Genomic DNA, 72,089 nt, shown 5'->3' with positions numbered 1-72,089 from the left:
ATTATTAATAAAAAAAATACAAAAGATATATTTTTTCTCAATCGCATACGGTCACATTGCATGAGCTCACACAACAGAGTGTACAAATTATGGATTTCTCTCCAGACTCCCTATTACTAAACATGAAGGGATTATAATAACTAATATATAATATTTTCTTTTATAAATAATCCATTTATCTTGTCCGAGTGTGTGGTCATATGAAATAAAGTTCCTCGATACAAACGACGTGTAGAGCGTGACATATCATTAGGTTAAGTAAAATAAACTGGTCAAAATGAAGGAAGGTTTTTTTTACAGGATAAAGTTATATAATTGGCAACACTTAATATAATATTTCACATTAGTATATATTACAATGAGTTAATATATACAATAAGTTAATAAGACGCTATAAATGCGTACTTCCCGGGTCTTTTTGGATGTTACGGTATTAAAAATTATCTATAACTCCTTAGAGCGCAATGCAGAACCGTTGACGTTAAGCAGCCATTATATATAAAAAAAACATCATATCGTCACTGTTCTGGCAGAAGACATTAATTCGAAAAAATGACATATTGAGTTATTTATACCAAAATGTTCCTTATTTTAAACTTTACCGTCTGGAAACCTTCTTAATAAATTCTTCTTCTTATTGTGCCATCCCCTAGTGGAGGTCGGCCACCGTCAAGGCGATCTTATCTTTGTCGTCTGCTACCCGGAACAGTTCGGTGGAGCTCCACTCGTACCAATCACGGAAGTTCTTAAGCCACGAAATCTTAATAAATAAACAGTCTTTATTTTAAAGTCTTCCTTTTTACGATTTCTTAATAAACTCACATGATAGATCATTTCAAACATCTTAACAACTTCAAAGTCAAATTACTCAAAACTAGTATTCTCCAGTTAGTGTGTTCTGCCAGAACAGAGACGATATGTTATTTCTCTCTTTCAACTTCGGCGTTCTAATAAGAATTATATATGTTTTTCTCATAGAAATCCGTGTCTTAAAATTAGGCACGTATCTTAGGTGCCTAAGTACTGATAGGTATGGGTTGCGGAGGGTGTTGATTTACCCTTTTCCACTTATTAAAAACACCGATTCAGGGACATTAAGTAAGTATATTTCGCTTGACGATAAACAATTAATTGTTAATAACATTTGTAAAGGCGCGCTGTGGCGCGAAAAAGGTAGCGAATCGTATTTGGAGGCGACGTAAGGGCTGAAGGGTAGGTAGCCGACTGGCCGTACCTACCCTCGATTCTTCGTTTGCCTAGAAACAGATAACGGTAACGTACTTTTTGTTTGTTTCGCTGTGCATCATCGTTTAGCCTTGACTAATTTACAGTTACAATAATATTATCATTATATTCTCAACTCTGTCGATTGGAGGATTGTTGATGGGGGATTTAGGCATTATGATATTTGGTAACAGTTTCTACGGTCTGCATCGCGCTCTTAGTTAAAAGCAGACTTGGGAGTGGTGACATTACCTAGGTCCCGAATCAGTTGAAGTACAAACTTATGTTTGGTTATGTTATTATTTTTCAATTTTTTTTACTTTCGGTTGTATAGCTATTATCCGTGGCTCTATCCGACTGACTTTCTTTTAGGTATGCTTACATACTGTAGCTTAAAGTTTAGAATAGATCTTTATTTAGCTACATATTTTTTCCAACTTTCCAACCGTTGTTTGTTCTCCCAAGGTGCAGAACTAACCCACCATTAGTAATGCCAGTTGGATGGGCAATGACTATCTTAAATCAAATCGCTTCGGATAATGATATATTCCATTTACGTGAGGGTGAATTTACTTGAATGTGTTTTTATATTTTTTTAAGATAAGGTATATCAACCTAGTTCACTCTGTTTGCTTCCATGTACTTTTATTTTTATTATTTACTCATATTAACTTGTATTTTTATTTCAACATTGTTAATACTAAATAAATAAATTTGAATTTCGATATTCCAACGATATTGATGCATGTTAAGGTACTTTATGTATAGTGGATATCATTGATGAAGACTCTGTTGGACAGAGGTAAATATATTTTTTTTTTCGATCATATCCGATCCGAAGAAAATCATAATATGGTCCTTCACAAAGTGGAAGTTTGTACATATTTTTGTTTTTACTTTAGTTAAATAATTAGAGAAAACAAATAATTTAGAAAAGCCTCGAAAATCTATGTACAAAAAAAAATCGACCGAATGGGCTTTGAACTCACATCTTTTACTATACGGGTGAATGCTCTAATCCTTTAAGCCTTTGACCTGTGTACAACTACTGTGTCTAACAGTTACGCCCAAGAGTTTAAAATTTGCCAAATTAAAGGCAACCAACTTTCTAATAATTCAAAGTAATGATATTTCTAATATGATTATAGATAGCGTTCCGTGTAAATGACGTCCTTATACGAAAATTTATTTTTATTTTTATAAAAAAACACAAAACACTGCCTGAATGTATTATTTTTAATTTGTTATAATCATTTTTTTATTCAATTTGTAGTGTTCGATGTGTGGGTTATGGTGTTGAGGATGATGATGAAGAAATCGATGATGTATGCAGGAGCGAGTTTTATTTGCAGCGTAATGGTCAGTACGATAGTATAAATACAATGACAGTACATATTAGGTACTGAGATAGTTACGAGCCAGCAGTGGCGAAGGGTGGAGGTAGGCTGTTAAGATCCGCCATAAATAGTGCACATTAAACTTTTTCAGACATACATATTTGTTTTCATTGAAATAAGACTACAATTTTCAGAAAGTGTTGGTTAGTTATTAAAATTCAATTAAACCCTGAGAAACCAAGCCATAATAGATAATAGTCAAAAAATACATGTCTATCTATAAAATATCTAAAATTATGCAATTAAAATCATACATAACTTTGAATATTTTATAGGTATAATAATATTTTTTATTTATTGTAGTTGGGTTTAGGCAGGGCTTAATGAAATAAAAAAATGAACCAACAATATGTGTAATATGTATTTTTAATCCAACGAAAACAAATAACTATGAATGAAAAAGTGTGCACAATGTTGTCGTATCGCCCAAATTAGACCAAAACTATTATGTTTTCGTTTAGGCAGGGCTTAATTGATTTTTAAAAACTAACTAACACCATCTGTAAATTGTAGTCTTAGTTCAATAAAAAACAAATATATATGACCAACAAAGTTTTGTGTGCACTATTTATAGCGAATCTTAACAGCCTACCTCCACCCTTCGCCACTGCGAGCCAGGTACTTAGATTCGAGTGACATTTTGATAAATCAGTATTCGTAATTTATACAGTCAAAAGTAATACCTTAACATTATATTCCAGTACATAATTATATTTAACGAGTCAGCAGTTTAAATATGAGTAGCTGTGAATTTTATTTATTATTACAGTCGTAATAATATAATAATATGATAGTAAGGGAATGGATATTATACTAATTTTCCATTGCGATACCGTATTTAATATCGCCAATCAATTTGCTGAGACAGGTAAACAGTAAAGTTGTTTACCGGTATATGAGTCGCTGGGAATTTATTATTGCGGTCAAATAATTTGATACATTAAAAAATAGATATATGATTAATAATATACTGAAAGCTACAAATTCAAAAATACATACATATATGCAAGATTTAAGTAGGGTCTTCAAATATATTATGAGAATAATACTATTTCTCCTCCAAACATGGTTGTAGGATTCTCACTGTGAAGTGTATACTTACTAAAAAAAAATCCTTTTGATAACTTCACTAACTTCTTGTATTTAAAAAAAAATACTGGATATTTTGATAATATGACAAAAAATATTTAATAGGTACCTAATCAAAGTGTTATTATTAATACTTTGGACGATGAAGACGCACATGCGCGTAATGACCAGGCAGCCGATCGATGTAATTAACGTGCATTTTAAAGGTGCTAATTAAAAAAATCATTATATAGTCAGCAGCGAATGAGTTAAAAATGTTCAAATAGGTACTAGCTTCTTTATAAAAAAATATTAATAGATAAAACTGCGAGACAGAAAAATACTGCCCATTTTATTTGTTTAACAATATATTGTAGTAGATATGTACCACTGGTGAAGGGTGGAGGTAGACTGTTAAAATCTGACATAAATAGTACACACTAAACTTTATCAGTCATATGTATTTGTTTTCGTTGAACTAAGGCTAAAAAGTTTTTAAATTTCAATTAAGCCCTGCGAATCCATGCCATAATAGATAATAGGTAGATATTAGATAATAACAGGGATTAATGATTTAAAAAATACTAACCAACAACATTTTGTGTTATATTATGTATTCTTAGTTCAACAAAAGCAAATAATTATGAATAGAAAAGTGTGCACAATTTTATCTGATCGCCCAAAGTGTATCAAAACTATATTGGTTTGGGTAGGCTGTGTTTAATTGATTTCAAAAAACTAACCAACACCACATGTAAATAATTATTGCTTAGTTCAATATAAAAATAAATACTTATGACTGGAAAAGTTTAGTGTGCACTAGCGTTGTTTAATTTAATAAAACGCTTTTTTTTGTAGTACTTATTCCACTTTTAATAAATAAATTAGGACCGGTTTCGTCCGCCTCAGAGGGACATTTTCAACTAACTTTAGTTACAACTACAAAAAAATTGCGTCTTATTAAATTAAACAACAATACAATGCAGTTCCACCATGAATTAATTGACAGTCAACAAAATAAAAGAAATTAATGTGCACTATTTATGTCAGATCTTAAGCCATAGCTTACGGGCCGCACAAAATTGTGTTTTTGCTTATTACTTTTCAAACGCAAATTAACACGTTAATTACAAAGTTAATTAAAAGGGCCCGTAAGCATTGTGTTAACAGCCTACCGCTGCTGGTAGCTACTAACTGTACCTACCGTATCTTTTATGATGGCAATGATATTATTAAAAATATTTTTTTATATAGGTCTTGGATAGCTTTATTAAAAACATGTAGTATTAGATTTTCCGGAAAATTCTAAGATTCTCCTGCATAACGGTATCGTCGTTTTAAGTGTTTCATATATTATTTTGTGTTATTTAAGTTGACCCTAGTTTTTCACGCTTACTTTCGTCATTTACGGGCTGAATAGTATATTATAAATGTAGGTTTTATGGTTACAAAATTATCTTATTGAAGATATTTTTACAAGTCAAAGTCAACGTTTAATATGAGCTTAGTATCGAGGATTTGCCACTGACAACCATATTGATAGACGGATTTATACCCAGAAACAATAACTACCGGTATCAATTTCTTCAAAATGCGTAGAAACTTTGTTTTCAAAATATTACAGTAAAATAATCTAATTCAATATTCCAAGATGATTAATTAAATATTATCATAATTATAACTAGTAATTCAAAAGTGTTCTTAACAATGAAGAAGTTTTAAAAACATAACATAAGCCAGCGATTTCCAAACTGGGGAGGCGCGGACTGTTGCAAAGGTAGGCGCGAAAAGTTCAACACAATAATGTAGACACAGGTGTGCAGTGTGCAAGTTTGTAAAAAACAGTCCTATAAAAGTTAGGTTGTTACTTGTCACGTTGTCAGGTTGTCACTGACATACGCTAATAATGATTGTATTAAAAAATGTACACACGCTGTATTATAATCCCAAGAATGGTTTAAAATGAAACGTTTCCACCAAGATATAACGGTCAGAAATATAAAAAAACCTAGTTAAAAATAAAATTATTATTTCGTTTTATGTGCACGGTTTACTAACTGTGATATGACAAATAATACAAAAATAACGTTCTGTTAAATGGGTCTCTCGCAAAAAACTGACCCTTGTTGTATACAAAGGAACACAGGTGAATAAATAAGCTTAATTTATCAAAATAATACGATCGTTGCGTAATGTGTATTCTTTTATTCATTTTTTATTTATTATCTGCTTTCAAATAAAATTATATTTGGGATTTCAAATTAATTACAAGACACTTCATTATTTAATTTACGTGATATTTCTTTAAAAAATATTCTTTTAAAAAAATACATCATATAATAATTTATACTTGAGGTGTAAATTGATATTTATTTAAGTTATAATAATATGTAAAGAGGATGCTAAATAACTTTCTCTATGTATATAGATGGAGGTTAAATATATGAAATTGTACCTGAAATAAAGTTTACTTAGGCTAATGAGTGAAATGCTTGTACGTTGATCTTGACGTTGGCTAGGAATCACGATAAGTATCTATTATTGGTACCTACCCTGATTCAAACCACAAAATCCGATTGTCAATATTATGCAATTTGAAGAGAGCTTCAGTTCTATGATTACTAAATTATTTCATCGTACTTGATTCGAATGTTGCTCAATTGGTAAAGCACATCACCCGGAATCCGATAGATGCTCGGCGTCGTATTTATTTTTTAGTTTTAAGTAGGTATGTATCAGAGGTATTTTTAAATTAATATGTAAATTTTTTAACCTTCTTTTTCCTAGCCCTACAACCCTATATGGGTCTTGGGCTTCTCCAGAATCTGTCTCCATCGAAGTCTGTCCAAAGTCAATTTCCTCTAATTTAGGATGCCCGAGGTCTTTAAATCCAACTTAACACTATCCTTCAATATTGTGCGAAGTCGACCAGGTCTTCGTTTGTCATCCGGCTTTCCGAATGTCAGTATCTATGGCGGTCCAATTTCATTGACTATACGATAACCGGGTGATAATTGTATACTTGTCTCCACAACAACTATTTGTCATTTATGTGTCGGAAAAGATCACGCGGCACGCTCCGCTCAAATGAGCCCAACAGTATTTTGATACTTTTTGTCATACATCAGTTCTTCGAACAATTTATGACAACTGATCCTGTATATTATTATGTAGGTAAATTCCATAATTGTTTAAATGTATCATTGTAGTTTAAATAAGTAATTACATAACATTGCAAAAACTGTTCACTGCCAGATTGTTAACACTGAATATATTCGTAAGTGTCGCACTATTATAGTACACTATAACATAAAGTAGTTTCCTATACAATACATTATAAATATTTAGCATATTTAAATGAACAATCATGATGAATCACACACAATATTGTGTTATTATTATAGTCTAACAAAACACAAAACAGACCTCTCAATATTTTACGCGCCAATCTACAAAATATTACGATTTATATGGCTACCAAATTCATCAAGTATCATAATATCAATTTTTACACGGCGCCCTCTAGTTACAGATCAAATTCATTAGTTCTTTGAGAATTTTTGGTTGATATACCAACCGGAAAATCTAATAATATTTTTCTTTGAAAAAATACACCCTTAACCATTATCAATGGCACTTGTAATAATATTAATTGCTTTTATCAAGAGGATATTTGCTTAATGATCATTAACCGTTCTTTAAAACGACTCTTCAGACTGACTACGATGAATTCAAATCATTTAAAAATATTATAAGTTTTCCAATTAATTATAAAATCTAATATTATCAATTAAATGAATTTAATCATTTTTCGTTTTTCTTTGAGATTTTACTGAGGTCTAAAATGAAATGGTATAAAGAGTTTAGAGATTTCAAATATTTTTATTCATATTTTAAATTCAAAATCTGTTATATACACTTATTCTTACCCTATTACCTTAGCAGCTGCAGATACGATAAAAAGTATACTCATTGAAAATATTATTTAACTTTATTCAACTGTTGTATAAACCATGTTTAATATTTATATTGGTGAAAAACTAAAAATCGTACATAATTTTCCAAGATGGTGGCCGTAGCACAGCATTCACTAGTGTTAATTTTACGGATGTTATTACCGGGCAATATCACTATACATATTATGCAAAGTTGTCTCTTTAAGGTAATTATTTCCAAGTCTATATATTAACATCTAATTCGAAAAAAGATAAAATTATTTGTGGTAAGTGATGTCTTTATTAGTCTTTATTAGTTTATTATTCAAACGACTTTTATGTTCAAATTAAAATAATGTGTCTTCTTTTACCCGCCAATTCACTCTTCAGTTCAAATTGATGTAAGCAAAATGAAATTTGACACATCGGTTCTGATTTATATCTTTAAAATTTACCATTGTGTACAAGTAAAATTATAGACAATGGCATAATTATTGTGTTATATTGAATATTTTAGATTATGAACATTTTTATATGTATTGATTTTATAAATATATGACTCGTATAAAGTTTATTATATACCTGCATAGTAGCTACCTAGATACTCCAATGGAATTAAATCATTGGGTTGTTATTATTTTTTTGTTTTCAATAAAAGAATTGGTACAGTTTGGTTATGAGGAATACAGTAGCAAACACATTTTGAAAATAGCCGATACACTGGATTATTTATTAGTTTAACCTAACTAAAGCTAACCTAACATAACAATCCAACCTAACCTAACCTAAACTAACGCAAACTAACCCAAACTAACAAATAATCCAGTTTATCGGGTATTTTCAAAACGTGTTTTCCTCTGTATTCCTCATAACCGAACTGTACCAAAACCTTTTACAGAATTGCTGAATAATATAAAATCGTATGTAATTATGATATATTAAATTGATAAAACGTAAAATAGTCATAAACGTTAATTTTGATACAAAATATTCCGTTACATTAAATTTAACAACCATAACAAGTCGTCCATTTTATAAAAAACAGTATTAAATTAATTAAACGGACATGTCTTTTTTACAAACGACGTCCAAAAATACCGTACTAAATTTTTGAAGCACATAAAAACTATATTCGTGTGGCAATAATGTTTTTTTTGGAAAGAAAAATCACACGCGCGTAGCGGGGCGGACACGCAATAAAAATTCATAAAGTAATTATCTCATGGAGGGAGAGTCAAACAAAAATCAAAATAGACCTCCGAATGGGGTTTGATGCGGCCTCTTTAGTAGGTTTACTGCCCTCACCTCTGTTATTAAATGTGGCCTCCATATTTAAAGCTCGTCATCAAATTTATTCAAATTTTTATCCAATAAATAATTAATTCGTTTAACTAATTAAAAGCATTGAATGCAAGAGGAAGGCTGATACTTAACGTTTTTAAATGTGATGCTAGACGGGGATACTGAAAATTTCATGCATGGCCAAACGCACCATATACTCCAGTTAAGAGACAGATTTTTCTCGATTTTCCTTGAACGAACTCTTAAATTTAGTTGGGATATAGCCCGCAGAGAATATGATATCGGGCAAGGTTGAAGACCTTAGAGTACGAAAAACAGTTCCCTCCAGATGGATGTACTAAATCAAGAGTTCCACCGATTCCATACCGGTGGTGGCTCTACTTGGCGCAGGAAGGGATGGTGTTGAACCGTAGAGAAAGCTGTCTAATGGCCAAATCATTCGGGTCACGTATATGGACATAAAAAATCAATTTGATGATCCCATTATGATACAGAATAAATGCGATGTATTCTATTTGACAGGTCACGCATTATATGAAAGAATCGCCAATCGATGTCTTTGAAATATGTAGGTACCGATTGCATAGAATTCGTTTAAAATATTACAAAACGAATCAATCAAATAAATAATATACATAGATAAAAATAATTACAAGATAAAAAGAACCATATTTATATACCACGTTTTTAAATTTTCTGTTGAATCATATAAACTTGACAATTCTATGTAACCCTTAACACTCGAGTGCCGCCATATCGGCGGCATTAGAAGTTTCCCGTATTACTCGAGTGCCGCCGTAGCGGCGGCATCGCCTATAAAGTCATTTTTTGTAATATTTTCAGAAATTTTTATAATGCGATTTCAATCAAGTTAGAATGAATAATAATAGGTTATTACATTTATCTGAGAAAGAAGTCGGCAAAAGAATACTGCGTGCCTAATTTCAACATAGTATTTTTATCGGAATCTTCTCTTTTTTTATTCGTAGGTCGTCGCTTGCAAGCGATGTTTTTTGTCACATAAATTTTATTTATTGAACGTTCCCAGACTAGAGTGAAGTGTTTGTCACGCATGATTTTGAAGTGTGTTTATATTTTTTATTGGTTCTCGCTTGCGCAGGGGCGTCTCGTATAGTTTACAGTTTTATATTTGAATACTGTTTTTGATGACAATACTTACTAGTATATTATGCCGATTCGGAACCTATATAATGTGAAATAATCTAATGAGTCAAATGAAAATTATTACGTATCGATTTATTATTTTTTGAGAAATCTTTTGATAATGTGTACCGCACTGGGAATGAGTTGTTATGAGCCCGAAACTAATTTAGGAAATTTACGAGACAGCCGCTTATATTACAAGTGTATTTGAAGGCAATTCATTTGTATCATATTTACAGTCATAATGGACGATTTACACTTTATAGCCAGTTCTCTACATACCGCTATTTCATTACGATTCTGTGATAAGCCAGGATTACATATTGGAGATTGCTTTGTGAAATACCACACAATCAAGAATTATAAATAAACTAAAAATAAGTACAGTATATTCATTATAAATTTATTTTACAGAATAAAAAAAAAAAAATTTTTTTTTACATTTTTTTCACCAATTAAATGTTTTATATTGAAATTATGCTTTGTGCGGAAAAAGTCTCGAGTGGGTGGTATGTACCTATAAAAAAAATTTCGAGTGGAAAAGGATTTATACATATTTTTTTTTGTACTTGATAGAAATACTGAATAAATATAGAATGCTGAAATGTCGTTTTGACATTTCACATTGATTTCCATAGCAACGCACGTATCTAGGTCCCACTTAGCAACCAATAATAGTGAGCAGTAAATATTATTTTAACCGATTTTTTTCCGAAACATACAAAACAGAATTAATTGAAAATGAATTCAATTCTGCTTAAAGATAGCCAAAAGTAATTAAAAAATGCATAATCGTCGTGTTCTGATATATTCTAAAAGTTTAAAATGTCTAGCTAGTCGGGAAGTTAGTTAAAAATCTTCAATCGTCCAATACAAATCTTAGACAAACAAGAAAAAATTTGTACTGTACACACATGAAAAAATCTGTACCGGGCAAACAAGAATACGAGCTAATAAAAACGTGGTAAAATAAAAGAATGTCTGTTGACAAAACGATTATAATACAATATTTTTGGACATCCTACTAATTATTATTTACCGGAGGATTTGGTTAAATTTAAGATTTTAGTTGGATAGAATCCGAAGCACATGAGCGACCACGGAAGTAGAGGAAATTAATGGGGAATCCTTTATAGTTTGAAATAATAAGAGACTGCAGAGGTGGAAAATCGTAGTCGATCGATCGTCACGATCATGAGCCATGAGGAAACGACTGAGAAAAAGAAGAATTATAGTATATAATATTATTGAAGGCTCAATTTTTTTATAATTTATAATTTAAAAAAAATCGGTGTTTGTACTTATGTACGCGCGTTAGAAGTTATACTTCTTTGGCGTAACAAAACAAAAACAAAACTTGTGATAACCTAGATTCTTCGACTAGCTCTTAATTATCTTGTTAAATTACACACTCAAGAAAAGGAACCGCTTATAGGAACGCTGTTGGTTTATTTCTATACATTTTAACTTATATTACTAAATTATATAATTATTTATCGTTGTTTTTATTTTCTAAGTTACAACTGCCACTACGCAGTTTAATAGTTTGTTTACATAAGGAATTACAAATGGCCGACTATAATAAATTCGCTGCCTAGGCAACGGAACAATTCTAAACTATAATATTATACTGCATAATCGTCACATTGGAGTATCATACTGTGGTGTAATGGTAGTTTGCTCGGCTGATAACCGAACAATCGGTGGTTTGAATCCAATCGAGTACGTTTATTTTTGTGTGAAAAAATAAATTATGTGTTACATGTCATACGCCAAAATAATATGTGTCACTACATTTCAAAACCAGCCATGTCCATAATGGATGAAAAGGAGAAAAAAAGCTTTTTTGTTTCCTTGTGTACACGGTCATAAAGATGAAAGTTTATATTATTGCGATTATAGAATGTTTAAAACTAATAAGTTCCACATTATTAGTTTTCGTGTAATTTTCATAGATTCTTCAAAAAATTGATTTTTTATATGGACATGGCTTAGTTTGTCACAAAATCAACCATGTCCATGCGGACTTGGCTTATTTTGATATTTCCGTGGCAGCCATTTTATTAGATATAATGGTGTCATTCTTCTGGGCTGGACTTGGAAAATGGCGAAATAATAAATAAATGTTGATAACATAAATTTATTTTCAAAATTTTTTCTCAATATATTATTAATATAGACAAACGGAAAGGAAAATATGATTACGACGGAAAAAATATGGTTTCTAATTTTAAAACATAAAACATCGATATAAAAGTGACTTCATGCTCGGCAACACAAAAACCTAAAAAAATCCTTCAGGAATTGTTATAATTATAGATTTGTATTCAAAATTAAATTTTACAGATGGTCCAAATGTATTAATATAAATGGTTAAAGCCCTCAGCTGGATGCAATTCTAGGAAATGCGTTGGTTTTAATAATAATTAAATGCCAATTATATCTCAGGATATGGATATTCAATAATTCTGACAATTTTATTTTGTTCAGTTTAGTCAGTCACTATCACAATTTGAAATATTTTAAATAGTGGTACACATTTTTCTATTTGATACCTACAACTTGGCAATCATAAAATAATTATAAAATATATTCTTAATAGGATGTATATTACCTATTTAATTCAGTAAAGCATGTACGAATAATTATTATTAAAATTTGTAAATTAATTAAGGAGTAGGTATGGTATGTGTTTTTTTAAGAACTGCAAAGGGTTCTATAAGTCTCGTAAATTAGAATTGTGTAAAACCAAACTTATATTCTCAGTAGTCAGTACTATGACTAAAATGTCAAATGCGACCCTGCTTGACACCGGATGCTTTTTAGGATGCAGGTCAAGCAGAATAAAACTTACTGATTTTCCTTATCTTTGGCGCGTTTTGTCGATTCTGCCTTAATTATTCGTTTTCTCGCCTTATCGGGGGTCACTTCTGATATTTGAAACCTTATTTTTATTAATTATTTCTATTAAAAAATGTTGAAAAAGACACTATTGACACTCACTCACTCAACGGTTCGTAAACAACTGACAGCCATGTTGTTGTAATCGCCTTCAGTGATTGGCCTGAATGGACATGGCTGAGTGTGATATAATTACTTCAGTGGATATGGGTGAGTTTGAAAAAACTGTTCATCTTTGACTTCCATTTACTTATTATACAGGCGGATTTGGTTGGTTTTGATATTACAGAAATGTTAGAAAGCATTAGTTCTTCATCAATTCACAAAAAAGTCAAAAATACCTAAAGGTGGACTTGGCTGCTTTTGAAATGTAGCGACACATATACTCTGATCTGCTTTTCCAAACGCGCCTAAAGAAGTATAACTTGAAAAATTAAGCGATTTTGTAAGATAATTTTTTTTTTTATAATATGTTATTCGCCATAAAAATGAAATGACAAGTTTTAAAAATTGACAGCAGACATGCCTTTTGAAGAAAAAAAAATCATTCCGCCTTTATCCTTTGAAGTGGGACTCCTTTGCAGTGGAAAAACACGATAAATATGTAAATACTTATCCACTTTCCGGCCTTATCGGAAATTCCCATCATTCGGAACTTACATAAGCCCTTATAACAGATTCCCAGCGAGACTAGATGCGGATGTCACGTTGACCCACTTGTACAAGATGCTCGGTGGGTCTTTTTACAAATGAGATCACATCAAAGAGCATTTTATACTAAACCAGTCCCACTGAAAATGTTAAATACCTCAAACGCATTTCAACATTTTAAGCCTTATTGTGACCATCGCAGATCAACGGACGGTCAAAAAAATATCAATCGTATTACATAATACGTAATATAATATTACTGTCAATCTAAACCCAGGATACAGCAGAGGCGAAGCGTGGAAGTAGGCTGTTAAGATCCGACATAAATAGTGCACGTTAAACTTTGTTAGCCAAACCATAATAGTTTTCGTACGCTTTGGACGATCCGACAAATTTTTCATTCGTACTTATTTTTCTTTTCGTTGAATACACATGTATACGTGAATTAATTAAGGCGCTAAGTACCAAAATAATAAAAACTGACATTTTTATAGAAAAATGTTCTACATACCAACGCCAATAACTTCAACTATTATAGTCTAAGTACCTCAAGCAAGTCAAAAAAATACAGCAAAATAATTACACCTGTCGACGTTGTAAGTCCGTTGGCGTGTTTTATTTATAATGGTGTAAGTAGCACTGCAGTGATCAATGGCATTCAATATAAAATAGCTCACGATGGTGTGTTGACTATTGCGAGTTCTTAATACCTAAAATTATAGAAGCTGCCGTGATTGCTTCACACTGTAAAACTATATTTTTCAAACGGTCTGCTTCATGAAATTTTACTGCAATGACTTGGTATTTTGTAACTACAGGCAATACTACTTTTTGGTACTTAGAGCCTTATTTAATACACGTCCTGCCTAAGCCAAACAATAAAAGATACTAAATATTATTCTATCTATAAAAAATCCAAAATTATGTATGATTTAATAGCATATTTAAGATATTTTATAGCTGATAGACCAGTATTTTTTTCACTATTATTTATTTTGGCTTGGTTTTCGCAGGGTTTATTTGAAATTTAAAAACTAACCAGCACCATCTATAAATTGTTTGTTTTAGTTCAATGAAAACAAATATGTGTGACTGACAAAGCTTAGTGTGCACTATTTATTTCGGATCTTAACAGCATACCTCCACCCTTCGCCACTGGGATACAGTATACTTTGTGCTATCAACTTTTGGGAAAAGAATTTTTAAGAATTTCCTCACCCTTAATATTAGTGTCTATACTTGGTTTAAAAGAGTGAATTATTGGCCTGTGAGATATGATATTTGAGGAACAAAATAATATATACTTATGTGACTCATGTTTAAAAAAAAATTTACTTAGAAAATAAAGTCGATATGTGAAAAGTAGTAAAAGATAGTAACTACCTACATACATCTGGAAGCAACAAAATTATACAATAATTGTTTGTAAACTTACATGTGTTCCTATATAAATTCTCGTGGTGCAGTGCGTAAAGCGCTGGTGCCTTATGTTGTAACTTGCGAGTTGAAGTCGCCCGGTCGAAATGACGTCATATGACATCATTGTGACGTACTACCGGAGTGATAATAGCATTCGAGGAATTAACGCTACTCTAATACTGGCGTTATTCATTGTCCCCATACACAAATAGGTGTTTCAGTATAATAATATCTATGGTGAGCCGTGAACATTAGGCGGCTCACCTCGATGCGTGTATTGAGTTTACGTCACAATTACGTCATGTCGTCGGGTGACTTCATGTCACAAGTTATAACATAGGGCACCTGGACTTTCATCCGGTACTCCGAGTTCGACCCGATGAGGTCACAATATATTTATGTGATTTCTCTCACAGCCTGGGTGTTTATGATTGTTTCACTTATAGTTATTACTACTATTTTATTACACTACCAATAATTGGGCCTCTTGGCTTGTTTATGAAAATAAATTATATTATTAAACCATTTATTTTATTAAAAGAATAATTCACAAGATTTTGAGAATGTAACATTCTATATATTGAACATAAATAAATTGAAAACACCTACTAGAAAAAATCCTATTTGAAAAAATACGATGCTTGACGGGTTTGAACCCGTATGGTATCGGGGTACCTGGTATCGCGCCAACGTGCATTAACCAATTATGCTACGGGCCTCCTATCTAATTGCGACAATTAAAACTAGTGGGTCATACATGAAATGCTTTTCAAATTGCGTTATTATTGACTATCGCTTTTTGGGTATTACATCAAGGAATATTAATTAGGTACCTTAATTACTAACCGACGCCCGGCTCTCGCCAAATATTTTAGTTATGACGTCTACTTGAACTTGCTAACAATTTTTAATAAACCATTTTTTATATTCAACGAATAATTCACAAGATTTTGACAATGTGACATTGAACATATATACCTAACTCAAAAATACTTGAGATATACACCAACTAGAAAAAATCATATTTGAAAAAAAATACGATGCTCGACGGGATTTAAACCCCGTATAACTGGTATCGCGCCGACTGTGCAATATTACTATTAAATTAAATGTAGTTTCGACAGTCCACATCGTAAAAATGTGCGCATTTTAATTAAAATAATACCAGACGAAGGTTACTTATTCTAGAGAAAGCGCAAAAAATATCCCGCAAACATGTCCACATTTCCTTCGGTTGTTTGTGTATTTGTATATTATGTTTTCCATTAGTAACGGAAAGCGAAGAGCTAGGAATTGTGAATAATTGAAGGAGATGGTAGAGATCTTCATCTACCAGTGGACCGATTACGGTTAAAAATGATCATTATTGTAATATTATGGTTGACGGAAAATTTTTACGTAATATCATCATATTATAGTCATTCAATCTTCTATTGGAACGGGAATAACCACGATGTCATGTCTTCTTCATGATTGAAGAACACATGTAGTTACCTTGAAAATTAAATTAATTTAGAAGATGATCACAAACAAAACAATTTAACTGCATATTATAACATATAAGAATAAAGGTTTTTTCTATATTTTCTAACTAACGATAACCCTTGACTTCGTCAGCGTGAAATGCGGAAATTAGACAAATATACAGAATGAAGAAATAATATAATGATTCGATTTAATTAGACGATTGGAGTCAATCGTACGCCTTTATAGCCCGTATCCGGAAATTTGTACGTAAACAGTTCACCGCAGGACACTTATTCGTGCGCCGCAGTACGTGAAACATTTAATCAAATGACGAGTTCTTCGTTGAACATTTCACCGTGGAGTATATTTGTACGTATGCTACAACAAGTGGAGATGTCTTTACTAGGTTAGGTTAGGTTAGGGTTAATCTAATTGGAACAGTACTATTTGCAAAATATCGCCGCACTTTGTAAGATACATACAAATGTATTCCACGGTGAAATGTTCGACAAAGAACTCGTCATTTGATAAAATGTTATACGAACTCATGTTTCACGTACTGCGGCGCACGAATAAGTGTCCCACATTGAACTGCATACGTAGAACTTACATGTAACCCTTATAGCCGTTCCTCACTTCACCAAACCACATCACCGCTACTCATAATAAACTACTCATAATTAAAATGTTTTGTAATCTCCGACTAAGCCAGTGCAATCGTCAACGGTTGGATGATGGTTTACGCCTCCTTACAGCATATCACCATTCTATAGTTGATATATGACCGCCGTACTCACTCGTATACACCAACAATGTAGTCAATTTTTCCGACCATGTCCGATCCTAATAATATCATATGGGTCTCCACAGTGGAGATTTGTATTAACAGATTTTTGTTTTTACTAGAAATGGATGTCAGCCACTTGCTCAACCTATTATGTCCATATTCTGACTCATACACAAATTGAAAAACAATATGTTTATTTGCCAGACCCAGGATTCGAAACTGGGACGCACGACGCTATAAGCCGACGTTTAAGCCGCGCGGCCATCATGGGTGTTAATCAGTCAATAACATGTGCAAATTGAGTAGCTTAGTATCAAAATTGGCCATAAGCCAATTACAAATTGTACAGAAGACTCACAAACATGTGTGAAAAGTGTCCGTTTTTTCATATAATATACCAACTTTACACTCAAAAATCTCTATAAAAACTACCGTTTTACTACTACTTTTGGTGGATTTTTTGAAAGAGCGCCACTTGCACTACAATAATCAAGTAAAACATGAATTTAGTGGGAGATGGCGTTTGGCCCGATTTGACACTAAGCTACTCAAATTTCATAAATAGATTTTAAGACGTAACAAAACTAACAGATAAATCTAGCCTCTTATTTATTTTATTAGTATGGATTATGATAAACATCGTCTATGCTTAGTGAGTGTCAAGACTTGCCTCTATAAAATCATGGCAACCCTAGTGGTTGGGCTATTTATATTCGCATTCATCCTTTATGTCCACCAACCTCAAATCCAAAATTATTGTCACAAGACGACCAGTCACGGGTCATGATCGACCGTGGTGAATATTGAGTTTAGTTATCTCAAGACAACAGGTGTGCGTGTTGGCCTGTTACCGCTAAATCAATTATTATACGGACTGATTCAGAAGTTATTTGTGGTCCACGGCCAGCTCTGCTTGATAAAGTATGACCGTCGTACAAGCGATACTTCTAAATACCTGGCAAGCCGTGATACTGCCCCTCATCATCCATACAACCTCACTTATCATCCATCAACATTGTACCGTCAAGTGCCGCGCACCGGGTAACCCAACAAACCATACAATGCCAGTGATAGTGCAACCAGACCATCATTGACATCATAAAATGTCAGTTTCTGGCATCCTGTTAAGCCCCCCTCCCTCTTAGATCCGGAATCCAGTCCACTGCTAAAAGCGCCACTACCTAGTTATTGGACTTATGATGATGAATGATTGCAAAAAATTACTGTAAAATAAAATAACATTAATAATTCGAGCACGGTCTTTTTTTATTTATACAACGAAATAACATTCCGTGACACAGTAGGACAAGGAATTATTTATTAATTAGTTTTGTTTCTTATTCCTTGTCACAACTGTTGCCCCGTCATAAAAATTAATTAAAACAACATTGAATACAAGTTTTCTTTTCGGGCGCGATAATCCGTCACAATGCCAGATCGCAAGACGTCACTTTTTCCATTTCGAAAATGGAACAGGAGAAGAAGTAGCTCACGCCAGCGCCAGGCGGGCAACTTTTAAATTAAAAATTTAAAATGCAAAATGGCAGCGAAATAAATAAATACGCCGCCACATTTCGCGGCGCTCTCCTTAAGTTTCCCCATTTAAAAATAAATAGCCGGTAATAAGCGGAGGATTAGGAATAACATATAGCTTTGGCCGAGAAATAAAAATGCGAAATAACAAGAGCAGTTATGCATAATAAGCACAATAAACAAAAATAAAAATGGCGGCGCTATAATCTGAAGATATGGAAGATTGGTTCGGGTAATGAATCAGGGAAAATAACATCTGGGATATGAAAATTCTGAAATGCAGCTCGTAGGAAAAAATAAAACGAATTATAAAAAATATCCATGAGCTTGGGTGGGTAATAAAAAGAATTTTATATATTTAATATTTAAACTTAAATACAGCATTCCCCAACTTATCATTCAAGGAATGATCAATGGTAAGCGTAGCAGAGGACGGCGCCGCATTTCATGGCTTAAGAACCTCCGTGATTGGTACGAGTGCAGCTCCACTGAACTGTTCCGGGTAGCAGACAACAATTAATCTAAGATCGCCTTGATGGTGGCCGACCTCCGCTAAGGGATGGTACATTAAGAAGTAGTAGAAACTGTTATTGAAATTTAATACGACAATACCAATGCATATTGATACAAATAACGTAATGAATACCAGCGCATATATTCTATAATACATAAAGCTGCTATTGGCGACTATTGACAGTAGTTTATCGTATTTATGTATTGTGTCAGCTAATTATTGTAACAATAAGTTAACCTCTGAACTGTCAATGAGTGCAATATTTTAACAGCATCTCTCATGGTTGTGTTAATTCTTAGAGCGAGATAAACAGTTTTGATAGTTTCGCCGGTTAAATTATTGTAACAATTAGGTATAATACCTCAATACATAAATAAGATAAACTACCCTCGATAGTTGCCAAAAGCCAAATGTATAGAATAGATGCGCTGAATCCCCTATCAAAAATCATTGACAGAATTATTAGGGAGATACATTATTTTAATATTTATAACTGTGAAGCGAAACGATCGAAGAACTCTACATGTACAATACATGACGAAAAAATGAATAATTCCACGAAATTTTAGTACAATGGCAAATATAGTTACTTTTACCCTTGCGTGGCTTGAAGTAAAAAATACCACTTAGCCTGGTTATACGTACAACATCATCTCGAGTGGGACAGCATCTCAAAACTGCCGGCCATACTACAACTCTCTTCTGGGGATACAGGCGTGACTATGTGACATCAGGCGGCTAACCGAAATGACTGTAAAAACAATATCTTTGCATAGGGCAATACAGAATTTTACTATTCTACCTTGCAGCCCATGTTGAGTGAAATTTGTTACATGCGACAAAAAGATATTATTTCTATCAAAAACGTCGCACCGACTCTATGCACAGCACTACATTAAGTTACATATTGTGTTTAGTGAATGACGTCCACATTAACAAATTTGACGTGTTGCAGTCAAGACGAGTTTGTATCTACGACAGGTCTTAGTAGTCAACACCGCCCCGATACACTATCTGTGTGCCAAAGTGCGCGTACCTACCCTCCGATGTTTTAATAATAGTTTTTAACTGGAGATACTGATGGTTTTTGGTGGACTTTAGGAAAGTCGAAGTACAGGAAAAGTGTCGGCACGCTGGAGCGACCAAATAAAGGAGTTGATTGGGAGCAGCATTCACTCTGCTCTGAGAGAAGGGGAGGATCAAGAGGGATGGAAAGTCTTGGTCACTCAAAAGATGACAAAATTCAAATGACCACCAAGAAGAAGAGAGTATTTAAATAAACAGTGTAACTTCTCTTACGTCAAAGTGCCCGTAACAGCCAAATAATTATGATTATATACTTTCACATAATATTATGTTTAGTTACTTCCATAATAATATCTATCTTTTTTATAATCTAAACATAAAGTGTATGACGTAATATTCCATTCCTTAAATCTGTGGTTTAAATTGAACTCAAAAAAAAAATCCTTCGTCATTCACCCTTCCAGATTTACTATCTATAGTTTGAGTTAATTTATCTAGATAAATTTCAATAGTTATCATGCCATAATGATATAATAGCTACTTATTATAGAATGTGAACATTGTAATCACGTCATCCTGATTCTAAAATGCTGTAACAACCTCAATTTTTGACGCATTTCTTAATCAATATTTTAGAAGACAATTTACAGTTAGCCGAACGGTGAAAATTTATTATACTTTAAAGAACAAAAATATGGATTAATAAATATAATAATTAATTAGTAAAACTAAGTATATTTAGCCATCCTAGTTCTAGACCTCTGACTTACGTACCGGGGAAATACCTCAAGGCATTAAAAATCATGGTGAATTTTTAAAGTAATTAATGAATAATAAACATCAACATCTGGCGTGTAATAAATGTAAGCGATTGTATCACCGAACAGAGAGAAGTTACGAACCCAAGTGGATTAAAATGTCCAATAAATAAAATGAATTTTGAAAGATATAATAATATATAATATCTTAATAAATGCTAAATAAATTTAAAAAAAATAGTCCAGTTATTAAAGGTGATTTTTACAAACCGTGTAAAAGGATTTATAAAAAGCATGCATCGAAATATTGAAGAAATAAAAGATAATATTATATTCATATAATTTTACTTATTCACTAATTGATTGTGATAATATTATGTTACTATTTTTATATATATATATGACCACAATGGCCGAGCGGCTAAGCGTCGAGTTGTAATGTCGTGGGTCACAGGTTAGTTAGAATGGGTCTGGCAAATACACATATTATTGTTTTTCAATTTGTTTTTAGTATTAGAGTATGGACTTAATAGGTTGAGCAAGTGGCTAACATCCATTTATCGTAAAAACAAAATCTGTTAATATAACCTCTACTCTTTGGAGGCCCATATTATGATCATCTAAGGATCGGACATGATGAAGTAGTAGTAGTAGATTCATGATAATATACCTTCATTCATCAACTTATTCATTTAGAAATACTATCACTGAAACGATATCAATTATAATTGTAATAAGTACCCTTTTGGAAATGATAGTGTAATTAGCGAAATACTCAAAGTATTTCGTTCGTTTGATCAAAAACTTAATTTTAAAAACAATTAATACTAAAAGCTCTTTTTATGCACTCACAAATGAAATCATTAAAATTGATAGTTGTCACAGCACGAACATTATAATAAACGTCATTTAGCTTAGGCTTGAAACACCATAAAGATTTTCTGATATTTTACATTTATGTGTATGTGCTGGGTGTGTAGTTGGAATCATTGGACAGCTTTAAACGTTGGTTTGATTTAAATAAAACAAATGAAAATTGTGAATTCCATCTCAAGGTTAAGATTTTAGACTCTATGAAGTTAATATTATGAGTTATTTGCTTTATTTTAAAATGTACACAAACAATAAAACATACATTTCAAAGTTTTACAACCAGTATAGGTTGAATTAGGGGTTGAAATTTTATTCATTACCACTTACTCTGTTGGTGTAGTTACTTTATACAAACTGTGACTTAGTGTATTATAATTTTATTTAAACCGATCAGAACCGAGTTTTATTTCTTGAAAAAAAACTGTTAAACATTAAGAGCATACTTCAGTGAAACGGCAAATAATTTTTAACTATAGGTGCGACGAAATTTTGGACTCGCTGGCAATAGGAGAGCGAAATTAGGGCTGTGAATACGTCAATTTGTTTCGTGATGGCGACGGGGGTATTCATTCTTAAATCGTGTAAAGATGACAAAAAAACGTTACCCATTTACTTGAAAAAGAAAACATGTCAATGAATATATTATTATTGTTACTAATAGAACAAGAAACAGAACATTAAATGGACGCATGTTGAATTTTTATGACAAATTATGTTTTGTTCCGCACGCGTCGTTTGCACAATCTTCGGGTCGCGTAGTCACGATCGTTTTAGATCGTGACCCAGCTGAAGTATAGCCTTAAGTTTATATGTAATAAGACATGAAATAAATTCTTTTTAAACAATAGTTTGATAAAAGGAGAAGTTTTCTTTAGACATTTTTTGAATTTTCCCGCGTGCCTACAATAAAACACGGCCTCAAACGAAGTGATAAGTTATACAAAAAAGTTCCAGGTCTCCGATCAGAGATAATCCCGCGATAATGATTTCCTTTATAAATTGAAAGTTGTTGTAAAGAAAAACGCGATGCGTTAAACGAATTCAACTTTCCATTGAGAGTCTATTGGCAAAGAGTTTGAAAGCGATTGGGGGAGAGAGAATAAAAGGGGCCACTACTGATTTAACGCCCCGAAAGTGTGAGTGTGGTTTGCAGGGGTGTGTGGATTTTTTGGACACTATGGCAGTAGTTTTAATCCATTTTAAATAATAATATAATCATTTTCATCAGCCTAGGTTTTTTCGAATCTGTTTAAATCTGTTATTGGAAAGAAGGGACATATTTTTCTATGATATAAGATGTCACAAACTTTTGAAAGTTGAAAATATTTTCCAAGTTGTAATGGTCAACCGGTATGGCTGACTTAAGAAGATCTTCTTCCAATGCACTTCAATTTTTACACAATAACTTGCTCTACAATCCTTGGCAGGTATTGGTGTCCTCTAAACACTTTCTCCAGCAACAATTTCCTGTGCCGTAGTCTATCCATACCGTCCAGAAGTTATTATTTTATTGTCGGTGAATGCATGCATCTGCCTTCATAGAAGCTTCTCCTGGATTCTATATACGTGGCCGATCCAGCGCAGTATTTGTTTTTTATCCATAATATGAACATATTATAGTCTTTTATAAGAAAAATAATTCTTTTGCTGTATTTTATGATGATAACTTAACTTTTTATAGTGTCTCCTTGATCATAAACCGTTTGATGAGTTTAAAATAATATATATATATATATATGACGATTGGTATCAACATGAAAGCATATCAGGCGCCTGCTAGAAAAAGCTTCTTCATTGTGAAGTAGAGATTAGATGATTGGCTTTCCGACAGCTTTCGCCACGGCTTGGCTCCATTTCTCTCGGTAGTCAGCAGCTCGCCGAGCTTGTATCAATGAATAATTTTTGACATTTTTACTCATATCTTTGACCTGACCAAATACCGCGAGCTTTTTCAACTTATTATCTCCATACGGGCTACGTGATGAAAAAGGCGTAGATAAACTGAGCAGAATATGTTTCGAAAATAAAATGTAGTGCACTAATGACTTATTATTGAATACATAATTTTGAAAAACGTCAGAAATATAATATATACTGTAACCTGTTGACTGCCGAGCATTTAAATAACATGCTAATTATATCGAATGGCCAATTAATTAGTGTACAACAGGTGTTCCGTCGGCGTGAAAAGGATTAATCCTTCTTATTAATAGATAATAGTTATAATCGAAAGAATCATATACGGATCGGTAGCTTAAACACGTATTCACCCAGAAAGGTGATGCGTTTGTATCCCGTTTGGTTCAACTTGTATCCAGAATTGTATCTAATACATATATTTTTATAATGTAATAATTGTAGGTATCTACTTCGGCGGTACATAGGTGATGCAGATGAAAGACGGTCATAGAGTTGTTCGTGATGATGAATAAGCGAGAGTTTATTTACTTTTACAGGGGTACAATCGGTATAATATAATAAATACAATGACAATGATATTAAAGAATTTGTAATTGCAGTAATGTATTTAATATCGCCGATCAGTGTGCTGACATAGATTGAGTTGTTTATCCCCTTACAAGTTTTTTTTTTAAATTATGTATTTTAAAAGAGAATTATTGTTCTTTTTTACAATAACGAATTGACGAAGTTATACTCTACTGTTTGCTTTAAAAGTAATTATCATTGAATACTTTTTTGTTATTGACCTTAACAATATTTATTCTGGGATATTTAAATTGCCACAATAAAGCATCCTTATCGGTTGACATGACCCTGCAAAGAATTTATGTTAAAAAATCGTAAGAGAGTACCATCCCTTTGTCGTATTCCCAAGAGTGGACCGACTCTAAAACACAATCCGTCCGGTTCATACGTGACTACCACTGACCACTCATTTTGGTCAAACAACATTTTTATTGGATGTGTTGTTGACCTATGTCCAGGTAATACTGTGGGTAAAGGTATCAAGCCAGTTTACACGGTTGGTATATAATACATATAAGGTATGTAGCACATTTTGAAGTGCTGAATGCTTTTACGCTTGAATTTAATCATGAGCACGATTTTATTTTCTATGCTTTGTAAAAGGTATAGTTAGCAAAATAATACATTGATTGAAGGAATTAAATAAAAACCTACTTGATTTTATATATTAAGAATAATTATTGTAAACGGTATGTATAACCACTAGTATCGCGCCAGCTGTGCATTTGGTAATCAAACATGCTACAAGCCTCCTTAAATTGCGAAAATTTAAACAAGTAGGTCACACATGAAATGCTTATCAAATAGCGTTATTAATAGCATAATTGGTTAATGCACAGTTGGCGCGATACCAGTGCTTATACGGGTTCAAATCCCCTCGAGCATCGTAATTTTTTTTCAAATATGATTTTTTCTAGTGAGTATATTTTATCTGAGGTCTTTTTTAGTTATGTATGTTCAATATATGGAATGTGACATTCTCAAAAGCTTGTGAATTATTCGTTGAATAAAAGAAATGGTTATGTATAAGGTAAATCACTTTAATATGACATATAATAATATTACATACTTACGCTAACATATTAAAAAATATTGTCTTTTAAAATCGGCAATACCAATTTTTATGCATAATATTTTGGCGATATACATCAATCGCATCAAAACATCGCGGACCATTAGCATATAATATGTAGGTACTGAATTTAAAGTCTCTGGATATTCAAAAAATTTGCGAAAATACTGTTAATATTTTTAAAGTACAATTATTAATAAATATATTATATACACTAGCATATTATATGTGCATAATCAAGGAACTCAGAAATAATTGGAACTGAAATACCTAACGGGTGTGGAGAAGCAGGCAACCGATCTCGAGTGGGGAAGAATACGGAATAAACTTAAACACGTGGCAAGAATACGTCATACGTCGAATACTGACAACTACTCTGGATTTATGCACTGATTAATTAATTAATTAATTAATCACATTGGCGCAAATCCAGTGGTTTAAAAAAAAGATTGTTTCTAGAAAATTTTTAGTTCATTTTTAAATATTGTGAATTTATTATTCGTTGAATAAAAAATACCCAACGCCTTAATATAAATACATTTATTTTAAAAGCAATAAAGTTGGCCTTTGTGGCGACCAATTTAGACGGCCTGAACAGCTGGATGAATCGAGTTAAGCAAATCTTACCTTTACCCTACATATTTTCTGACATTCTCATATAAACAACTGTAGTTCTTCGCCACATGTACATATTGATCGGAAGGTCATAGAGCTTGGCAGCGAAAACACAGTGTGCAGTCAAAAATATACTGATGTAGTAGTCAAGAGTCAAAACATCTTCACAATACCCCAAAAAAGGTGAATACTGGCGCCTTTTGATGCATGTTGAAACAACTCGATGGCAAAAATTTTCCAGTCAACACGTATAATATCATAGTCTTCAGAATGGTGAGCACCACATGACTACTAAAATTCGCTTGGCTTGGAGCATTGTGAAGGTCAGCATTGCATTTTAAAATAAAAGATTGTTCTTTAGGTTGAGTTGCTTCTTCATAACTTTGCACTCCGGCTCTAGGATGAAAATGATGTAATATATTGTAAAAATATTGTTTTTACATATATTATATATGTAGTGTTCGATGTGTGTGGGTTATCGCTTTGGGAGTCGTCGATATGTCGTAGGTTATGGTGTTGAGGATGATGATGGAGAAGTCGAAGATGTATGCAGGAGCGAATTTTTTTAGGAGTAACGGTTGGTACAATAGTATGTTACAGCAGTTATATTACAATACTAAACTTATGATAGGTACGAATCCGAGGTCCGCATTTCGGTACAATCAGATGTTGGGCGAAGCGATATAAAGACTGCGATGGTAACAGACTGGAAACGTATATTCGAGTGACATTTTGATAAATCAGTATTCGTAATTTATACAGACGAAAGTAATACCTAAACATTATATTCTAGTACATAATAATATTGAACGAGTCAGCGGTTTAAATACGAGTAGCTTGAATTTTATTTATTATTACCGTCATAATATAATATGATACTATGGGAATGGATATTAAACTAATCTTCCATTGCGATACCGTATTTAATATCGCCAATCAATCTGCTGACACATGTAATGAGTTGTTTACCGGAATATGAGTTGCTGGGAATATATTATTGCTGTCGAATAATTTGATACATTAAAAATAGATATTTGATCAATAATATACTGACAGCTACATATATTTATTTTATTATTCCTATGTGTATTAATACGAGTGAATATCATTTGATTCAAATTTACGCGTAGTAATCAGGCACTGTATCAGTGTAGTAAAAAGTGCAAAAAAGTGCAATGTTATAAAACGTATACTCTATGTTGTTAATGTTGTTATATGTGTCGATAATATACGAATATAAAGTACGATTACACACGAATGTGACCGAATAAAAACGAGAGCCGATTCTTGAATTGTCAATAGTACACTGAAAATATAAACAAATCTTCGCCAAGCTTTTTGCGCGTAGTCATTGGGAAAATAAAGGTGGGAAATGACTTCGAAGGGTCTTGCCAATCGGAAAAGCGCTGGAAAATTTCTATGCAGCAAAATAATGCGAAGGAGAATTCCGTCGGATGAGATGAAAAGTAAACGAATGGATTTTTCGCAAATGTCGGATATAATAAATTGTTCCCAATCCAGTGAATCGATACCGCCCGTTATGGTTCATTTTCGCCACGTTTATTACGCAAATGGGGGCTAACTGAATTTGAAATGATGTACAACTGATAATAAAGAAATATGGCGTAATTAATTATCTTTTTTTTTTACTAAAGGTGTCTAATGATTATAATGATAATTCTAATTATAACGATTAATTTAATAACAGATATTTTGTAGATTTTTCCATTGAATGACTTTTCGACACACATATTTAAATATTTTTTTTTGTGATTTTACCGAGGCTTTGACTGCGACTCGCTGTCATATCGCCTCTTCTCTTCTAGAAGGGAATCCGTCGATCAGGTCTTCACTCCTATTCTGTTAAATAACTTTACAATTTTGCCTAGCTTTTCCGTCTTACCCACCGCCAGGACACCCTTTAATTCGTCGACATTCTCATAGATATCCGCAATTCTCAGCTGTACTCTGTAAAGTTCATATTTAGGGCATTGTAGTGCTATATGTACAATGTCCTCTAAAACATGACATTCATCGCAGAGTTGCGATTCGCTTCTTCCCACGAGGACATCAAATCTTTTGCCCATTGTGTGCCCTGTTCTTAGCCTCAGTATTAACTTAAGCTCATTCCTCGTCAAAGGAGACTCTACAAACCAGGGCACCTCTCGTGGTGATGGTAGAATAGACTTACTCCATTTCCCCTTTTCTAATGATGCCCTATGGTGAAAATCTATCCACATACTTTGGCCCATTTTCTTTATAACCTCATTCCAGTCCAGGTTTTCTGGTATCCACTGATATGGTACCCCTGAATTGCCAGCTTCCTTTGCCAGATCATCCGCCCTTTCATATTTAAATATTTTATTTGAATAATTATTAAATTTTCAATTCAATTCAATTTATTTAGTTTACATATTGTGGACATTACAAATTATAACTTTAAAACGTTCACAACATGACATGAAACATTATTATAAAAAAGAAAGAAAGAAAAAAGTAAAGTAAAAAAAAATAAAATATAAAAAGAGAACATAATATAAACATACAAACGCAGTGGCAATACAATTATACATATATAGTAGTTCAAAGAAGTACACCGAGTTTGCTAAGGAGACCCTATTTTCAAAATTTATAAAATAGCGTCCACCTAAACTCACCCTCACGCAAGTGGAGTATATCAACACCCGAAGCAATTTGGTTGAACATAGTTATCGCCTTCCCAATTGGCATTACCAATGGCAGGTTGGTTCTGCACCTTGGGAGAATAAACAACTGTATACGTGTAGAATAATTTATTAATTCTATATAATAAGTATCTATTTATAAACACAATCTAAATTTAATTATTTTTCATTCAATATTGACAAAACACAACTGTTAGGTACAACTTCATAAAAACCACGTAATTTCTTAAAACCTTACATACATAATATTTCTTTTCGGACAGAGCCAATCACTTTTGTTATACTCGCATACTTCCCGGAGTCTGCTGAACGAAGTACCTATTTACCAACCTTTTATATTACACATATTTTTATTTATTATTTACTACACAATTATTCGAGATATTTTTCAATGTTTTTAAAGTTTAATTAATTGATTTTGAATGAATGTCAGAGTATAGTTAACTCGTTAAAGCATGTATGTCGCATCAGGCCATGGACGAGTTAACTCGTGCGTTCTTGTAAATGTCATAACATCTGAATAAACTTTTTGTGTAACTTTCCCAAACAATATTTATCATTTTATTGTGAAAATATTCACGATAAACTCGAGAAACATGTTGATTTGGTAAGTTTTCAGAAATATTTATGATTCTGTTCCTGTTTCATATATTTTAAGGGATTTATTTTATTCCAAAAATAGCTGGCCTGCAAGGCTCCACCTAGTAAAAATTGGATGGCAGTAATAAGGTTAAAATATACTATCCAATGGAATATAAGAGATGCTAAGCATTTACAGAATCTTGTAATTTTGTAATTTCTTATTATTATTATGGATTAAGGCAACAATTTATTATCGTACTTTGTGTTTAGTTATAATGACCTACACTCCGGTAAAACTAAGTGATCTTGCAAAATCCTAAGGTAGCAACCGTTCAGACATTTAAATCATATTGGCAGCAAAGACATAGTAATATGCCGCTCAAACGGACCCCTCCTCGTGGGGAATCGCTACCGGACATTCCAGGCCCTGCAAAAACTGCTTCAGGAATCGGAACACGCGTACGCGAGCGGTCAAAAAAGGAACGCTCGCCGAAGAGCCCCAAATCACAACAAGATAAGGCCTCTACTGCTGAAGATGGAGAAAGAGAGCCAAAGCAAAAGAAAACCAAACAAAGAAGCCACCAGCCTGCACCCCCGAGTACGTCGGATGTCGAAAGCGACTGCAACGTCGTTATAGATTCAGCAGTATCGGACACCACAACCGAGCCTGAAAATAATGTCATCTATGATGACATACAAACGTGCTTACATGAAGTGCACTCCTCCCTTAGGGCTGACTCTAAAGATAAGCTACATAATGCCCTACTAAGCCTTTCCGAGGCTGTTGGAAGGCAGAATTTGTGTATGGCCAAGCTGGAGATAAAAGTCGTAGCGCAGGAATGCGAGATTAAGGGCCTGCAGATTCAACTTCGTGATAAGCAATTAAGCATTGAAAATCAAAACCTGGCCATTGCTGATTTAAGAGAGCAGACGAAAACTCTCAAAACTGCCACATTACAAATCAACAAGGAGCCTACCATCACTGCCCCCCCTATTGATACCACCTGGGCTACTGCGTTAGGAAGGCGGCAGCGTCCGGCAGCGGCGCCATTCACGGCACCTGCTGTCACCGGGTCAGCATTTCCTTCGCTGTTGCCGCTAGCACCAAGGCCTGGAGTCCTCTTTTTCCCTACGGGAGAAGGAGAAAAACGATCGGAAACGACAAGAGAGCTCATCAAGAAGTCCCTTAACCCCAGGGATATTGGGGTACAAATAACGGAAATTAGAAACGTCAGAAACGGAGGTGTTATCGTACACCCCCGCTCTGAGGACGAGGCCAAGCGTCTCGTCAGCGCTCTGGAGACCTCAGAGACTGCTCTGAGTGTTAAACTTGCAGGAAAAAAGCAGCCTCGCATTATTATTTTTAATATGCCGGCTTCCACTACAGAACCCCAGCTTCGGGAGGCAATTTACAACTCTACAAGAGAGCAAACGGGTCTATCTGAGGAGGCCTACCAGGCCGTACGCCTCAGCCACAAGGCGGGTCCCAGGACTGGCAGATGCCATTATATCACGTATGTACCTGCCGCGGTGTGGTCTGCTCTCATTGCAGATGACAGACTGTACATGGGGTGGGACTCTTTCCCACTCCAGAACTATCTAGGGGTAACCAAGTGCAATAAATGCCACTTATATGGGCACATGGCCAAATCATGCTCGGCAAAAGACGTCACCTGTTCTTACTGTGCCGAACCAGGCCACGACCGTGCGGACTGCCCCGTGAAGGAAGCTTCACCAAAATGCGTTGCCTGCCGCCGTCACAAGCGGCCATATGACCACCCGACCCATAGTGCAACATGTCCGGCTCGCCTGTATGCGGAGCAGAGGGAGCGATCAATGACGGACTACTCAATTGAAATCCCTCACCCATCCTCAGCATGACTCGCTTATAATAAGCATCATTCAACAACTTCCGCACCTCGGTCATGCGAGATTTATTATCAAAATGTAAGAGGCCTAAAAACTAAAGTAAATACATTTAAAGAGGGTATATTGTGTGCCCGACCATCGATAATTGCTCTAAGCGAAACATGGCTCGACGACACCATATCGGCCAATGAGCTGTTCGGAAGTGAATATTCTGTGCATAGAACAGACCGTCGAAATGGTAGACGAGGTGGGGGCGTTTTGCTGGCAATTAGAAATGGGGTAGCATTATCCACACAAACTTTATATCCAACCAGATCAAATTTAACTGAATATGATTTTGATTTTAATTTGTGTAAAGTTAATTTTAACTTTTGTTCACTGTACTTGGCCGCTGTATACTTCCCTCCCGGCAGCTCAGCGACTACATACAGTGATTTTTTTCACATAATAGAAAATTTGGTACTGCCCAACAAAAAACTAATTATTTTGGGAGATTTTAATTTGTATTCCGCTGGTATAATTGAATCTGATTATACCAGCTTTAATAATTTATTTAATTTAAAACAATTTTCTTCTGTGAAAAATAGTCTCGGTCGGACGCTTGATTTGGTGCTATCTAACGTTGGTTGCACGGTGGTCAGCGCGTGTGATGAGCCTCTCGTTCCTGAAGATGTCTATCATCCCTCTACTTGCACAATTTTATCTTTTAAGCATGTATCGCACAGAAATGATTCGTCGATTCCTCCACTGAATAGGCATAATCCGCAATGGAATTTTTCAAATGGAAATTTTTTAGCGCTGTATAATTCTTTGAGTACTACAGATTGGACCTCTTTATATGAACAAATTGATGTAAACACGGCATTAGCTATTTTTTATAATACATTTTATAATAGTCTGGACTCCTGTTTCCCTCGCCGGCTCGTTCATCTACCGAAGTACTCATATCCTAAGTGGTTTACGCCAGAAATTATTTATAATCTAAGGTCAAAGGCATATTATCATGCACTGTGGAAAAAACATAGACGGACTGCAGATTATAGTAAATTTTCCTGTCTTAGAAACTCATTGAAGTGTGACATCTCTTCGGCTCACAAATCATATCTAACGTCGATTGGTCGAAATATTGTCTCAGATCCTAATTGTTTTTGGAAATATATTCATTCGCTTAGTTCCAGTAGTACTACAAAAGACAATGCCATGATGACGTTGAATAATGATCCTATAGAGAACCATGTTATATCTGATGCATTTGCTAAGCATTTTGAATCACTTTATAGCTCAATAGAACCGCTACTTGACCCCGATTCTGCTGGTCCTTCGTCTGCAACGCAAGATATTCAAATCTCAGCTTTTGACGAGAAAGATATGGAATATGGGTTTTCAAATTTGTCTCCCAAAAGTTCATTTGGTCCAGATGGCTTGCCACCTTATGTGGTTAAGGGCTGTTACGAACATATATCCTTTCCGCTTAAACATATATTTAATTTAATCATAGCATCCAGCACTTTTCCTGATGCATGGAAAATAACCCGCCTAAGGCCGCTTCATAAAAAGGGATCTAGATCAGAGATCTCTAACTATAGGCCAATAGCAGTTCTTTCGGCTCCATGTAAATTATTTGAATCGATATTACATATAAACATCAACCGTCAAATAGACTCTCGCCTCTCCGATTCGCAGCATGGTTTTCGACTTAGGCGGTCCACAGTAACAAATCTTATAGTGTATAATAATTTTATTTCAAATTCTATGGATAAGTCAATTCAAGTTGATTCTGTGTACACAGATATTTCCAAGGCATTTGATCGTGTTGATCACGATATTTTATTACAAAAGCTTTGTACATTTGGCGCGTCATATAGTATAATATGTTTTTTTGCTTCTTATTTGAAAAATCGCCGTCAATTTGTTGATTACCATGGGAATGAATCGCGGATTTTTAGAACAAACTCTGGTGTTCCTCAAGGTTCAAATCTTGGCCCAATTTTGTTTTTAATATTTTTTGATGATATTGTCAAAGTTATAACCAATTCTTCTTGTTTGCTATTCGCAGATGATCTTAAACTTTTTCGAACTATCGAAACCCCATTATGCTGTGCGATGTTGCAGTCTGACCTAGATGCTATCTCGCAATGGTCTATCTTAAATAAACTTGAATTCGCTACCTCCAAATGTAATATTATTTCATTCAATCGTTCAAGGCACACCTTATTGTTCCCATACACATTGTCTGGTATAATATTGAGTAGGGTAACGGAGATAAAAGATTTGGGAGTATTGTATGATACAAAGTTCACTTTCAATCAGCATATTCTTAACATCAGTACTAGATCTAGCAAAATGCTTGGTTTTGTTATGAGGGTTTCAAAATCATTCGAAAACGTCCGAGTGCTACGTACATTATACGTATCATTTGTGTTGAGTATTCTTGAATATGCCAGCATTATTTGGAGTCCTAATAGGTTCATGCACACAATTAAGCTGGATCGAGTCCACAATAGATTTCTTAGATTTCTCTACTTAAGAACATACGGGTTCTTTCCTTATGATAATGACAATAAAATGAATTTCCCGACTCGTTTTCTTCTGGGTATGCTATCAATGCAATCCCTGTCTACCCGAAGAGTGATTGTTCTTTTAAAGCATTTCTTTTTACTTCTTCGTGGGTTCATTTACAATCCGCATATACTGGCAAATATTAATTTTCATGTTCCCACCAATATCACTCGCAGCTCCACGGTCTTCAAGATACCTCGTCGCAGGACAGATGTTATGTTTCATGATGCTGTGTATCGTGCAATTAGCTTATTTGATGGCACCATAAAGGTTGATTTGTTTTTTATTAATTATATAATGTTTGTAGACGTTTTAAATAGGATAAATTTATAATTGTATATATTATCATATTTCTTTAATATTTACACATGCTGTCTTTTCCACTTTCTTGTCATATTAGTTGTTATTTGTAATTAAGATATTTTTATATATTTGTATGTATTATGTATTATGGCGCATTGGCCAAAAGCTGTAATGCCGTAATACTCTTTTTTATAAATAAATAAATAAATAAATAAATCTATGGAATCCACACCCTGGTATGTTAGTATCAATAGTGTGTACTCGTTCTTTTGTATTTTCGTAAAGTTTTATCTTGTATCTTTGGACCTACTTGAGATCTAGTTAAGTCCATGAAGGTTTCAGATTTAAATAATTGGGAAAATCAATTTTATTTATAAGCTGTGAAAGTTTTATGAATAATGGTTTAATAATTTTAGAGTTGTAACTCAATAAGCAGACAGAAAAAAATAAAAAAAATATATATTCTGTATTGTGTTTAATAGCCAAAACTAATCAAAAGGCAAATATTTATAAAGTACATTATTAGTATAGATGTGTGACTACATATTGTAAATTATTATATTCGCTCGATGTGAGGCCGAGAAAATGAATGCTTAACAATTTTCAAAATGAATCGCAAGTTTCTGAGACGAAGAAAAGCTTCTATCAATGTATCACCTTAATAGAGTAACTTATTTTCTTTTCAGTGAAAGTTTCCACTTGTCTTACTCTGATATTTCATAAATATAATTATTATTATGATTCATCTATATATGATGTCACGTGCTATTAAGGTAAAGGGGTAAGATATAATATGAACAATTATGACGAAGGCAGTTGTAAATGTGACACAAAATAAACAAAATATTTATTTTTCCTAGATCATATTAAATTAAATATTATTTTTTTCTTAACGGATGGGAGAGATCAAAAAAATGTTATCTAGACAGTGAGGAGAAAAATATTTCTCACGAAATGTAAAAATGAGAGAGCGGGTGTTAAAAAGTGATCAAACATATATGACGCATGGATAACCCCATACGTTAATACGAACGAGTTGATTGACAATGAGTTTCTCATTCTCAATGATCTTTCCGGGGTTGAACATTCTTTTTTTTCAATGTGTGAATTGGAGATAGACCCTATTCATTGGGCGAATAGCCGATTTTTTTGTTGACCATGTCCGATCCTAATAAGAACATAATTATGGGCCTTCACGGAGTGGAGGTGTGTATTAACGAGAAACGAATGTCAGCCACTTGCTCAACCTATTAGGTCCATACTCTGACTCATACACAAATTGAAAAACAATATGTATACTTGCCAGACCTTGGGTTCGAGCCTGGGACTCACGACCCTATAGGTCGATGCTTAAACCTCGCCGTGGGTGTCTGTTTTGTGGATACATTAATTTTACCACTGTATTTATACAGGGAGTATTATTTTCTTTATAATTTTTAATAAAACATAAATTCGCTGATTTAACTTTCCAGTATATTATACTAAAAGGTCTACACTATCGTCGGACGGAATTAAATTCATAGTTTTGTCTTGGTATATTTTATAATAATTGACTAATTCCCGTTGATAGCTGTTTATTAACAAATCTTTAGAAGAACACTAATGTTGTCAAAATAAATATCTCAATTATTGTAGAATTTATAAAAAACTGTTTTATAATCATAATAGAGTTCTACCACGTAATTATGGAATTATATTGACAGACGCTCATCGTAACAGACCCTGCCTGCGTAAGTCAATTATTATAAGAATCGATATGATTCTCTTATACACATATTGTCAACTGATGACTGATTTGTTCATATTCTTTTATTTTATTGAATAGCAGAGTATAAAAAATGTCCGTACCTTGTCAATCGACCTGGCAAATTTATGCGCGGAAAGATTCACAAGTTTTTAAAATAAAATTACATATTCATCGCAATATTATAGATAAAAAATAAAAATCAATACAAAATAACAAAGCAATACTAAACTTATAGGTACATTCGCTACATCGTTTCACAATGCAATGTCTCTCTTGGAATTTGAACTTTTTGCGTTTACTGCTAGTGAATTTTCATTTTGTATCCTGTTCTGAATGGTAAAGTTAACTATAATATACCTACAGATATAATTTAGATTTTCATATGCTCTCAATTAACGACAATGGCTGTAAATTTTCCGTAATCCCACAAATACATTTCTTAGATTCAAAGTGTTCTGGGCGCGACAGGTGATAAGCTGATCTATTATTAACAATATCGGCCAAAAGAATTTATAAAATTCAATAAATAAATCATCGTTACCCCTAATCTTCCACACAAATCTCTTCATGGCTTTAATATAATGCTTTTTTTTCTTTCAAAAAATCATTTTGATTTATATCCTAAGCAGTCGGGAGCTTTTCCTTCGGCGAAGTGTACCATCTCTCAGGTGCCCGCTCTCTTCTATTGTTTGTGAATTGATTTACACCCCTGTTAAGCCTTCTTGTGAGAATTTACTTTTCTATTTGTGTTTCCACCCCCCTCTCTTAACACCCCTTAGTATCCACCCGTACAGCCAGCGAGAAAGCTCCTTTAAAGAATATCTACGAATCGCTCAAGGTCGACTCGCATATCCTGTCGGCTATTTTATTTTGGGACTTCCTTAAGCTTTTTTATTTTTTTCCTTACCTGTATTTTAATTATTGCTCTGTCATAGTATTAATAGAAATAATATACATCTTGATCATATTATTACAAATCCCTTATTCCGTAACGTTTCTATGCAAACTGTAGTCTTTGAGCAAAAATAAACAACTGTCACCGTTTATTTAACGTAGTATAACATTGTATATATATATTCATTACAAACAATTCTTTCGTTAAATCCATTTTAAACAAAAATGTGTATGGAAAACTAACGTTTAATAACATTTTATTTAATGAATTCTTCAGTTTTTGATATTGATACATATTAATAAATTTTAAAATAATACAATGAACTGCTTTCAACAGGTTATAAATAATATTAGCATTAATAAAGTAGATTGATTATACGTATTATGAGAATGACTTATATTTTAGTCTAGAGTTATCTAGATAAACTAATCAATGTTCTACTACATCTGGAAATCATGAGTGCTGGATTGTCCAGAATGGAAAACAACTGGAACAAAGATCCACCAAGGATTGTACTGTCATAAATAATAATGATGACATACCTACCTACAAATATTTAAAAGAAAAAACTAATTGATTTGAGTTGTACACTATTCCGTTTGAGTCATTTTTTGTGACGTGGGATCTATCTTTCGGCATCTTCAGGCACTATTCACACCAGTGGCGAAAGGTGACTTTTGGAGAGATGTAAGCAATAAATATCTGAGAAAAAGAGCACACTTGTCATGTATACTTATGGGATATAAGATTATAATACGATATTACTACTAATGAATAGATACACATTAAGGCCAACGACACACTAATTCGATGAAGTTTCAATAGCTTACTGACAATATAAAATTGAGCCATAAGTTTAAATAACGTATTTTCCTAAACATGTATACACAATGTCAATAATCATTGGATAAAATTAATTTTTATTTTAAAAACAATATATATGTATGTTATATGTGTTAAAATGCCATGGAAATTATTATTTTTAAAAATAATATCTAATTATTATTTATTTTGGACACAGCTACAGTCATAGGCAATAATATTGTGTAATTTAGGCTTGGCAATCGGAGACTACCATATTTCATACAATGCGACAGACAGGCTGAGGTCACGTGACGTTAAGTTCACAAACATTAGCATTCCTCGGCGAATAATCCAATAAATACGTTAAAAACAGATGTCTTGTTTGATTGTCTTGATTGTCTTGTAATCTGTATATATTTATAATACATTCCTACATATACAACGGATGTCCTTGTCAAATTAAATTATTTTTATAGAATATAAAAAAAAATCAAGCGATTGTGAAATAGATCAATATGCAATTAAAAATATTTTTCTTAAGACGGTAGGCTTTAAATAAACGCCTAGTATGGAGTCTACTCTACTGATTCACACTCACCTTTTTACTTACTAAGTAAAGAATCAAGTATAAAAATAAACTTTGAATATTTTAAGTACTTTTAAAAATCCTTAATATACTGTAACTTACGGATAATTTTATTGATATAAGAAGATATTATTCAGTTTTTAAATACTTTACTTTTGGTACCTACTTGTTGTACGTTTGATAAATAAAGGTCAATGACTGCCAACTGCGATTTCTTTTCAATAATTTAAATTTACTACGTAAACATTTATACGTAGATAAATGATTTACGCTCTTGAATTTTGAGGGATATTATTTGTTCGGGAAGTTAAGTAAGGGTAAAAAACTGGAGACCAAAGTTCGCGCCAAGTTTTATTTCCCTGTTAACACACCTAATAATCTAGCCCATAAATCAGCGGGACCCGCAAACTTTTTTACCCACAAATTAACATCAAGAATTCGAAGATTTCCCTAGCAAAATTTTCGCAGCGATTATCAAAATGGGGGGAGTCTCGGGGAACAGCCCCCGGCGAAAACACGATTTAAAAACACGCATTGTGTTTATTTAAATATTCGAAAGTTCATCATTTCGAAATTCTGCACGATATTTTATGTATTCATAATGTTATGAAACTCTGAAGCTTTGAAATTGTTCGTTTAACAAATTCACTTCATGCTACCACGGTGAATTAGCTTCTCTCACACAGATAAATTTTAAAGATTTTAATAAATAAAAATAGTTTAACATAACTCATAACACAATATATGCATATATTAATTTATAAATTTAGTCTCTAAAACATCAAACAAAATGAATGTTTAGAAATTCTCTTCCAACTTTTTATTACTATTAAATATTAAATTTATTTTGCGATATGAACAATATTCTTTGTGATCGACAAAATACTCACATTCTAAATTCTAATATAAATGCAACTGCATACGTGAGCGGTATAGTAATCATCTTGTCTGTTTTTTGCGCGTGACGACAATATTAGACACCACACTAATGAACGTTTGAACTGTGTTGTCGAAAATGCAACAAAAAATATGTGAATAAGTCAGACGCGCGCAAGTCTCTGTTAACCACGTTCAGTTATGCCTGAAAAAATACAATACATGCACAAGTATTCCGTACATAAATTATTCAAACATTTCCATGTACCTTTGAAAGCTAAAGACGCTCATGTTTTATAATTATGAAAGAAATTGTCAGAATTTACTACTCGAGTATACTGTTACGATTGAAATTGAAATTGAAATTATTTTTTTTTAACAAATTGTGGACATAATAAATTATAATTGATAATAACTAATAATATATAATAACTGATATAACTGATAATTGGCCACGTTACTCATTCATTAAAGAATGGGTGTCAAAAATTGAAACACCACGGCTGCCAACCAGCTGACTTAACAATGAAAATAATAATTGCCCAAGGCAATTATTGTTCTACTACCAAAATGTACGTGGCTTAAAGACAAAAGCTGTCGATTTTTTGAGAAATGTTTTGGCTGACGACTATGATGTCATAGGGTTAACCGAAACATGGCTCAATGACAGTGTTTTTAATCGAAAATATTTTGAAAGTGAGTACTTAGTCTTTAGGAGGGATCGAGATTCCGGCGCAGGCCACAGGCAGGGTGGAGACTGTCTTTTGGGGGTTAGAAGCATGGAGGGGTTGAAGGCCGAACGTGTCCATGCTTTAAAGACTCCAAATGAGGACCTTTGGGTGAAACTAACCTGTGATGGAGTCACTATTTACGTTTGTGTTGTATATTTTCCTCCAGCCAGTGACGTGGAGGTATATAAATGTTTTGTTGAGAATATGCTATTTAGTGTCAACTTGATTAGAAACAGAAGTATTATTGTGATGGGAAACTTTAATCTAACTTCAGCACGCAACGGTGAAAGGGTCAACAGTGACCTGGAATTTATGGGCGCTGTTTTTGGATTTTCTCAGTACACTGATATTTCTAACTCTAGTAATGGGCTTCTGGATAGGGTATTCAGCAACATCAATTTGTCAGTTTCCCGATGCATGTCCTCTCTTGTACGGGAGGATGACTATCATCCTACTTTGGTTTTTGTGCTCAGGTTTCGGTTGACTCGCCCGCTACGAACCGAAATACCCTCACATGAAACCGATCGGTTCAGGGAATGGAAGATTGAAGGTGGAAACTTCGAGCTACTTTACTCATTAATGAGTGAAGTAGATTGGAGTAAGTTGCTCGAAATTTGTGATGTAAATTAGGCGGTACAATTCTTTTATAATACTGTATATAATGAGTTTGATGAATGTTTTTCAAGGAGGTCGCCATGTCGTGGTGGAAGGCGATAACCGAGGTGGTTTTCTCGAGAGATTATTGGGGACATTCAGATCAAGCATTGCTATCACAAAGCTTGGAAGGCTGAGCATGGTTAACGCGACTATGAAATGTTTAGCCTTTATTGCTTGAGAGTGAGGCAAGCTGTTCGAATGACCTATCGAACATATATGGAATCGGTAGAAAATTGCATTCGTGAAAATCCCAAATCGTTTTGGGATTATATTAAATCATTAACAAGGGATGGCGGGTATGCCGATTCGATGAGTTGGAAAGGCGAAGAGGTGACCGGACATGGAGTGGTAGAAGCATTTGCTGGTCACTTCAGGTCTGTCTACGCAAGTAGTATTCCTTATTTGGATGTTGCCTCCACGTCGAGACAGCCATCATGCGGTGCCCAGTCCATTGATATTTTTCCAGTTGATGAGAGTGATGTGTTAAAATTTATTAAAAAACTAAAAAATAATCACTCTTTGGGACCTGATAACGTCCCTATATTTTTTTTTAAAGGGGTGTGTTGATTTTGTCAAAGGCCCACTTGCATATATATATAATCTTACAATGGAGAGAGGTATCTTTCCGGAAACGTGGAAGATGTCGAAGGTTACTCCAATCCACAAGAGTGGTACATAGTCATCATTGGAGAATTACAGGCCGGTAGCTGTTCTCTCTGCACCAGAAAAAGTTCTTGAGATGATCATGCACAACATGATTTCTCCAAAAATTGAGTCATTTATAATAAATGAACAGCATGGATTTAGAGCAGGCCGCTCAACGGAAAGTAACCTGATTTTATTTACCAATTATGTGTCATCGGCACTGGATAGAGGCCACCAGGTTGACTGTTCTTACAATGACTTCTCGAAAGCATTTGACAAAGTCGATCATGATGTCCTGATGGAAAAACTCCAACTTATTGGATTTTCGGATCGATTTTTGAAGCTTTTCGGGAGTTATTTTAGGAACCGTCAACAATACGTATCGTACGGCCTTTATCAGTCACAGATCTTTTAAACATTTTCTGATGTCCCTCAGGGCTCAAACTTAGGGCCGTTGCTGTTCACGATTTTTATAAATGACATAGCATTGGTAATAAAAAATGCTATGTTTTTGTTGTTTGCTGATGACTTGAAACTCTTTTTGGAAGTTGTCACCTTGGACAATTGTCGTCAGCTCCAACTTGATATAGATAATATATTAGATTGGGGCAGGCGTAACAAACTAGAATTCAATATTGATAAATGCAATCTTTTGTCGTTTACCAGAGCCTCAAAAGTGTTGTTTTTCCAATACTCGATGCATGGCAGAGTTCTGTCACTAATATCATCTGTAAGGGATCTTGGCATTACCTACATTTGAGTAAACTGACATTTATTAGCCATATAGTTACCATTTGTAACAAGGCGCTTAAAATGTTGGGCTTCGTCATGCGTACTTCCCGGGTCTTTTCGGGTGTTACGGTATTAAAACTTGTATTTAATTCTTTAGTTCGAAGCAAACTTGAGAGTGGGTCTATTGTTTGGGTACCGCATCAGTTGAAGTATGGCCTTATGTGGGAGAGGGTTCAGAAAAAAATCTTGATACTCCTTTATTTGAGGTTGTACGGATACTATCCGTGGCTTTATCCAACTGACTTTCTCTTAAGCATGCTTACATACTGCAGTTTGCAATTTAGAAGAAATCTTTATTTAGCCACGTATTTTTTTCGACTTATACGAGGTATAAATGAGAACTCTGCCATTCTGGATAGTGTTGACCTGTGTGTCCCTGATAACTATCTTAGAAATAGAGAACATCAGTTTTTTATTCTCCCAAGGTGCAGAACCAACTTGCCACTGGTAATGCCAATTGATAGGGCGATAACTATGTTCAACGAAATCGCTTCGGGTGTTGATATATTCCACCTACGTGAGGATGAGTATAGGTGGACGTTGTTTTATAAATTCTTAAAATAGGGTCTGCTTAATTCATCCGGTGTACTTACTTGTACCTATCTAATTAATATTTTTGTATATACATATTTCTACTGTTTAATAACATACCATCTATCTCTTTTTTATGTAATACTTACTGTTTTATATTTATTTGTTTCTAAATGTCATGCTGTGAACGTCTTAAACTTATAATTTGTATTGTCCACAATATGTTTAAAAAAAATAATTAAATTGAATTGAAAATAAGTTTATGACATTCACAACATGACATGAAACATTATTATAAAGAAGACAATAAATAAAAACGATACAAATGAAAATATAGAAAGATAACATAACATAAACTTACAAAAGCAGTAAAAATACAATTATACATCTATAGAAGTTCAAGGAAGTACACAGAGTTTGCTAAGGAGACCCTATTTTAAGAATTTATAAAATAGCGTCTACTTGTACTCATCCTCACGTAGGTGAAATATATTAACATTCGAAGCGATTTGGTTGAACAGAGTTATTGCCTTCCAAATTGGCATTAGCAATGGCAGGTTTGTTCTGATTTCTAAGATAGTTACGATGTGTTCCAAGCGGGGAACTTGGACTCCTCGTAATTCTATCGTTAGGTATTTCTTTTTCAGTTGCCTACCATTCATTACGTAAGGTTTCTCCAGGTCGGCATGGCTTCTTCTCTACCAACCACAAAGATTTTTTTTAAATCCAGTTAGCATATAGACGGAAAATGATTGTATTAATATTGTTTTTATTACACTTTGTAGAGTTTCCCGGCATGTGGCTGATGGTAGCAGTGAGTGTGCTGAGTGTGGCTGCAGGAAACCAGCATAATTCCTCAGCCACCATTACCTGTCCAGAACAATGCATCTGTCTATCACAGACTCAGGTAATCAATAATTTACAACGATAGAAGAAAACAAAATCAGTGCGTGTACTAATGTACGCGTGTTAGAAGTTATACTTATTTGGCATAACAAAACAAAAACAAAACTTGTAATAACCTAGATTCTTCGACAAGCTCTTAATTATCTTGTTATTTCTAGTTATTTTTATTTTTAAAGTAACAACTGTCACTCTGACGTTTAATTGTTTGTTTACGTAAGAAATCGACAATGGTCGTTAAAAATAAATTCGATGCCTAGGCAACGGAACAATTCTACTATCATATTTGCGTTTGTATACAGCTGACTGATTCGCAGCTATTTTCATACTGTCGTAACGGTGTGCGCGCGCAGCTCTTAATTTCACTCTAGCCCCAAAAGAAGTATAAATTTAAAATACACCTAAAATATCAGATCCTTACATAGCAATACAAAATAATATACTCGACCTGTCGATTGTTATTTACAGTCTGGTAACTCTGCTTACCCTTCTATTACGGATTTGGCCTGGTTGCAGAAATTTCAAGGTGTAGTAAATTAATAAGACTCAATAAAAATAATATAAATAAAACTCCAAGAGTTTTAGAGGGTCGAATACCGGTACACATGGTGAAACAACATACCATAGTATCCATGACCCACCTTCATTCACAGGACTATATTCTATTTTCTGCAGAATTATACTCAGTACAATGTTGAGGTGAAGAACTTTTAGCCGAGAATAATGTCTACAAAAATAACCTCACAATGCAACATGGATCATGAGTCAAAAAGTGATCCATAAACTTAAAATAGCATAACGTGTCATGTAACTCTGTGCATAACGCGTATTTTTATTCGTTCCTAAGGGTAGAGGGTAATATTATTAATTTAATTTAATTAAATGCAAAAATTTATAGTACTTTTCACTTTTAATAAATTAAATCTCGACCGGTATCGTAGAAGTACTATAAAAATATTGCGTTTTATTAAATTAAATTAATAATACAATGCATTTCCACCATGAATAATTGGCAGTTATTACAATAAAAGAAAATAGTAGGGGGTAATAATAAATAATGACAAATTACTTTGGCGAATATAACATTACTATAAAAAAAATATTTGCTATTCCCATACAACATTTATTATTATGTTGAAGATGGGACAGCATGGCGTGGACAACACAAACGGACACTTACGAATGGTCATAATAATTAAAATCGTTAAACCATGCACACCATAACTACTCGTGTATTGAACAGGTTGCAAACCCCTACATAATGCCATATTTGGAACAAAGTTAATCATTATCGACCATGCCGAGTTGTAAACCCGACATGCATTAAAATACGAGGGTGGGTCAATAATTCCTTAGAAAAAAGCATTAAAACAGTTTTTATTTTTGTATTTTTTTTTATTTCTCAACATAATCTCCTTGGAGCTCAATACACTTGGTTAGACGTTTCTCAATTTTTTTTAAACCGTCAGAAAAATAAGTTTTCGGAAGGTCCTCAAAATAAGCATTTGTCCGATCGATGACTTCTTCATTTGAAAAAAAAGTTGTCCACTTAGCCATTTTTTTAAGTTTGGGAAAAGGAAAAAGTCACTGGGGGCTAAATCTGGCGAATACGGTGGGTGGTCGACCAATTCGAACTTCAATTCTTCAATTTTAGCCATTGATCGTAAACATGTGTGAACACGGGCATTGTCCTGATGAAAGAGGATTTTTTTCCTGTTTAAATGAGGCCGTTTTTCTTCAATTTTGTTTTTTAGCTGGTCCAATAAAGATGCATAATAATCCCCTGTTATTGTTTTTCCTTTTTCCAAATAGTCAACGAAAATAATTTCACGTGCATCCCAAAATACAGTAGCCATAACCTTACCAGCTGATTTCACGGTTTTCGCCTTCTTTGGACATGGTTTGCCTTCGCAATCCACTGCTTTGACTGTTCTTTCGTCTCGGGAGTATAGTGGTGTATCCATGTTTCATCTACAGTCACAAAGCGACGAAAAAATTCATCCGGATTGCGTTGCATGAGCGACAACAGGGCTTTAGAGGCCACCACCCTATTGCGTTTATTGTCGACTGTGAGCAAACGCGGCACCCATCTTGCAGAAATATTTTTCATACCCAATTTGTCATGTAAAATAGAAATGACGCTACCTTTTGAGATCCCTGTAACCTCAATTATCTCACTCAACTTTAATCTTCGGTCACTTAACACCATATCGTGGATTTTATTGATCATTTCTGGTGTAGTCACCTCTACAGGACGTCCTGAGCGTGGTTCATCCTTTGTTGATGTACGACCACGTTTAAATTCATTTAACCAGTTATAAATAGTTGCAAGTGAAGGAGCAGATATGCCGTGAACTAAATCCAACTCATTTTTTATTTCCTTTGCTGTTAACCCTTTTATATTAAAATGTTTAATAACAGCTCTAAACTCAATTTTCTCCATTTTCCATTTTTCCATTTTCCACAAGCAATTTTTTTTTTAAATGTACGAGAAACACACAAAAACCCGACCAATCTGATTGAAACTTCGCAGCATACTGAATCGGTAGTGCCGCTGCATGAAAACAAACCGCTTACAGTACTAGTCGCGCCACCTGTCGGCTTTTCTAAGGACTTATTGACCCACCCTCGTAGTATAAATACTTAGATATGATTTGACAGCTCACTACATTGTATTTTTTTCTTTTACAGGTTCTATGCAATAATGGAGGTCTCGTTGATATTCCCATAAAATACCTTCCACCGTCAGTGGAGCACCTGTCGCTCTCCAAGAACCAATTTCCAGTAATCCGCAGCGAAGCTTTTGCAGGACTCCGATCCTTGAGAAGGCTTTCATTGGATGGAAATAGCATAGCGGCTCTGAGACCGTTTGCATTTCGCGGCCTGCCAAAACTCAAAGAACTTTCCATCCAGCATACTTCATTAGACATAATTGCCCGTTTTACGTTTGCTGGTCTTCAGAACATTACTTCCATATTATTAGGGCATAATAGAATTAAAAGAATAGAAGGATATGCATTCGCCGGGACTTCCAATATAAAATACTTGTATTTGAATAACAATCCGTCACACGTTATAGAAACAAACGCATTCTCTGGTCTAACTAATGTAGAACATTTAGTATTTCCTTCTGGTATTAAAAACATAGAAATAGACGCATTTTTCGGTCTAACTATTGTCAATTCTATAAAATTAGCGTTTATGGATTTATCAACAATGAGAAGGCATACTTTTCGAGGACTTTTACATGTTAATGTGCTCTCGATACAAGAATCAGATTTAGGTATTATTGATTACGGAGCTTTTGAAGGAATGAGTTATGTAGGCTTGCTGAATATAATCAATAACAAAATCGATGCTATCAGGGAGTTTAACATAACCTACAATAATAGCGTGAGAGCAATAAGGTTTCATGGTAATCATTTACTTGAGAATCCAGATCCTGAATCAGTTGTCATTGAGGGGGTAGTGAAGCTCGCTGTCACGGCAAATCATTTTCCGTGTGACTGCAAGGCTCGCTCAATGGCGGACGGTCCGTTTGGAAACGCAACTACGGGAGACTTTCTTGGGAGGAACTTCTGCATTTCGCCGCTGGAAGCGCGAGGGAAGCGGATGCGTGAGCTGGAGTCCGATTTCTCCGTTGGATGCGACGGGAAACTCATCAGTGGGCAGGGGCCAGGTGAATTGGCCGTTAACGCGTCCGGCGGTAGTGTCAATTTTCCAAAGTTTATTTACCTCGTGCTCTGGACTTTAGCCGTTGCGCTTTTGAAGCATAGCTGATCGATGCTTTAATAATTATTGAAGTGTTACTAGTATTGAAATAAAAAAATATATTATTATTTATAATTTATATACATATTATAAGCTTAACGAACATAGATTAATCATTATATTTAAAAAAAAAATGTAAAGCTTTGCTATTGTCCCGTATAAACTATTGGAACAACATAAACAAAATAAATATTTATATATAAAAATAAGCATTACATATTAAATTCTTGTTAAAGACAAAAAATTATACAGACGAAGACAAAATAAGTACACGTTTGCATGGAAATAAAACAAATTACTGCCGAAATTCTAATTGATGAAAGTTTTGTACAATGCTAAATATATTAATCCCTTTTTACTCATTAATTTCTTTAATAATGTTAACTGTCAATTTCTTTTTGGAAAGACATTGGATTAGTAAATATAAAATAAAATATATATTATTAATTCTGCGTAGTTTAATAATCATCAGGACCTGTTTCCTTTTCTGCAAAGGGGCATTCATTATCACCTCATATTATAAAGTATATAATAATTCTTATAGATATGTATAAGATTGTATATATTGTATTTGTAGGTCGGTTTAAAGCAGATAAAATCAGCCCTAATATTTATTAAACTATCTGGAATAAGTACTAATATTATATTGTGTTATACTTCAATTTATATTACAATTATCTTTTAATTACAATTACATTAATGAAGAAATTCATTAATAACGTATGTTTAATACACGACACCTGGGATTTTTTTACTTTACGTAAAATACAAATTTTTCGATTTGGAAATGTCATTTTAGTATATTTATTTGAAATAAATAATACGTAAGTATAATAAACTATTAATTGAAAACGATCGCCACATGACATGTTGATTGCAAGATTGCAGTATCATCATACAGTAAAGTTATAGTTGACCATTCCGAAGATGAGTTTATAACACCAAAGAGCTTACGTGAATAACTCAATTAAAAAATAAAATTTACAAAAATAAATTTGTTTTAAAATCACCATAATAAAATAACCATCACATAATTGAAAATATCTACATCACTAGGGAGCGCATTGATTAGTCTCGCAGCCCAAGAAAAACGTTGCGTATTCATATCAAGTCGGGGTCACCAATTTGTAGTTGTTTAGTTTTTAAATGTCTATTTTTTTGAATATTGTGGATGAATAATAATAATAAAAATAACACAGACATGATTTTGATTGACGTTTATTGATGGATTTGTTAAAAAACGACTGGAATTTATTATCGCTTTGCAAGTTTTTATTTCTTCTCGCCAATAGATTTTATTATATAAGTCTGAAATAAGGGAATAATTTTGATCTAAAAGAAGTTTAAGAGAGGTGATGTATAGCTGTATAAAAGTTGTCAGAACATCAGGATTGGAACTATGCCATGTGAAAACAGGTAAAAAAAAAAAAAGCTCCGAGTAAGAGTAAAATGTATGCATTGAATAGAATAATCAGAAAAAAAATATGAGGGTATGTTATAATAAAATCTTAAAGAAAGCTACGTAATGTCTCCAAATATGCTTCATAACTTTGCACTCCGGCTCTAGGATGAAAATGATGTAATATATTCTAAACAATTTTTATTTATAAATATTATCTATTTATTTTCTTATTACTACATATTATATTAATACAAGTAAATATCATTTTGATCTAATTTTATGCGAGGTAATCAGGCAAAGAGGCATATCAGTGTAGTAAAAAGTGAAAAAAGTTATAAAACTTACTCTACGAAATTTAGTGTATTCATATTCTTGAATGGCTAAAATTATCTTTTGATATCTAGATAATCGCTTTAAATTATACGTGAGAGAAGAAAGCGTTGAGTCAAATATTATGCCAAGATCTTTCATTTTAAATTGACGTTTCAACAAACATTTTAAGATAATAATATAAACATTATAATAATTTATATATTAACACGAACTAGGAAAATCGTTTTCAGTTGTATATTTATTTTATAATAGGCATATCTCGGGTTATTAAAACCGATATCTAAAGAGTAGTACAAAACTTTCATCGAAAAAGAAAATCAATTTTAATGTACCCCACAGTCGATCGTATTAAATAGTTAGGTATTAATTTTTGTTGCCCTGCCAATTATATGAACATAATTACCAGGTAATCGATAATATTCAATGTACACGGATTACGTCCATTAAACAATTTAATATATTATAACTTTAAACTATATCTAACTAGAAACAACTTGGAAACATACTTATTGTAAGAAAAAAAATCAAATACAATTCCCATTTGGTATGTAAATTTTTCTAGTGGATATATTTCTAACGTTGTTCAGAATGTTCAATAAATTATGATAATTATTATAAATAAATAAAAAAGAGGTATGTATTATTTTTTTTATAAGTTGACCAGTCCACGTAAATAAAATACAAAATGCTTGTACGTACAAATCTGATCCAAGACTATAGCGACATAATGCTGCAAATTCAATACCTACAGATTACTAATAAAGTAAAAATACATATGAAATTAAAAATAATATAAAGCTAAAAATTATATTAGGATGATAAACTACATTTTTATTGTGCAAAACTGTAACAAAAAGCAGTTATTTTTTAATTTTATTTAAAAATATTAATAAATATTTCATTCATTCGTATTGTACCTATATTATTGTATTTTGTACTCCGTGGCAAAAATTGAACGATCATAGAATAATAAACAGAGTCATTATTTTTATTTTAACAGTTTATGGCTCAAAACGAGGTTAAATTATTATACATTCAAAAGGTACTAAAGTTTATTCAAAACGAATGAAGTAAACGGTGGTTCTAAAATTTTTATTTGAATATATAAATTTAATTAAAAAATATACTTACTCGAGGGTCCCAGGTTCGAATCCTGGGTCTGGCAAGTACACATATTGTTTTTCAATTTGTGTATGAGTCAGAGTATGGACCTAATAGGTTGAGCAAGTGGCTGACATCCATTTCTTGTAAAAATAAAATCTGTTAATACAAACCTCCACTCCTTGGAGGCCCATATGATCCTATTAGGATCGGACATGGTCGAAAGAAGAAATATTTTTGGTTTTAATTTTAAATTGTGGTCAGATAACTATCGACTGAAAAGTGTTAAAATGAAGAAATCGTTTTTCTATTACTCAAATTAAAATATATACGTATTTAAAATAAATATCTATGGAACTCAAGATTGCTTGTGCTACTCATAAAAAGTGTTGTGTTCAATGGTTATACGAAATTTTTATACATGTACAAAAATAAACATAATACCTTCTTAACAATATTGTATTGATATAAATCTAATAATAAGCTGATTAAAAAATGGTGTTATTATTTATTTTAATTAAATAAATTATGAAAGACTGACCTTTTCAGACTGATATGAAAGTTGTTTATTTGTTTACTTTATGTTTTATATACTATGTGAAACGAAATTGGTGTCTATATTACAACAAAAATTACTTGCCAATTAATGTGTTTGATAAACAATATTAAAATGTTTTCTCAAAATTTTGTGGTCATTACTCTAAAAATGCCAATACACGAAAGATAAATCAACACTTTTTTAAATAAAAATACGATAAAAATAAATACATACTTAATAAAACTAAAAAACACTGATATTTATTATAAACGCAAAATGTCAATTAAAAATAGATACTCATTGTATCGGCTACTAAAGCTGTTGGCATTATTTTTCTGTTATGTTAATTATGTAGATTTTTATATAAAAAAAATATACTTATTGTTAATACTCGTAATAAATAATATGTGTACGCTTTGAAAATAATATGTAACTATGAGTAATTAATTATTATTAACGTTTTTTGAATTGTATTATTAATATTTATCAGAGCTTTTGTAAAATATGTAAATAATAAAAAATGATTTGAAATCAACATTAAATGTTAACGTGCATATTTATTTTTTTGCAGCTTGTTGACTGACTATTTTATTGCGAATAATTAATGTTAACAGAATTTTGGTGTACACCGATTGAGGACGCCTGAGTCGAGCATAATTTTCGTTTCAAGTACCTTTATTCTTTGGAGGCATAAACAAACACAAGAAGAAAATGACTGCCTCACTTAAGGAATTTCGTATATTTACCTGCATTATCATAAAATGTCTAAAATGATCTTTCAAAAAAAGTGACGTAGAGTTATAAATACGTAAAATAAGAAATATTAAATATTATTATTGAAGGTTATGGATTGTATTTTCACTCCCATATACGATCATATTATAAAGATACTCCATTATGAATAACTAATACTCAAACCTTGAGTATATAATATATGAATTTTTAACCATTTTATGAATTCACACGCTATATTGATCTAAACACAATTAATCATCTCTCTCTTATTTATTGTAACAGAAAGATGTCAATTTTTCAAATGAAAAGTATTGGTTTTTCTTAAGTAAACTTTACCGTATTTTATCAATATATTTACTTAATTGATTTTTTGTTAACTGTATACTATATAGCACCGTGGAGTTACTGCCAGAGTTGGTTAATTTCAAAATTATGTTATGGAGTAATTATTGCAATTTGAAGTTCGTCATGCCCTATAAAATCAGCCATGGTGGTTTCTTTCTACTTTTTGTGTACGTTCTATATTATAAAGAATGACCTTGAATTTTTTGTCTAGCATACATATTTAATAGTATATAGGTACACATAATCTGTTTTAGTTACATAAATCATCGACTTACCAACTTTTGGTAGCAACCCTACGATATTTGGATTCAATAACCGATGATTCAAATATTATAAATATCAATAATTTCACTAAGATAAAACTGGGATGACTATAAATTATTATTTATTGGTAAAAACCATGTTAGTTTGATAAATCTACGAGATTTTTATTTGAGTTTCATGGAATAAGAGGTAAGTACCCTAGTGTATGTTCAACAATGAACGATTAATATACATACATACTCACAGTGATCTTGTGTGACAGTGACCCAAATGTGTGGTTTTACTGTATTTTATAAGATGCATGTATGTCTTGCAAAATGCTGTTATGAAAATGTTTCAAACGTCATTAATATAATATTTTAAGATGATGCAACAGTGAGCTACTTCGACAATTTATGATAAAATACTCAGTTTGATATCTTAAGAGCGTACATAAGTGAAACGGCAAATAATTTTCAACAGTATGTGGAACGTAATTTCGTCCGCGTTGCCAGTCGGAGAGCGATAGTTGACTTGTTCGCACGTCAATTTGTTTTGTGATGGCGTCGGAGGAATATATTCTTAAATCGTGTAAAGATGACTAAAAAACGTTCCGCATGTACTTGAAAAAGAAAACATGTCAATGAATATACTATTATTATTACGAATATAATAATAAACATAACATTAAAAGAACGCATGTTGAATTTTTATGACAAATTATATTCCGTTTGGCTCGCGTCATTTACACAATCCGCGCATCGCCTAGTCACGATATTTTTAGACCATGCCTCAGCTGAGGTATAGCATTAAGATTATCTTTATCTAAAGTAAATATCGAGATATTCTGTCAGTAATCATTACTAATATTAGTAATACATTCATAGTTTTACTTGTTATCGTATTATACTACGACATTTTGACCTATTTTGATAGTAATTCTAATGCAGCAGTGGAATATTCCAAACAGAATTTTGTAATGCGTCTCACGGTTGCTTTTAGGTAAGTATCAAAACATGGATATTAATAACCTGACGAACGCCACACTAATTGGATCGAATAGTGCCTACAACATTCATTTGGATGAATTTATCCAATTCGTAAAATATAGAGGATTATCATTTACATGTTGATGAGAAAAAATATTATTTAATCTTGATATACCAAATACCAAAAGAGTAGTTACATAATAAAACTATAATATAATAACTACATTATTTCTTGTAGATAATTATCAGAAATAAAAACTCTGATATATTTATTGTATACTTAGGTATATTAATGGATACCTGTAAGGTAATTGTAAGGCAATGTATAATTTTTCATTATAAATTGAGATTATTTATGTTATTTTTTATCATACACAGATATTTATCAGCATTTTCATGTGCGAAAGTCTTTTTATTCATCACAGGCAACGCCCATGAGCAAATCAATATATAATACACACTTTTCCAGACCATTTAAAATAATACACATATACTCTTAAATACGACGATATTCAAAATTAATAATTTACACTTCGATATAAAAGTTAACATTACAGAAAAAATGCAAAAATACATAATAATATTATCAAACCAAGATCTTCAATTCGATCCATTTATCAATACATGTGTTGACAAAACTAGTATTAATTGGAGTTATATTAAAATAAATTACTATGTAGGTAAATAATATTGTGGCAAATTGGAGAATAATGGATTTTACCAGATAATCCCTAAAAGCATTTGCACTGTCAAACCGATGTGAGTACCACGTAGCAAATGCACTCATTACTTTCTTCATTGTTCCTGGACATAGTATTTTCGCTTTCATAAATGCACATTTTTAAATAATTCTAAATGATATAATAATATAGGGGAATAAACTGTGTAAAACTAAATCCATGCGTTAATGCAATATATACGATATATTTATATCGTGTTGCCTTAATACTAATTATATTATCATCGCTGTATATTAAATACCTCCTATGTGGTGATTTTGACGAAAATGAGTTATTGATACCGCGTGATGCGCATTATTTTCTCTACCATCTGTATTATCGTCACTGTATATTAAATACATCCTATGTGGTGTTAATCCAAATAAAATAGATATTAAATTAATACTAAGTGAGAGCATCCAAAATCATGCACCGTAATTAATCCTATGTGAGCGTCCGCCGCAGTAGATCAGTATTAAAATAATCTTATGTGAACACGGCATGCTATTCAACACGGTGCATATAGAATTAATCCTATGTGATAAAAACATGAAAAAATCTACGATTTTTCTATTAAATGATAGATATATTATTAAAAAAATGATTATCCAATTTTAATTTATAATTAGGATCTACAAAAAATGTTAAAACATATTATATACTTATCAGTTACGATTATTTTTATTACGATTATCTCAGAATATTACTCAAACCACATAGGATATATTTAATATACAGCGACGTTCTAGAAAGAATGAATAATAATAAAAATTTTAATAATAATAAGAAAAAATTCAAATAATTATCGTAATACGTCTGACAATAATCATTGAAAACTATACAAGGAAGAAAATAATACGCTGTCGCAGGTGCAAAACAATGACCGCTCGTTTCATTATTAAAATGGATGTTTACAATGGCGTCTGCGGTGGAAAAAAAATGGCAAGCCACCGCATCGTGATGCTGCACAGGATCTCCGTCACCTTCTATTGTCCCCGGCCAGATGTATGGCGCACTTTGCTTTGTCGTAACATTGTTTTATGCAAGCAATTTTACCGCGAAAATTATTACGAACCGCCCCTGGATGGTTTTATTATGCATGGGGCTAAAAGCTTGGCAGTATCGACGCTTCCCGCGTAAATATCGTAAATAACACAAAAAAATATCATTAATATTATGTTTCTTTCTTACACTGTTCAATATCTTACATTATGAAGGCTTAGAGTCAGAATATTAGTTTAATTTTAGTTTGGAGATGGTAAAATTATGTTTCAAAATTACTAAAATATTTTAATATATAGTTTATAACCCATCTGAAAAAATATACATTTATACAAACATTTGTCCCAAATGGCAAATGAGAAGCTATCTTTCAGCATGCCCTGCGAATTTCATAAGAAGGTAGTTTATTGTATTAAAAGTGTGACATTTTTAACCTTATCACTGCAAGCCAATTTTTTTTAGGTGGACACTTGTACACCAGCTATTTTCGGAATAAAATAAATCCTTTAAAAAATATGAAATAGGAACGGAATAATAAATATTTGTGAAAACTTACCAACACAACATGTTCATCGAGTTTAACGTGAATATTTTCACACTAAAATGATAAATTTTATTTGGAAAATATATACAGAATGTATATTCAGTAGTAATGACGTTTACAAGAACCCGCGAGTTAATTCGTCCATGGCCTGACGCAACATACATGCTATGGCTAGTTAGTTCGTCGGTGGCACGGATCAGATTAAATACCATGAAATTATTGATTCCAATTAGCTATACGGTTAAAAGAAAAGGGAATTTTCTCAACTACGTAAGATAACGTAATATAATATGTTAATCTTGAAATATCAAGAGATATATCGTAGCAAGGAGAGACAATCTAGAACTCAAAGCCTCTGGATTAATGAATTAGTTAAGTTATGTGGAAGTTCGTGAGAATGCAATGCTTATGACGGAGAGGAATGAAATCAACTTGGCGAGGATTGACAAAGGCTGATAATGGTAAGTATACATACATGATACATTCCTACTAAATACTAATTATTACTATTAAAATATTACTTGATACAGAGGACACTTAAATATCATTGAGACTACCTGAGCCAGTCCAACTCTTTTCTTTTCCCTCTAAAATCTTTATTTAAGCACCGCGGTGCATGGTTATTACATCAGTCTCGTGCAGCTCCGTATCGCGATAGCAGATTCAGGTAGTAAAATCTTTTTTCCGTCACGTTTTAACCATCATGGAAGGTGGCCCTGCATAACCACGGCTGTACATATATGACATGTAGAGATGGGGAACCTAAAATCAATAATAAATAGATTCTTAACCATACCCTAGTAATTGTCATTCAATCTTGTTGGTATTCTATTCTCAATACTTTCAAACCATAGTCCATAACCATCAACTCAATCTTTAGATATATATATATTGTTATTTATAATAAATATTATGTGCATATAACGAAATAATAACAGTAGTTACAAACAATGACATTGAAGAAAACCTCAACCCTTAAAATAAATACTCTACATATATAATGAAGTTAAAAAAAAGGACTATTAGAACCAAAGTTGCCAGAACTAAAATTTGGCGTATAGAGTTAAATCTAGCGTATTTTAACACCGCAAAAAGCTTAACACTTTTTTCATAGTAAAGTTAGATACCAGATTTGCATTAAAAAACAACATGCTAGTCTTTTGTACCTACATAATATTTTATACTAAAATAAAAAAATGACACACAATATTACGTAAAAGATGTTCATTCAATTTATTACCTGCAATAATTTTAATTTTATAACTTTATTAGTTGTAAAATACTAAATTATTTTTCAATATTTGTTATTGTATAAACAATATTATTAATTGCTATTACTACTTTTCACCATATTCGATCCTTAGAGGATCATATGGACCTCTACAGAGCGGATGTTGTATTAACATATTTTGTTTTTACGATAAATGGATTTTAGTCAATTGCTCAACCTATTAGGTCCATACTCTGACTCCAAATACAAATTGAAAAACAATATGTATATTTGAGAGACACAGGATTCGAACCTGGGATCCACGACATTATAAGCCTATGTTTTAGCTGCTCAGACATAGAGGCCCATATGAGCCTTAATAATTATGATATAATATATTTAAAAGAATGATGGTAGTTCTAAACACTTTTTGACTATTGCGAAAATCTAGCATTTTTTCTTCCATATAGATAAACTTATCGGAAAATTCCCACTGTAATTGTCAAATCTGGCAAATACTGACGATATCAAAAGAAAGGGTTTCTACCCATTTTATATTCACTAAAACATTGTTAATTATTAAATTTGCAGATGTTGTTAAGAAAAACTATAAAAAAATATTTAGTCAAGAATTAATGGGATTTTTTTGCCACCAAAACGAAAAAAATGCAGTAAAATATAGTTTAAATAATATAAACAAATATAGTGTACCTACACTTATATATGCAAATTGACAGATTGGTTCATCCTACTATTACACTGAGATATATAGCTAAATATTTGAAACCATCGGAATTTAGATGACTATTAAAGCATCAAATATCACGACAATATATTGTATCATACGCCAACTTACAAAATATTTTTTCTGTGTCTAAAAGTTGCATTGTCGCCATCAAGTACTGCAACAAGTCTTTATCTCTCTTGTTATAGTCAAAAATCTGTGAGATTTACCAATATTTTAGAAACAATCTTTTGGAAGGAACATCACTGTGTAATGACATTAATTCAAAATACGAAACAAATCGAGCCGATTTTCAAGGAAGAGCTTTTGTTAGATGCAAATTTGAAAAGAGAACGTTGCACAACGCATCTAATTTTGTATTGATTTTAAATCGTACACTGAAAATGAGCTTTATATTATAGATGTAATCTAAAATATTGAAATGAGCTGAGATTAAATTACGGAAAAATGTCAATACTATCATATTTATTATCAATTATTATTCTTGAAAGAAAGAAAAAATATTGAACAATAATAAATATGCCGGATATTTTTTATTTAATTTGAATTATATAACCAACTAATTTGTAAATGCTTATCTTAAGGTCATGGTAATGGGCATAGTTTAATTTAGCAGAACATAATATAATGCCAGCTAGTGTGCTAATTTGCAAATGGTTTGCTTTCCAAACAAGTGAATTAAGTTTTCCCCCCTTCAGGCTTTTCCTTCCCCCAACCACTGGTGAACCGAATTGGAGTTGGTGGAATGAATATCACACCCCAGTTAAAGCCTTCGTATATATTAATATATCATAAGTACTACATATTTAATTAAAGGATATTGTGAAGGTTTTTGTATAAAAAGCTGGCGATTACATAAGTGTATATAATATACCGGGTTTTAATGTTCTATATATTATTATTTATTAGGCCTCTCACGCACTGTCAAATGGTCTATGGCAACGACGGTTGCTTGCAATTAATCCGTATAGCTGTTTGTCGCAACTAAATGCATATACACTGATTTCCTTTCTTGTGCTTCGGGGTTACTGACCACCTAATAGCGCCTGTACACGTGCATGTATTTACTGGCGGCGATAGTGCGCATTTTAAACTATCGTTACAATAACTGTTTACACGTCTCCAACTGTCTGACTGACTGTCTCCAATCTCACTCTTTAGGAGTGAGCGAGACGCGATGTTGTCATTATATGCTACTATTCCGTACTATTTTGATAAGTAGTGAAAATCGGTCAAAATCAAATTCGTTCGTAGTTCGATTTTTAACCGGCAGGTTTGCCACTATCGCGTGAAAATTCAGAAGCTTCCAAACTTTTTTGATTCATGCATGCAACCTTGCCAACTGCAGGATAATACATTTTTATCCATACATTTTCTTACTATCAACAGTAAATTCATGCACGTGTAAACGGGGTATAACACTACCCTAACTCTGCATAAATGGCGGGTCTCGTGGTGTAGTGCGTAAGGTGCTGGCCTTTCATCCGGGAGCTTTGGGTTCGATCCCGGTGAGGACATAATATATTTGTATCGCTACATTTCAAAATCAGCCAAGTCCACCTTTAGGTATTTTTTACTTTTTTGTGAATTGCTGAAGAACTACTTCTTTCTAACATTTTTGCATTATCAAAATGTAGAATTTATTAATTTTAAATATTCTATACTCAAAATAATATAAACTTTCACCCTTGTGACTGTGTATTTGAGAAAACAAAAAGCTGTTTTTCTCCTATTCATCTATTATGGACTTGGCTGATTTGAAATCTAGCGACACATTTATGTAATTTTCTCAAAGCCTGAGTGTTTGTTATTGTTCAAACTTACTAACCACATTGTACGAAAAAATAAGGACATCGCTATACATAATTAAAAAAATCTCAAAATAAATAACTTGAAAGTCAATTAAAATTAAAATTAAACTTAACCATCATAAAATTTTAAAAAAAGTTTATAAACTAAGGTAAATCATTAACTCACTTAATATGATTGAGCACTCTGAATAGATTCACGAAATAAAAAAAATAACTAAACTGCATTACAGATGGCAGTAAGTTTATTATTATCACCACATTAAGACGATATTAGTAATTAGATCATTATTTTTTACAGTATTTGGTCTGAAATGACACTTGATGAAGAAGAAGGAAAATGTATAACGTTTATGACAGTTTCGTTAATAAAGATGATACTACCGACCGAGCTACTAAATGAAATTTGAATTTGAATTCTAATGGATTAAAGATTTGTGCTATTACATTTGAGTCATTTTATGCGACCCGTGTTTCTATTGTGATCCTTAATTTAATAGGTGGGTAATAAAGTTTTACCAACTTTATTATGTTAAGCAGACATAACTTGAAAATACCTCAGAAAAAAGTAGTGGGTATTGTTACACTCCCAAATGGTCCCCATTTGTGGATGTCTGTGAATCTGGAGAAGCCTAATCGGTACCAAGCCAACAAATAGTAAGGGTTGATTACGAAAATAAATAATAATAAACCGGCAACGTTGTACATGGTTGGCGGCAAAAATTTCATATTGGCAACGCCGTATTGGTATCGCTTCGTAAGCGGCCGTTTTTTTTCGGCGCGACAGAACGCTACAAAAAGCCAAATCGTAAACACATACATATCGTCCTCCGTAAAAAAATATATAAAATGTAGTAACCTAGTAGATATAAACGCAAATAAATCTCGTCGTTTCCACCACAATTCCGGTGTGTTATTTGTCCACCTCCAAGTCCCGAACCCAGACGAAAAACCTAAGAAAAATAAAAGTGATAGCGTTTTTTCACTTTCGTAAATGGAGGGAGATGACAGTATTATATCTGAGGTGTTTTCAAGTTATGTATGTTCAATATAGAGAATAATACATTCCCAAAATCTTGTGAATTATTCGTTGAATAAAACAAATAGTTAATTTATGGTATTAATTTATTATATAAGTTATTAATCAATTAATTAATTAACTGTATTCGTTATCAGTGTGTATTTATCACTGGTGAGTGCACATAGTGCCTAAAGATGCCGAAAGGCGAAACCCGGGTCGCAAAAACCGACCACTAGAATATAATATTTTATATTAAAGTATGCACGAAATCAAATACTGCATAATTTGCATAGTATTGCATGCGAACATATTTTCAGAATGCATTTTAAAGAATTTTCAACAAAACTATGTCGATAAATTCAACATAAGTCGGAATGTGTGATTTTTTTTCACCAGTTCGGCGGTTTTAGGTAAAGTTTTTCCGCTTGCTAGTTGTTTGTGGTTTTTCATGTTTATTTCAGTAAATGGCTCCATTGCCCGCCAAACGCTTAGGTTTTGAAACAATGCCAGAAATTCCGGGTACCGTTTTAATTTTTAAGGAGAATTTAAATAAAACAGTTCATTATACAGATCATTTAGATTATTTCAGGAAAAACTCCAACGATATAATATTACTAACCACAATCCAAACGAGGAAGTTTCATTTTATGTTAGATATTATAATACTTATTTCATTTTTCTGAAATAAATTTGCGTTTTTATTAGTATTTCTATTAAAAATTTAATATACATAATTTGAAAACATCTCATGCATATACACACTAGAAAAAAATACGACACCCGACGGGACTTGAACCTGTATCTACTGGATTCGCGCCAGTATGTTATACCATTAAACTACGGACGCCTTAGATATTTACGACAATTTTAACTAGTAGTTGTTACATGAAATGCTTTTGTAATAATTGCGTTATAATGTTGGCTATCGGTTTTAGTATATTAAATTAAGATATTTATCAATGAATTCCTTATTTACCAACCGACGTCACGGATCACTTCATTATTTAGTTTCTATAACGCACTTATACTTGCTAATAATTTATTAAACTAGTTCTTTTATTCAACGAATAAGACACAAGATTTTAGAATGTATCCATATACATACTAGAAAAAATCATTTGAGTAAACACCTGCGAGCATCGGCTAATCCGAGGGCATGCGCGAATCTTTTTGCGCACGTGGAAATATCGACAATTGAGTGGATCACTAAAAATCTATTTCTTTGGGCACTGTTCACACCGTTAAACACGCAGTGTATACTTCCGCGTTCCTAGGTCGGCTCATCCAATGCTCGCATGTATATATAGGGCACTAGGGTACCCAATTTACTTCACGCGTTATGTCATCTACAGGTAACCTACTTATACCCATGTATTTTGTCTTTTTAGTATTTAGATTGTAGCCATATTAATTATCACATGTACTTAATTTTGACCCATTAAAATTTATTTGATAGCCCCCGTAGTCTAGTGCGTAAGATGCTGGCTTTTCACCAGGTGGCTCCGGGTTTGATCACCGATGAGGTCACAATATTATTATTGACATAATGTAATAAATTATGAATTCCTTAATGCTGGGAGTTTTTCTACTGTAATTGAGCTTCACGGTCTGTCTTCACTATCTCTCTTTCTCTTTCACCCTGTCACGACCCAGCTTTGGGGCATAGTGTAAGCGCAGGTTCGCGTCACTTCCCTCGATCCATCGCCAGCTCTTGCACCTTCCGCTATTCCAGACCTGCAGTGCGTAGATCGCTTTTGTCGCACCGCTGAAGGGTGAGGGAGGGCCGGTCATGACGATGGAACCCTTGAGGCTGTGCCACAAGGGTACGAAGTGTCGCATTCTTTGGCGGCATCCGGTACACATGTCCCAGCCACGTAAAACACCTCTTCGTGATTACCTCAATCACCGAATACTGCTATGTCTGCTCACGGCCGCGTTGTACTGTTTAATAACGAAATAATATATACAGTTATAATTCCAAACACTCGTATTATAATATACGAGAACCAGTGGCGCACCCAAGGGGGGGGGGGGCAGGGGCCCCTGGCACCCTCCAAACATAAAAATTATCAGAATGATTTTAAACATTGAAATTAAAAGCCAATAAACTATACCTTAGGCTTAGACAAATAAAAACACGACAAAAAAATGATTTGTAATATTCTGCAGCACCCTTTTTAAATAAATTTTAAAAAAACACAAAAATTTCGAAACACTTATGTCGGATTTTTTTAGAAACCCAATCCCTAATGGAACTGTCAAAAAATTCTCGGTGTCCACCCGAATTCCGGAGTGGTGTAGGGCTGACAGAGCTCTAGCCTGGGAGGCCTGGCTGTGGGGTGCCCGGCGTGTCGGGTCGACCATATAAGTGAAATAAACACACATCATAAATTAGCTTTAATAGTAAAAAAAATTGCCTGCGGCATACTTCATAACCATGAACATTTTAAATTATATAATCGTGCAATATATTTTCTGATTATTATATGTCGATACTCGACAGCTCCATTATTAAAGTAGACATATTAAAAATCGCTAATAATTCACTGTACAAGAACCCTTAATTTGAACTAAAACACAATTTGAAAAACGTTAATGTAGTGTTTCACACTGCCTTTAATCTTAACGGTAGGTAGGGGGCCCGCCAAATATCTTAGTCTGAGAGCCCGTTTCAGGATGTGGGGGGCATGGTGTAGGTACACCGAATGCAATAGACAAAAGACCGATAAACGAGAAATTAGGCTGTGTTGTGTTGAGTAGGTTTGTGTATAAGTTTAATGCAATAATACTTTTTTTGTCCATTTTCAATTAATATTTTGGAACCTCAATATTAAAAAACAACCAAAAATCAACGATAAACATTCGGCGAAAAGAACGACTACACCCACTATAGTCGGGGGTGGTGTAAATCAAAAGAACATTTTTTTTCAGTGTAATTCAGCATAAATACTGTAGCTCTCTAGACCAAGCGGATAGCACAGCCGCCATTATTTGAGTAATGATTTAGCATACTAGGCGCACGTGTCCTGCATGGTCGCTGTTGGTCACTTCCAGTCCGCCAGTCGCTGATGATACGCTCAACGTTTACCGCCACTATGCCTCCAATTTAATAATAACTAGAAGAAACTGTAGAAATATGCCGCCGTGTATTGTAAAAATATGTAAAAATAATTATATGAAGAAGAAAAAAAGCTTATGGGACTAATTTAAATTCTCCTCCTTGGGCTCCCCCCAATATTAAATCCTGGGTGCGCCACTGACGAGGACATAAGTATTTGGGAGATTTGTTTTCCCTCTCTCGTCTTTTTATCTCTACGTACAAATTGACAAATTATTTATCCTTGTTAAATAATTTGTTAGATGCAATCTTTAGACCATGTCGGTTCTATACGCTCCGCTCGAAATAGGTGAGTTTTATAAATTAACATTCTTTTTCCGGGAAAAAAATATTCGTTAACCTAATTGTTCCTCTTCGCATTGAAACGGTTTACCTGGATACATATATATACTAGTATATTGGCGCCGGTAGGTAATTGTAGAAAAATAAATATTCGGTGGTTGGGTGCGACGGGAAATAACAGCGTGCAAACTGGCAACGTTTTGTCCTATGTATGCGTAAATTTGTAGGAACTATTGCATATTCTGGTATACCAGTTATGGTAAACCTAATTGTTTTCCAATTTCAAGGTAGTGGCAATGACCTTAGCTTGTTGGGCGTAGATAAACGATTATATCAATATATTATACTGGATCCACTTTTTGCAGTGGACTGTTGATGCTGATTGCTTTAAGATGCTGATTGGTAGATTACGGATCTAGGGGAGGAGGCTAACAGGATACCAGACACTGACCTTTTGTGTTGAGAGGGCTGGCGCGCGATGGAGCTGGTTCGATGTTCACATACTCACGTACTGGTAAACGGACAGTTCGGAATGTCACTCTCAATATTTTAATTTTGTTTTTGGATAAATGATGATGAAATGTTCAAGATGGATGATAGACGCGACGTTCGCTGAAACCGTAACAGATTACGCGCAACGAAGATTGAACAGATGCGTTTTGGATAAATCACTCTGTAATTAATGACGGCTTAGGTTTATCAAGCCAAGGCGCGTCCACTGTCTTAAAGTAACTAAACTTAACTTTTATCACGGTTAATCATGACCCGTGACAGGTGGTCGCCTGGTCTTATAACGATAATTGGAGATTTGAGGTTGGTGGAAAGAAACGATGAATGTGACCATCATTGGCCCAACCATATACTTAGAAAGTGATTGATGTGTTATAATATGAGTATACCTGTGAAACATAACACCATCAAGTTACACGTAACAATCATATTCGGGTGAGCTTTATACCTGAATAATAGTCAGTGTATTTTAAATATAATTAACGTATAATTGGTTTATTGGCCTTAAAAAATCGTAAAGTGGCAATGGCATGATTTTTGTTAATATCTCGCGGTGCGGTGACGGAGAGTTGATGTTTGACCTTCTCCGTTATACCGTGTCCACACTGGCAACCTACCAACGAGGCCAGCAACTTGTTGCCAGTGTGGATCCGGCATTAGTCTTCGGCTGAGTGGAGGAGGTACACAGCCTCTGATTAGGTATTGATGGTCCGTCAAATGTCAAAAATTCAATAAAAGATGTTAAATTTATTATCTAATTAGTAAAGAATCAGAAATAAAAATATTTTTTAAATATTTTCAATATTTAAGGTTTTTGTAAAAACACGTAGTAAATAACTTATAAACTATTAAAACATTCAGTAGTATAGTACAAAAGCCGAGACTCTTGAAGCTTAGTAAGATGCCATGTCTCACAGCCATACAGGAGCACAGGTAGCACGCACGCGTTAAGAGTCTCGGCTTTTGAGCTTTGAGAATCGATGTCTCCGCCGAATTTTAGGGGTACATTGGTACGACTGCGTTACAAACACCCGAGTTTGTGAGCAGACACAGCAGCTTTCGGTGATTGAGGTTATCACGAAGAGACGCTTTACGTGGCTGGGACACGTATTCCGGATGCCGCCAAAGAGTAACTTCGTACCTTTGGGGCACAGCCTCAAGAGTTCCGTTGCCTTCCGGCCCTCCCTCACCCTGCAGCGGTGCTACAAGAGTGACCTACGTGCTGCAAGTCTGACATGGCGAGAGGCGCAAGAGTTGGCGATGGACAGATGGAAGTGGTGCGAACTTGTTCTTGCTCTATGCCCCAATGTTGGGACGTGACAGAGTGGAAGAAGAAGAAGTATAGTACAGTAGTTCAGTAGTAGTAGTATATTAAAATATCATAACTCGTAGACAATGAATTGTAACGTATTGGGAATATAATGAAATTAGCTAATAATAAATCACTAAATACACCCACCCACTAAGTAAAAAACAAATTAACATTGGTGAGACAATTAATTATTATACTCGTATATTGGCCAGTTAAGAGCATCAATAATTTTATTATAGTTTTGTATATAAAGTCTTGAATTCTAAAATTTAAATTCAATTTTCATCAAGTAATCGGTTGATAGTATTAATTTTGATAAATAATAAATGAGAACATTTCTTTTCTCATTATATGAACGTCGATTAAAATAAATATGGTAAAATTTAATAATAATATACTTATATAATTATGAATATATTATGAAAATACCACAACTTTGTAATGAGATAATTAGCAAAGAAAACAATTACCTTTATTACAATATAATGTCATAATATATGATGTAAAGTTGGAGTTTAATAATATGCTAATAGTGCAGTATGACTGTTACAAATGTTGGAACTACCATGAAAGTCTGCAGTGACCGCAATTGTCGCAAAACCGTGGTTTGTTGACGTCGAAAGCGAAATGTAATACAAAATTATTTAAATTTATTACAAGCGAATTAAAAAATAAGCTAAAATACAAGTATAATAATTTGTATCATCTTAATTAGGAATACTAAATCTAAGCTCATAATGAAATTAAAGTGTATATCTTTGATTTGAAAATATTTGCCTTTTGATTAAGGTTTTGTCTATATTTTACATAATTCCTAATAGTGGACTAACTTAGCCTTACAATTGCGCAGACTGCGATTTCTTTTACTACACACGCATTGCATATTAGTAAATCTAATTATTTTTACCCCCATTATTTCCGACAGCTCTTACACGAAGCCTATTGTATCGTTTTCTCTAGCTCGGCATCGCTTTAACTACGTCATATTTACTTTAAAAACTATCGAATTTCACCGTTTTCTAATTAAGTATTTTTAAATCTTTTTTCTCTCTTTTGAATGTGAGTTAGGAGTTAGGACTATTCATTGTGACAGTAAAGTTGTGATTATATTATGCTGCACGTCGCGTACTATCACGTGACGTTACAGTAAGCTGCCGGTACGGGAAAAAAGTGTGTATTGTCGTTTTTCTTGGTGTTTAAAATGTTATCAGACTGATGCCCTCACCCCCCATCCCGTAGCACATTTGAACCATTAAACGAACATTGTCAGAAATCAAAAATAAAAAATTTACCAAAATTACGCATGACTCAATGAACGTTTTTATAATTTTCTATATGCCTACACATTTTCGACTCATGTCAAAATCGCGTATTTTTTGTTTTTAGCGGTTAGCACTATGTATTTTCTATAAGAATGTTGTTTATTACTTTATGGTCTGCAAGTAGGGTTCTGTTCAAAATATTATCTATTTATGTAATATCGCAAGTCAATTTAACGTACGCACACATAAAAACTGTTAAAATTAATTGAAATTAGCATGAATAATGAACATTAATTCCAAATACTAATACATTAGAGTTGGCCGCGGCTTAAGCGTCAGCCTATAGCGTTGTGGGTCCCAGGTTCGAATCCTGGATCTGGTGAATACACATATTATTTTTCAATTTGTGTTTGAGTCAGGGTATGGACCTAATAGGTTGAGCAAGTGGCTGACATCCATTTCTCGTAAAAAAAAAAATATTAATACAAACCTCCACCCTGTGGAGGCCCATATTATGATCTTATTAGGTTTGGACATGGTCGAAGAGTTGGCACTCTCCATTGAATAATTTATAGAGATGGTGATCGTTAAAATTATCCTGGAAAATGACGAAACCATATAATAAATTGATCACCGTAACATCGTGACAGTACGCGACGTGCATCTCAATATAATCACAACTTAAAGCATACACGACACGATGATAATCCAAATTTAATGTTTCAAATAATACAACAATTATTGCAAGCAATATTATAAGTATAATGTTATTGCATACTTCTTATTTTCTCTCAAATTTATATATTCGCTAAGCCATTAAAACTAAACAAAAGTAATGTTTGTTTGTACTCGTAAAACTATATTACTGCGAGGTTTCTCAAAGTTATGGCTCTCAAAATATGAGAATCACAAATCACCAGTCAAATAAATGTCGTTAGCTCGATTAACTTCATTTATGGCCGTGTTCGTAATACATAGTAAAACAGAAATCCAATAAAAACTTAACCCTTTTATAAACAGTACTTGAAATCCGTTAGTCCTATGGGCTATTATCCCCGATAAGCGAAAACGCGTATCTACTTATAATGCCTCTGCAGTGGAGGACGACAAATTTATCACCAACTGGGGAAAGTAACTATCACACTATTATAATATTACTGTGTTGAACCACTAATCAAATAAATATATTAAAATTATAATAATCAAAAGAATTTATAAGATTTTTTATAACGTCGAATATACATATTCCGGAATTACGAAAATTTTAATTTGAAAACAAATGAATGTAGCTATTTCTGTCACATTCGAATTACACTGACATAGAATGGGCTAGCTAAATTTTAACAATCAGTTATATGATAATATTAATATACGTGTATGTATTATTAAAACCAAGATTTTAGAAAATAATCTGCAATACTTACTAATCTTATTCTTCATAACTAAACAGTACAATCTACACTACATCTTATTTTCTATAATATGCTGCAGTTCGTAGCAGCTAGTAATTATTGTAAATAAATTTTACTATTTAATATAATATGACATAGTATTATTAAATACATCCAGAAAATAAGTACATATATCGTTTATTACCATGTTTTTATTAGCTCGTATTTTTGTTTGTGCCGTACAGATTTTTTCGTATTTGTCCAAGATAATTTCCCGACAAGCTAAACGTTTGAAACTTTTAGAATATATCAGAACACGACGGGAATACATTTTTAATACTTTTGGCCATCTTTAAGCAGAATTAAATTTATTTTCAGTTAATTCTGTTTTGTATGTTTCGGAAAAAATTCGTTAAAAGTAATATTTATCTAAGTGGGTCCTAGCAACTAAATTATTAATATGTACGCGCGTTACTATGGAAATCAATATGAAATGTCAAAATAACAATTAAGTATTCTATATTTATTAATACATAGAATTGTCAAGTTCATATCACTCAACAGAAAATTTAAAAACGTGGTATATAAAAAGTTCTTTTTATCTTGTAATTATTTTTATTTAATTTCTATTGACAAAAACCAATAACTTTAAATAGTGTTGGAAAAGTATATTAATAAATATTGGTTGCGCTTTTTGCAGTGGACTGTAATTTGAAGATGCTGGTGGATTACGGATAGGGTGGGGGGTATAATAGGATGCCAGACACTGACATTTCATGTTGGAGACGGTTCGGTGTTCACGCACTCACGCACTGAAAAACGGACGGTTCGGAATGTCACTCTCACGGTTGCACTTGGGTTTTGGGATAAATGATGATGACAAGTTTAGGATGCATGATAGACACGATCCGTTTTTAATGAGTCATTCTGTGTCATCTTATCAGATAGAGCGCGATAGAGTTTTAGCTTTATCAATCCTAGGCACGTCGGCTGTCTTGAAGTTACTGAATGTAACTCTAATCGCGGTCGAATCATGACCAGTGACTACTGGTCGCATGGGGCCTTATGTTGTAATTTGCGAGTTGAAGTCGCCTGGTCGACATGACGTCATATGACATCATTGTGACGTACTACCAGAGTGATAATAGCATTCGAGAAATTAACGCTACTCAAATACTGGCATTATTCATTGTTCCCATACACAAATAGGTGTGTCAGCATAATTTAGATTTAGATTACGTCACAATTACATCATGTCGTCGGGTGACTTCATCTCACAAGTTATAACATAAGGCCCCTGGTCTTGCGACGATATGTAGAGATTTGAGGTACGTGGGAAAACAGCGACCATAATTGGGCCAACCCTAATATTATTTTATATGTGTTCTTTCATAATCTAAAACTTTTAAAACCAAAAAAAATAATGATTTCTACACACTGATTGTTTTAAATTATATAATCAAATGACATAATAATTATATTCATTTAAATGTTGCTATTATTTATTGTAAAAAATATATATCGGCTGATATATTGATAGGCGTTTTGGAAAACGATATTTCGTGACGAATTTCAGTCTCTCAATCCTTTCCTCCATGCAATTTTACGCTACCGCAGTTTGAGAAAGTTTACTTAAAAAAACGTAAACGTATTATTTACTAGCTCTGTACTAAGTACAAAGTCATGCGTAAAAGAAAAACAATATACTTTGTACCTTGTGAGTTTCCCAACGGGTACACCCTTGTCCCGGTGCGCTGGTGAGTACTGAAAACATAAGCACGCGCGGAGTAACAAATGTTGTCGCAAATTAACAGCTTCAGTTCCCCAATGTGTTGGCCGTATAAACCCGGAATAGGGTTGGCACCCCTTTCAAATTCCCTTTTTTATTTATGCGAATGAAAAATAATTATTATTGCTTCATAAAAAAAAGAAAATAATTTTGTTTTTATTTTAAGCCGAATAGGTATGTATAAATAATATTTTAGTGATATATATAAAAAGCTGGAGATTAAAAGGTAAAAGGATCCATGTACATACGTGGATAATTTAAGTAAATCTAATTCAAAGCTAGAGTTTTTCTTGCTTACATCTCTTTTATTTTGTTAACTGTCAATTCGTGGTGGAACTGCATTGTATTGTTGTTTTTATTTAATAAAACGCATTTTTTTATAGTACTTATTCCACTTTTAATTAATATATTAGGACCGGTTTCGTCCGCCTCAATATCCAACATCATTAGTTTTAAATTAATCTGTTATTGGGAAGGTATTATTGGACGGATAATTATGTATGTACCTATTGTTATATTATTTCTATCGCTTTGAATTTTGTTTGATAAATATTGTTTTAAAAAAATGTATTCAGTTGAAAATGTCCCACTGAGGCGGACGAAACCGGTCCTAATATATTAAATAAAAGTGGAAACTATAAAAAAATTGCGTTTGCTTACATCTGGTAACAAATCTAATGGTAGAGGTATATCAGAATGCCTGGACATTAAATCTTTCTCATTAACGTGAGTATAGAGAAATCAAAACCACTGAATATTTTAGAGCAGGGGTAGTCAACTTGGTCCTTACGGCCCACTAGTGGGCATTCCAGCTTTCATGGTGGGCGGTAGGGGTTTTAAAAACCTTTTCATAAAATTTCCCGTGACAATTTAAATTTCAGAATATATACTACTATTTCATCAGACTTCATGCTTCTATGTATGGAAAGTATAAATAAAAAGATAGATTTAACTACAGTAAGTTATTTCATAAAGATTTATTCTGCCAAATTTAGCAAAAATCAGTATTTGGTAAGTAATTATTAATATAATGCTTTAACTTGCTGTAACTCTGCTTTATAAATTTTATAAAGTAAAGCTACTTCCCTACTTTATAAATCACCATTACTGTGGAATCGGTGGGCAGTTAGAAAATTTTACCACTAACAGAGATACAAAAGTGGGCGGTAGGTATAAAAAGGTTGACCACTCATGTTTTAGAGAGACCTGCGTCTTGCATGCCATTTTTTAATGACATTCTTTCATTCATCAAGCTAATGAAAATACGCTAGAATGGATAATGGCTCTACTACTACTATTACTTTAACTTCTCCTATTATGTTAACTTTCAATTCATAGTCGAAATGCATTGCATTATTAATTTATTTAATAAAACGTAAAATTTTAATAGGACTTTTCCCAGTTTCAATAAATAAATCTGGATCGATTTCGTCCACCTTTTATTAAATTAAATTAATAAGACTACTTTAACCTTCTTCGTCCTCATTCGCTCCAATAGCAAAGGACAGGGCACGCACAAAATTGCGCCACTTTCCTCATTCTATCGTTGAGTTTTGCAGCTATGGCCCGCCTTTTTATTACTTTCGTTTAGGGGATGAATGTAGAATAATAGAAGAGCAGGATAGTCTCCAGTTTGGAAAGTTAGGTTATAGGCGTGGCAATTAAATAAAATACTAATTGTCGAAGATAATATTATGTAACAATTAAATAATGCAAGATGCAACAATTCAGAGAGCGGCGAGAAAATGAACTTCTAATATGGCATCACTGCTGTCTCGAAGCATTTGTACATAAATTACTCCAGCCTATTGCCTCCATTTCTTACTATATAATGTGATGCCCCGGTGTATTAGTCCTAATATGCCAATGCACGCAGTTCGATTGACGTTTGCTGAGAAGACTTTTGTTTTTGTGCGAGTTGTTGACTCCTACAGTACCTCTCTACTGATCACAATTTATTGTACATGTGATTTTATATTGGTGAATATGGTTCTGTTCCTGTGAACAGTGTTACATTGTTTACCATGCTCTACCGCCTTATGAGTGGCTGATTGAATTTCTCTCCTTATTTTATTTCTTATTTTATTACTTATTGTATTATTAAGTCACATTTCTCTGTATTTTTATTTTAAAAATTGTTAACACTTATTTTATGTCATGTTGTGAACGCTTCAAATTGGTAATTTGTTATGTTCATTAATGTAAAATAAATAAATTTGATTTGATTTGAATTTGATTTATATTATTCTTATATTACAAATACATTAGTAAGTAAGTTGTGACCTGAATACTACACATTAATCATTTTTACTTATACCCCTTGAATTCCCAACCTCTCAATTCTAATACATCAGCATATATTATTATATAGAATAGCGGTACTTCTATGTTTTAATGTATATTTAAATGAACATACTAATGCGTAATGTGTATAAGAAATCTTCAATATTTTTCACAAAATATAGCATTATACCGAGTGTACACATGCATGGATTTACTGTTGAAAGTAAGAAAATGTATATGTAAACATGTATTATCCTGCAGTTGGAAAAATTACATGCA

At 33.1% G+C, this 72,089-nt stretch overlaps 1 protein-coding gene across 1 annotated transcript; it reads left to right on the top strand.

Annotated features, from left to right (window-relative positions):
• Positions 1-43,250: 43,250 nt before the first annotated feature.
• Positions 43,251-47,137, top strand: LOC147063838 (uncharacterized). Its single transcript, XM_085959093.1, has 2 exons — positions 43,251-43,361; positions 46,049-47,137. Exons 1-2 carry the CDS (start codon positions 43,251-43,253, stop codon positions 47,135-47,137), a joined length of 1,200 nt encoding a protein of 399 aa, XP_085815219.1.
• Positions 47,138-72,089: the final 24,952 nt, after the last annotated feature.

Source organism: Rhyacophila brunnea, unplaced genomic scaffold (assembly GCF_057557595.1).
Source record: "Rhyacophila brunnea isolate RB1 unplaced genomic scaffold, BYU_Rbru_1.0 scaffold_8, whole genome shotgun sequence".
Classification (NCBI taxonomy): Eukaryota; Metazoa; Arthropoda; class Insecta; order Trichoptera; family Rhyacophilidae; genus Rhyacophila; species Rhyacophila brunnea.
This window is presented reverse-complemented; position numbering and strand designations above follow the sequence as displayed.

Coding starts and splice junctions, on each gene's coding strand:
- LOC147063838 (XM_085959093.1), top strand. CDS start 43,251: ATGTGGCTGATGGTAGCAGTGAGTGTGCTGAGTGTGGCTGCAGGAAAC. Junction 43,362..46,048: donor TCTGTCTATCACAGACTCAG/GTAATCAATAAT, acceptor TTTCTTTTACAG/GTTCTATGCAATAATGGAGG.